General features: G+C 34.7%; 4 protein-coding genes across 4 annotated transcripts; all 4 read left to right on the top strand.

Annotated features, from left to right (window-relative positions):
- Positions 1–2,990: 2,990 nt before the first annotated feature.
- LOC122277500 (60S ribosomal protein L4) lies at positions 2,991–5,310 on the top strand. The gene is made up of 2 exons (XM_043087497.1): positions 2,991–4,322; positions 5,051–5,310. Exons 1-2 carry the CDS (start codon positions 3,219–3,221, stop codon positions 5,162–5,164), a joined length of 1,218 nt encoding a protein of 405 aa, XP_042943431.1. The 5' UTR covers positions 2,991–3,218; the 3' UTR covers positions 5,165–5,310.
- Positions 5,311–37,646: 32,336 nt separating this feature from the next.
- On the top strand, positions 37,647–40,881 carry LOC122274989 (APETALA2-like protein 3). The gene is made up of 10 exons (XM_043083880.1): positions 37,647–38,419; positions 38,562–38,587; positions 38,709–38,739; positions 38,851–38,938; positions 39,024–39,169; positions 39,373–39,417; positions 39,505–39,605; positions 39,742–39,881; positions 40,023–40,139; positions 40,258–40,881. Exons 1-10 carry the CDS (start codon positions 37,887–37,889, stop codon positions 40,537–40,539), a joined length of 1,509 nt encoding a protein of 502 aa, XP_042939814.1. The 5' UTR covers positions 37,647–37,886; the 3' UTR covers positions 40,540–40,881.
- Positions 40,882–50,583: 9,702 nt separating this feature from the next.
- Positions 50,584–51,564, top strand: LOC122277041. Its single transcript, XM_043086924.1, has one exon. The coding sequence runs from the start codon at positions 50,584–50,586 to the stop codon at positions 51,562–51,564; it is 981 nt and encodes a 326-aa protein (XP_042942858.1).
- A 980-nt stretch (positions 51,565–52,544) lies between these two features.
- Positions 52,545–53,489, top strand: LOC122277040 (uncharacterized mitochondrial protein AtMg00310-like). Its single transcript, XM_043086923.1, has 2 exons — positions 52,545–52,623; positions 52,723–53,489. Exons 1-2 carry the CDS (start codon positions 52,545–52,547, stop codon positions 53,487–53,489), a joined length of 846 nt encoding a protein of 281 aa, XP_042942857.1.
- The last annotated feature ends 18,600 nt before the right edge of the window (positions 53,490–72,089 follow it).

Genomic DNA, 72,089 nt, shown 5'->3' with positions numbered 1-72,089 from the left:
GATGCATGTGTGCTCAACTTCCATCAAGTGGAAACCATAAATATGATCTTAGGGATATGTTTATAAATTAGATTCAGGTCTCATGAATTCATCCCAACACTTATGCATTGATTAAAACCAAATTATCACAAAACCATCAAACTGAGCATATGCATGATGTTTCTAACTTTTCCTTGTCAAAGAGAGGTTTAAAACCTAAATGAATCATGCATTTTTATTATAATCCCAATCACAAGGCTTTATTAAATGTTCATTACTCAAGATTAGGAAAATTTAACCAAGACTTCATTAATAAACTTCAATCAAGTGAAAACTGAAACATGTTTGATGATAAATACAAGATATTGATTTCTAAACCTATCATGACATGCTATTTTTCTCAAATATAAACTTCCAATCAATCACCCAAGATGTCAATTACACTTAAATATCAAGACATGTCATGACTAAAAGTTCATACCAAATAATATATACCTGCAAATCTTCAAATCTGGCTGAATTGCATCACTTGAAAAAAACCTTTCCATAACTTAATCAAATCTTCATCCCCATACCATAAATCAAAGCTCAACATGTAAATCTAACACCCAACAAGAGATAAGGCAAGATTACTTATAAAAATTGTGGCCTTAAGCTCTCAAAAATCAACTCACTCCAAGAACCTCACTCAAGCTACTCGGTTTAAATTCCTTCCTCACTCTTTGAATGCTTTGCTCTCAAGAACACCAAAAGAAAGCTAGAGAGAGTTGTGTGAAGAAGTGAGGAGTGAAGGGGGTGTTTATAGGACTCCATGGAGGGTGAGGGGTACACAACAATGGCTTGAAGAATGAGGGAGTTGATTGGTGGAGATGTTGAGTGAATTTCTAGATTTTTTCGTGCTATGGTTAAGATGAATAGTGCCCTATATTTCATGATTAACCCATGGAAAAGAGTTAGGAGGAGACTATAGGTGTAGTGGGCTGGCTTGCTTCAGAAAAATAAAACAAAAAAAAAAAAATCAAATGAAAACACACAATGGAAAGTCGACAGTTTTGCGCCAAAACTGCCCAAATTTTGGCATCCTTTCTTGTCCCTTTTCTCTTGGTCTGATTTGAGGTACCCTTACCATCATTTGCAAGATTTTTTAGGTGAGGAAGAGAGGAGGGATTGGCTGCCAAGTGATCATGCTCGAACAGAAAAAGAAAGGGATGAAATGGGTGGTGGTTTAGCTGAGTGGTTTAAGTGTGTGCCTCTTTGTTGAGCCAATCGGTTTTAAGGTCCATAAAAGGGGATTGGCCAAGCATAAAAATTACATATTTTGAAGCAATTCTAAGGTTGAATTGGGCAAGGGTGGTGGCGTGTGGAGATAAGAAAAATAGATGTAGAAAATCTTTGAAAAGCCTAGGGTACTCAGTTTGAATTCAACTTCACTTCTTAGGTGAATAGTTAGGTTTTTGTTTTTGGTTTCTTGGAACTGTTTTGAATACTTGCTAGGTCTGATTCTAAGGTGACATCATGAGGATCTCAGGGTTAGAAATTCTCTTAAAAATTGGTTGAAGGGGCATTGGTTTGGGGTGATTTGATGAAGGGTAATCGGTTTGCTTCAAGTGAGCTGATTGGTGGTTTAGTTGGCACTGACATGCCTTTGGTTCATGTGACATAGGTTGGGTTAATCCTAACCTTCAAGATTTGTCTAAGAGTGATGCAAAACAAGTGTAAAAGACAAAAAATTTAGATTTAAAAATATGAAGAAAAATGTTTCAGAAAACTATGCAAATTCTTGATGCTTGATACAATTCATGAGTGAGATGAATAGTGATCCTAACTCAAGTTAAAAACTTAACCAAGGTTGAATTGGGAACCCTAGGGGTGTGTGTTTGGGGTTTGGATAAAATGGAAACCAATGGTATAGTATATGTAAGTCCCATTTGAAAGAATGAAATGAAATACAAGGCTTGAGCTTCATGGGTTAGACTTTTTATTAGGCCATAGAACAAATATTGGTTATAGGCTTAGGAGTGAACTTATCCATGGGTCTTATGTCCAGATTTATTGGGCCTATCCTTAGCCTCAATTGTCCACTAAGTTGAGTTTGAACTTTGAGTCTTTCCTTAATTGGGTCATAGTAATCTCACTAAGTTGGACCCAATAGTCTAATATCCAATAAGTTGGGTCTAAGATCTTCGATCCTATATGTAGGGCCTAAGGTTCTCATCTTATTAAACTAGGGCCCTTAATAAACCACTCTTACAAATCTATCCAAATTGAACCCAAGTGCCTAACCCATTAGTATGTCATGTGTCATTCTTCCATTGGCCTCTTGGCATTAATCCTCAAAATTTATAACACTTTAATAATTCTAACTAATCCAAAGGTGTGAGTTTTTATTCCAATTCAAGGTCTAAAATTTCTCAACGAAAAAGGAAAAAAAAAAAAAAAAGGCACAACTTACACTAGTTAGGATTATGAGTGCTAAGGCCAAGTCCTAGATATTTTTAAGTGGGGTGTTACAATAAAAGAAAAATTATAACCTTGCAATTACTTTATATCATTATTTCAAGCTGAAAGTAATTATGTAAAATTAAAATTATTTTTAATAAAATGACGTATTTACGTTGGTTGAATATAAGAGATAAAAGAGTTGTAAGTTATCATTAACCATAAATAATTAATAAATAAATCCCATTTGTTTACTTTTTATCTAAAATGTATGGCATAGTCTATTTATTTTTCAATTGTGCTGAAAATCATTATTTTGAAAAATTCTATACTCATCACTGTCATTCTATTTAGATCTTATTATATAAGATATAACATATTTATCATAATTAAATAAATTTAATAATAAATATATTACCTCCTATATAATGAGATAAAAATAAAATAGACCGTAAAATCTCGTAAGATTAATCAAAGTATACATAAACTGACCCTGACAATTACGGATATCAAAATAAAATAGGAGAATGGACTACGGAGTATGGCGTTAACCTTTCAATTGAGCTGAAAATCATTATTTTTGAATGATTTTAAGAGGAGCTCTCTCCGGGCCTGCCCTAAACCCAAACCGGAGACTAGGTCCGGGATTGACCCAACCCAGATTCTCGAAAACCCATCGAACCCTAGGTTATCAGTCTCACCCTCTCTATCCATGAACCCTAGCGTCGCTTTCCCTCCATCACCGCCCCCCCTGCCCCCCTCCCCCCAACATTCCCCCTTCACTTGCACACTCTCCAGCAATGGCCGCCGCAGCCGTCCGCCCTCTCGTAACCGTCCAGTCAATTGAGGGAGACATGGCCACCGACTCCGCCACCACCGTTCACCTACCGGACGTTATGAAGTCACCGGTCCGGCCCGACGTTGTCACCTTCGTCCACTCCAACATTTCAAAGAACAAGCGCCAGCCGTACGCCGTGTCCAAGCGTGCCGGCCACCAGACCTCAGCCGAGTCCTGGGGAACTGGCCGCGCAGTGTCTCGTATCCCTCGTGTCCCGGGAGGCGGTACCCACCGTGCCGGCCAGGGTGCCTTCGGGAACATGTGCCGTGGGGGTCGCATGTTTGCCCCCACCAAGATATGGCGGTGCTGGCACCGGAAGGTCAACGTTAACCTCAAACGTTACGCAATTGTTTCGGCCTTTGCCGCCTCCGCTATACCCTCCTTAGTCCTCGCCCGCGGTCACCGCATCGAATCCGTCCCCGAAATGCCCCTCGTAATTAGCGACTCCGCCGAGAGCGTTGAGAAAACCTCCGCGGCTCTCAAGGTTCTGAAACAGATTGGTGCTTTTCCCGATGCCGAAAAGGCTAAGGATAGCCACGCGATTCGCCCCGGTAAGGGTAAGATGCGTAACCGCCGTTACATTAATCTTAAAGGCCCACTGATTGTGTACGGATCCGAGGGTGCGAAGCTCGTGAAGGCCTTCCGGAACATTCCCGGGGTTGATATCGTGAACGTTGAAAGACTTAACCTGCTGAAGCTCGCTCCCGGTGGTCACCTCGGGAGGTTTGTGATCTGGACAAAGTCGGCCTTCGAGAAGTTAGACTCGATCTACGGGTCGTTCGAGAAGCCGTCGGAGAAGAAGGGGTACGTGCTGCCGACGTCAAAGATGGTAAATGCTGACCTTTCGAGGATTATCAATTCGGACGAGGTGCAGTCTGTTGTGAAGCCGATCAAGAAGGATGTGAAGAGGGCGCCTTTGAAGAAGAACCCGCTCAAGAATCTCAACACCTTGCTGAAGCTGAATCCCTACGCTAAGACAGCCAGGAGGATGGCGCTTCTGGCTGAGGCCGAGCGGGTCAAGGCCAAGAAGGAGAAGCTTGACAAGAAGAGGAAGCCAATCACTAAGGTATTTATGAGTTTTTCTTTTCCTGCTTTATTGTTATCGGATTATTTTATAAGCAATGCTAACTTCAATTCTGTCTTCTAAATACTGTGTTCTACCATGGAAACCTAGAGTTGTCCTCTAATTTTAATCTTAATTGCATTGGAGCATAGAGTTAGTTGTCTAAATTCTTATGATTACCAATGTGCTCTCTTGTCTCGCCGGATGTTGTTGGATATCGCTAATTTGTTTTTGTTTTGGATAAGAAATAAGATTTTTCTGATTTCTAACTTGTGAAGAGATGTTATTCTTCATCCTAAATATTGTTATCCTATACATTTTCAAGTGGCTGTTCATTTAAGTGGTTAGGCGCAAGAGATCTTAAAATGTGTCACATCCCCAATTATTACTGTGGATGTCAAATCAAAATCTGAGGACGAGTAGCATTGTGCTCTGACTTGTTTACGCCGTTTGATTCCTTCTTGCACGATCAGCTTTGGACTTAGATGATATCTTTTGTCACTGACTGGTGTATCTGTCATCATATTTAGATGTCTTCTTCATTTTAATATGCTTATATGCATATAGACACTCTGAAATTCGTAATTTTTTTTTTTTTTTTAATTGAGCCTCAACCATGGTACAAACTCGTGCTTGCTTACTTTGCTTATCTACTTGGCTTCGATGAATGATAAATGATCAGTTAATTAATGGAAATATGTTGTTTCCTTTCTTGTTTTGGATTTTTTTAGGAGGAGGCTACTGCAATCCAGGCTGCAGGGAAAGCATGGTACCAGACAATGATATCTGATAGTGATTATACTGAGTTTGAGAACTTCACCAAGTGGCTGGGAGTCTCCCAGTAATACTTTTCTGGTTTCATCTGTATACCCCTTATTATTATTTCTTGTTTCACTTTGGTTGTGTTTATCTAGTTTGTTTGCAGTTTTGAGATGTGGCTGAGATTAGGTGGAGGAAATGCCCGGAATAAGATGCTATTGATTTTTTTTTCCCTTTCTTCTCATATTTTTACCCTGATTTCTCCCTTGATGGAAGAGGTTTTGTTTCCGGAACGTAATTCAAATATTTTAGGTGTGTAGACATGGTCGGTCAACTTGCTCTCTATGGATACATTATGGCACTTTAGCTTTTTGACAGGTTAAAATTACAGTTTCAAGAAAGAGTTATTTACTCGTGAATCCACCCTACCCAAAACCTTGGGTCCCAAAAGCCTGCTTAAACAATCTGAAGAACAGGAGTGAGAATAAAGTAAGAAAAATGCTTAACACAGTCGCTTGCCTCAAGCGCCGTGCAAACCGGCTGCTGAGTTGGCAAAATAGCAAAACGTAGTGGTTCAATTTTTTTTTTTTTTTTTTTTTTTTCTTTTTGAGTTTTCCTATGTCCCACTACGCAGACCATTCCCTCCATCCCAGACGTTCCCTCTTGCTCGCACAGACCCACGCCGCAAGACCTTCCCTCTCCTCCATCCCAAACTTTCCCTCTTGCTCACACAGACCCACGCTGCAAGACCTTCCCTCTCCTTCATACGAGAACTTCCTGTTTGGTCCTTTTGAGTATAAGAACCCATTAAGCAACTTCTTGGAGTACTGCTGGTTTCGCTGATCGACGACATGCATATATTTAGGAGCAGTTAATGCAAGATTAGTACAGATTTTAACTGGAGCTACCTGAGTTATTGATCTAAAAGAAATCAATTGACATTGGTTGCAAGGGAAATAAAAAGCTTTTGGGTTTAGTCCTAATTTGTAGTGTGCATCACCCTTTGATGATCATGCTAAAAAGAATATTGCGATTTAGAATGAGGATGGATAGTTTTACATTCTTTCAGAAACAAAACTAAATTGAAAGGAAATATATATTAATGATGTCGATAACAATCGATACTCACCAAGATTGCAAACTTCGATCATTCATGTTCTTGAAATCGAACTTCCAAGAAAACACGGGCTGCTAAACATCCCCATGGACCTGAAAAACTTGAGGACTGCACTTTGGCTCTCTATCAAATTGGAATACAAATCTTGGATCAGGTTCGGCCTTAACGCTCAAGTACAACTCTGCCGACGAGCCCTTTTTGTTCCCTTCGATAATGACCCAACCCTGGTGAATATTACTAGCCCTTGTCTCTACCGCCTGGAGATCCACCTTAACTACAACCGTCCCCAACAACTTCCTACTGTTCAAACCACATGTGATACCTCTCCGCCCCACTTAGACCTCAATTTGCAAGACCGGGTTGTTCCACTTATCAACAAGTCTGTCGATGTTGGTTTTGTTCAGAGTGAAGCAAGCAGCCAGGTAGCGATCATGGGAGTCGGGTTGGCTTTCTCGAGCGACCAAAGGGACTATCGTGTACTGAGTGGGAAAGTTCTTGAGTTTAATCTTGCAGAAGCATGGGAAAGTTGAGGGGTGTACGCCGGAGAAGGAAGGTTTGGAGGCTATAGGAAAGTTGAGGGCAAGGTTTCCGACGAGGATCCATAGAAAAGAGCACAGATCCATTGCCATTGGAGATTTCTTGGATCATTTTTCTTGCACACAAAGGTTGAGTATTGATGTCTCTAGAAGATATATGAACTGGGTTTTTCTTGCACAGTCTCGCTCACACCCTCAGAAGTAGGAAATAGAAAGTGAAATGGGTTTTTCTGCTTATGTTTTCATTTTCAATTTTTTTTTTAAATAGTAGCTAACGTGGCATCAGCCGACTGCACGGCATTTATATTGGACGAATGAGTATAGAAGAACTGATAAAGTAATGGATCCACCAAAGATGGAATGCTATTTATAAGGAAAAAAAAAAAAAAAAAAATTTCTCCACCAATCCTCAACATCAGATCCTAGCCCACACCAACTTCAACTCATATCTATTTCTCTCAGGTTTTCCGCTCAAGTGTATGTTTCTTGTTGGTCTTCTACAAGACCGCATTGGGAGATAAGCAAATGGTTAACTTATTGACGTAAGAGTAATGTTACATACAGTTATAAAATGTATAAGTGTTATGCAATCGTTTTAAAAAAATATAAGATTTATTATTAAAAAATTAATTTTCTTTTTATATTGGTCTCATATTTATTTACTTTTTTTAAAGTAATTGTGTGATACTTATACACTGCAATTATCATTTCTCTTGATACAAACAACCAATTGGAGACTTGGGTTTGGACCAGCTTTTTCTTCCATGCATCAAAGAGTGCTTCACACGGGGAGAAGGATACAAGGGAAAAGAGAGAAGGAAATCAAGGGAAGAGAGAGAACCAAGAATAAAGAAACTGAGGGAAAGCCAAGCTATCGGTGGGAAACAAATAGACAATTGATCGAGAAAAGAGAGAGAGGGCCCCAACTATTGGTAGGAAAATAAAACAACAAAATATAAATTGGGTCGAGCTACAGTAACTCGACAAATATGACTAAATGGTGCGAGTTATTGTAACTCAAAGCTAATTTCATTTCAACTTGTTTAATCCATGGAGGATGCCAAGGGAGTCATCAATGGAATTTTTTTTTTTTTTTTTGAAGTGAAACTCTTATGTCATTCCATTATAACAAAGATAGGATACAAGAAGGAGCTTCCTCCATGGTTACAATTGAATCCGAAATGGTAAGAGCATCTTTTGCAATTAAGTGGGCTATAAAATTGCCATTTCTCCAAACATTAGAAACATCCCACTCTGCAAAAAAATTAAGACATGACCTTGTTTCACTCATAAACATACTTGAGCTACTCTAGACTTCCTTATCTTCATGTAAAGCTTTTGTTACTTGCAGTGAATCACCTTCTATAATAACCTGATGCAGACCAAGTTCCAACCCCAATTTAACAGCCTGTAATGCTCCATATGCTTCAGCTAACAAATGGTTATGAAAGAATTGTTTCCTCTACCTCATTGTGGCCATGATCTGGCCAGCACAGTCCCTAATGACAACTCCTATATCAATCTGTCCATTGGCTTTATCCACTACCCCCATCCCAATTGATTTTAAACCAAGGCAAATGAGGGGCCTTCCAAACATCCTCTAAAGAGCAGCCTTGAATGGCTCTTTTGTTGCTTTGAGGATCAGTGTCTCCCTCAAACATCATGTCTAAAAGAATTCTAGCCTCTCTAACTATGGAGTTAGGATGAGTAAACTCCTTGTTAAAAACAAAGGTGTTCTTTCTCCACCACAATTTCCTTGCTACCACCACAAATTCATGCAAATCTTCTAAGTTTAACATTTAGATAATGACTCGAAAAATAGTAGCATAGGGGCCTGAGGTAGAGCACATTTCTGAAGCCTTTTGGAGCATTGACTCCATACATCCATAGCTGTCTCACAACTCCACAATGCATGAGTGACACTTTCAACTTCTCTGCAGCAAATGTGATATAGTGGGTCATTCACCACCTTCTTTTTGAAAAGATTGGCTTAAGTGGGAAAGGTCTCCTGTAATAACCCGCTCCTTCTTTTTTCTTTAATTACAAGTTTCGATCTACGTGCCGTACCTCGATGACGTGTTCTAAAAGATACCAAGCGGATTTTAAAGCAAGTCTATTATTTTAAAGCTTACGAATATTATAAATATTTTAAAAATAATTATATGTGAAATTTTCGGTGTTATTGGATTAAACTTGTTTTTAAATAATACAATTATATTATTTTTTAAGAGCTCCAAAAATATTATAATTGTGAAAAATTATTTTAATTAAATATTTGGATCATTTAAAAAAATATTAAGAGATTTAAATTTATGTTGAAAACTCTAAATTAATTTAAATGGTTTTATCTTCTTCAAGTGATTAACGAGACTTCATCATTTTAGTTAATGATGAAGGAATATTATTTTTGTTGCCCAAATGACTAACACAAGAGATGAGGTAAATCGAGTTATATTTAAAAAATAATAATTATAAATCAAATATACAATATAAAATATAAACAAAATACGAAACAATAATAAATATAAAGATTAAGAGAAAGAGAGAATCAAATTCAGTATGTTAAAGAGGTTCGGCCCCACTGCCTACGTCCTCGCTTCACGCTAACCCTTGAAGATCCCTAAATTTATTATTCAACCTCCTTCAAGTGGAGATAGAAACCTATTATACCTTTGAACAACACCGCTAGAAAGGATCCGTGTAGAACACCCTCTACACTTGCAATCACCTTACACGTGGTGATTTAACTATTCGCAGTGTAGAATATTTTCTACACGCACAAGGGTTCTACACAACCTTTTACTAATACAAGAGCTGATAGAGCATAGGTTATCAGAAAACACTCCTCAATGAGTGAAATAAGAACAATACAGCGCAAATTATATTTCTCAAAGTGAACAAAGGTTAAGACTCGATGATTAGATAAGAGAGAATAAAAATTTTGAATGAATGTTGTATGCTCTTGGTGTTGTGAATGTGAAAGTCTCAAATTATCTATTTATAAGCATATGAGTTTCTATAAAAAAAAAAAATGATGTTGTTGACAAACAAGATTAAAGGTTCTGAGTTTCTATAAAAAATGATCATTTTCACCCATTTGATACCCTATAAAATCAGTCCTAAAGTTTATTCAATTCGCATTAAATCTTATTCTCATCTCTATAACTTAACTGCATTCTTTTAACATTCTCGCTTTAAGCTTTCAATTTTTTTCTCAATGGCTCATTCTTCTAATATTTCTCTAGATCCATCCATAAGGTATTTTACACCTCAATCTTCTATCCTTTCTACAGCTGTCATTGGTGCCATGTTACAGCAAGAAAATAATAATTTGACTAATAAGTTAGACTCCGATGCTATCTACGAATTGGTGACTCTCGGGACTCGCTACTTATCTTCTATTGTTGCTTTTTCCCAGCGGCTACAAGTCAGAAACCAAGAAGTTGAAAAGCTTAAAGAACAAATTGTTGTATTTTAGCGAATTATTCAAGAGTCTCACACAAGGGAATGAATCTTTCGGCAGAAGAATAAATAGTTGAAATCTCTATTGGATTCTTCATTCCGCTTGCCAGTTCCCATGGATAGGGATGACATGATAATGTATGAAGAGAATGAGCGTCTCAAACATGAGGCTAAGAACCTCAAGTTTATATAAAAGTATTTAAAAAAATATCTCTCTATTTTTATTAACTCTGGTCTATTTTTTAAGAGATATTCATAGCATGCATTATACATATTTCTCTTTTAATCATATATAATCTATATTCTGGTAAAGATTTTGTGAAAATATATGCTAACTGATCGTGTGTGTTTGTGACCTCTAGTATTATATTGTCTTTTTGCACATGATCTCGAAAAAAATGATATCTTATTTCAATACGCTTAGTTCTAGAATATTGTATTGGATTTTTTGAAAGATTTATAGCACTTGTATTATTACATTTGATTAGAATGTGATTATATATGAGTTTAAAATTTTCAAGTTGTTGTTTCATGTAAAAAACTTAAACACAACAACTACCCACAGCAACATATTCTTCCTTAGCAATAGATAATGCAACAAAATTTTATTTTTTACTAAACAAGGAAACTAGTGCATGACTTAAGAAATGACATGCTCCACTAGTGCTTTTTCGATCTATTTTACAACCAGCATAATCTGCATCTATGTAGCTGATTAGATCAAAAAATGTGTGCTTAGAGTACCATAACGCTAGGTTAATTGTACCACTAAAATATCTAAAAATGCGCTTAACTGCAATTAAATGAGATTCTTTTGGAGATAATTGAAAGCGTGTACAGAAGCACATACTAAACATAATATCTGGTCTACTGGCTGTCAAATATAATAAGCTACCAATCATACCTCAATATACTTCCGAGTCAATTAATTTACCGGTTTCATCTTTATCAAGTTTAGTGGATGGGCTCACTGGTGTTCCAATTTCCTTAGCACATTCCATTCCAAACTTATTCAGTAATTCCTTAATATATTTTGATTGATTGATGAATGTCTCACTTTTTGCTTGCTTAATTTGCAATCTGAGAAAGAATGTAAATTCTCTCATCATACTCATTTCAAATTCTTCATGTATAGTTTTAGCAAAAGCTTGACACATATTTTCATTAGTAGCACCGAATATTATATCATCAACATAAATTTGAATTAAAAGAATATCATCATTTTCATGTTTAATGAAAAGAGTTGTGTCGATTTTTCCTCTAAAAAAATATTTTCAATCAAGAAACCACTGAATCTCTCGTACCAAGTTTTAGGAGTTTGTTTGAGTTCATATAATATTTTTGTGAGTTTGAAAACATAATTTGGAGAAATAGATTTTTAAAACCTGGAAATTCTTCAACATATACCTCTTCATTTATAAAACCATTTAAGAAAGCATTTTTAACATCCATTTGAAAAAATTTGAAATCTTTATAACAAGCATATGCAAGTAGCATTCGAATAGCTTTTAATCTTGCAACTGGTGCATATGTCTCATCATAATTGGTTCTTTCTTTTTGATTGAAACCTTGGGCTACAAGTCGAGCCTTATTTCTAGTAATGACTCCGGACTCATCTTTCTTGTTTCTAAAAACCCATTTTACTCCAATAATAGTATGATTTTTAGGTCTAGGAACAATTGTCCAAACATTATTTCTTTCAAATTGATTCAACTCTTCTTGTATAGCTAAAATCCAAAATTTATCAAGAAATGCTTAATCAATATTTTTAGATTCAATCTAAGATAAAAAAAACAGTATGATTGCAAATATTTCTAAGAGATGATCGAGTGCTTACATCTCTTAAAGGTTCTCCCAGAATTTTGTTCAACTAGATGATCTTTCATAAATTTTCACTGTTTGGTTGCATCTTGTATTAAATTTTGATGATCTTTCCTAATGTTTTCATGTTGGACTTCCTCTATTGTGTTCTCTTTGTTGACATTGAGACTTTCCATGTTATTTATACCTATTATTTCTTCATCAATGGATTTCTTGAAAAGTAGAGAATTAGATTCATCAAATACTATATGCATAGATTCTTGTACAGTCAAAGTCTTGTTTTTAATACTATATAAGCTTTACTATTAGTGGAATACTCAAGAAGGTACCTTCATCAGATTTTGCATCAAACTTGCCTAAATTATCCCTGTCATTTAAAATAAAACATTTGCATCCAAATGCATAAAATTAACTAATGTTGGACTCTTTCTCATTCCAAGGCTTATAGGAGGTTTTGTCTAATTTAGACCTTAGCATAACTCTATTTATAACATAACATGCAGTACTTACCGCTTCAGTACAAAAATAATTAGGCAAGTTGTTCTCATTAAGTATTGTTCTTGTCATTTCTTAAAGATATCTATTTTTCTTCTCTACTACCCCATTTTGTTGAAGAGTTTGAGGAGCAAAAAAATTATACACAAAACCATTTTCATCACAAAATATTTCAATATTTTTATTAACAAACTATTTTCCCCTATCACTTCGAATACTTGAAATAGTATAGCCATTTTCATTTTTAATTCTCTTGCATAACTTGATAAAAAACATTATTTGCCTCATCTTTATGAGCAAGAAAGATGACCCAAGTATATCTAGAGATATTATCAACAATAACAAATGCATAATATTTTCCTCTTAGACTTGCAACTCTATTTGGTCCAAAAAGATCCATGTGTATAAGTTGCAGTAGTCTAGTAGTGGAATTATGTTTCTTGGTGTTAAAAGAAATTTTTGTTTATTTACCAAATTGGCATGCATCACAAATTTTGTCTTTAAAAAAATTTACCTTTGGTAAACCTCTCACAAGATCATTTTTTGAATATTTGGAAATAAGTTTCATGTTGGCATGACCCAATCTTCTATGTCATAGTCAATTAGTTTCATTTTGAACTGAAAAATAAATAGCATCTTGTGAGGTAATTTTTTCAAAATCGATTGTATAAAAATTGTTACTTCTAAAAGCAATAAAACAAATATTAGAATCATGATTATTCAAAATAATGCACTTATCTATTTTGAAAGTAACTATAAATCATTTATCACATAATTGACTTATGCTTAAAAGATTATGTTTTAGACCTTCAACAAGTAGAAAATCTTCAATTATGAGAGAAGATTCATTATCAATTTTACCTATTCTCATGATCTTCCCCTTCGAGTTGTCTCCAAATGTTACGTGTCATTCTTCTTTAAATTTAAGATAAAAGAATTTAGTCTTATCTCCCGTCATATGTCTTGAATATCCACTATCTAAAAACCAATTGTTTTTGCTTGTAGAGGACTTCATGCATACCTGAAAAAAACAATTAAAATGATTTTTCTTAGTACCAAAGTTTTTTTGGTCATTTATTTATTTGTATTAGAAGAAACAAGATTTTTAGATACCTATATGGCCCTAATAGTCATTGTATGATTTCTTCTAATAGGACAAGCATGATAATTATAACTATTTCTATTAGTAAAATTGCAAATAATATCTTTCTTTGATAAAATTATTTTTATGAAAAGAATTTTGAATACTGGACTTTGATATAGAAGAAATATCAAAGAAGTTTTAATAAGATTTGTATTTTTGTTTTGGCATATATCCCAAGTCTACATTGTCAAAAACACATCTTTAACTACCAAGAAGTTTTTCAAAATCTCTTTTTCCATTCATAAAGTTTTCAACAATATTTTCTAAATTAGTTTTCTTCTCCTTCAACTCAAGATTTTCATCTTTCAAAACGATACTTTTTTTCTTAAAATATTAATTTCATTTGTTAAAGAAGAATTTTTCTTTTTCAAAGCAGTATACTTGATACCCAATTTTTCAATTTCCTCATATACCTCTTCTAAAATATTTTACAATTTTTCATATGAAAGATCTTCAATATTATAAAGATTTATTACTTCAATGTCATATTTAGCCATAAGATAAAGATTTGCTAATTCTCCATTGCTTGCTTCACTATTTGAACTACTTAAATCATCATCCCATGCAGCTTTCATTACTTTCTTGCCCTTGTTTGGATCTTTCTTTGGTAGAAGACAATCTATATTGATATGACCAGGCTTATTGCATTTATAACAAATTAAAGTGTCATTTTTACCTAGATATTTCTTAGAAAACTTTTTGAAAGATTTTCTCGAAGAAGTTTTATTTTTTGTTTAAGAATTTTTGAATTCTTCTTGTTATCATTGCAACTTCTTTATCTTTGTAGTCATTTTCCTCATTTTCATTACTTTCATTTTCATGAGGAACAGCTTTAAGAGCCAAACTCTTCTTTGACTTTCATTCTTCTTCTCCTCTTTTCAATGTGTACTCATGTGTGATATGACCCGATAAGTTCATTCACTTTGAGATTCTTGAGGTCTCTAACTTCAAGAATCGCTATCACTTTTGATTCCCAACATTTTGGTAGAGAGTTGAGAATTTTTCTTACTATCTCTACCATGAAATAAATTTTGTCAAAAGCTATCAAGTTGTTTATGATGTTAGTAAAACGAGTGTGCATACTAGAAATAGATTCATTATCGTTCATCTTAAACATTTCATATTCATGAGTAAGAATATAAATTTTTAATTCATTAACTTGCGAAGTTTTTTCATAAGTAACTTTCAAATTATCCTAAATTTCCTTTGTCGTAGCGCAAGTCATTATTCTATTAAATTCATTTCCATTAAAAGCATTATATAATAAATTCATAGCAGTTAAATTCAAAGTATAAAGTCTATCGTCTTCACGATCATACTCTTCTTCTTCTTTTTTGACCTTTACTCCATCAAAAACTCTTGTTGGAATATAAGGTCCATTTAAAATACATTTCTAGATTTCTCGACTTTGAGTTTAAAAAAATATTATCATTTTAACTTTTCAGAATGAGTAATTGTCTCCACAAAAGAGTGGAGGCCGACTGCTAGATTAACCTACACCAAATGAAGCTGCAATATTAACCATAAGATCTTAACTTAAAAGATAGTTAATCTTATAATAGAACCCTTGCTCTGATACCAATTGTTGCCCAAATGACTAACACAAGAGGGGAGTGAATTGAGTTGTATTTAAAAAATAACAATTATAAATCAAATATACAATATAAAATATAAACAAAATACGAAACAATAATAAATATAAAGATTAAGGGTAAGAGAGAAGCAAACTCAATATGTTAACGAGGTTCGGCCCCACTACCTACGTCCTCGCCTCACGCTACCCCTTGAAGATCCCCAAATTTACTATTCAACCTCCTTCAGGTGGAGATAGAAACTTATTACACCTTTGAACAACACCGCTACAAAGGATCCGTGTAGAACACCCTCTACACTTGCAATCACCTTACACGTGGTGATTCAACTATTCCCTGTGTAAAACACTTTCTACATGCATAAGAGTTATACACACCTTTTTACTGATACAATATCTGATAGTGAGTAGATTATCAGAAAACATTCCTTAATAAGTATAATAAGAACAATATAGCGCAAAATATATCTTTCAAAATGAACAAGGGTTAAGGCTCAATACTTAGATAAGAGAAAATGAAAACTTTGAATGAATATTGTATATTCTTGGAGTTGTGAATGTGAAGCTCTCAAATAATCTATTTATAAACATATGAGATTTTATATTCAAATTTAAAAATATTCACATGTCAAAGACAACATTATTCACTTTTCAAAAATTTCAAACCTAATCTTTTTACTTTTTGCATATGACAAAAGGAACACACTTTAATTTTCAAATTTTTCAAATAAAATCATCTACCTTTTACATAAGTAAAAAAAAAACATCAATCATTTTTAAAAATATTCAAATAAAGCATTTAAATGTGAAAGATGACAATTAATCATCTTTAATATTTTCAAAATTTTCAAACAAAATTATCTACTTGTTGTATAAGTCAAAAAGAGTATCAATCACTTTTGAAAATATTCAAATAAAGCATGCACATGTGAAAGATGACAATCAATCATCTTTAATTATTTCAAATTTCAAACCTTTAATCATGTCATGCACATGTGAAACATGATAGTCAATAATCTTTCAAAATTTTTAAATTTAATTTTCAAAATATTCATGCACATATGGAAAGTATATTTTAATACTTTATGATAAAATATTAATTCTGAGCCTTAATTCTAATTTCGAATTTTTAAAAGATTTACAACATTACTTTATGACTTTAATGTGAACTTGTTCCCTTCTTACTTATGCTTGGTTTCTTGATGTGCTTGACTCTATTGTGTATACAACTTGAGTTTGAGACTCCTTCATTTTTTGAATTCGTTTGTTATCATCAAAATCCATGTGTAGATATATAATTATACGAAACTTAAAACCTTGGGTTCAACAATTTTATAAACTTTAGTTTATAAAATAATATTCTATCTTAATTCCTCTCAGTTTTTTATTTTAAATAAAACACTTACGCATTTTCAAATTAGTTTTTAAACTCACTGTTAGATTGTTTTGAAAATCTCGAAACGAAAGACCTGGATTAAATACCCAGACCCCTCTCTTTTTGCCCTCACTTTTTCCATATTCCTTCTCTCTCATCTCCCTCTCCCAGCCAGACGTACACAAGTCTCTCTCCCTCACCCATTCGGCTTCTCCTCCCAGCTAGTGCCACTACCAACCACCCAGTTCCACCTCCACCACCGGCAGCTCCCCCTCTTACCGGCAAGCCCATCCCCACCGGTGGTGAGTCCTACCAGCAACCCACTCTCTCTCCTCCTCCCTTCAACCAAATGGGTATGAAAACTCATTTATCTCTTCCTAATGCCGTCGTACGCAGCCAATATTGCCACCGACCACCACCAACGGCATCCCCACTCCATGGGCTCCCTTCCATGGTCTCCGTTCCACCCAGCTCTCTCTCTCTCTCTCTCTCTCTCTCTCTCTCTCTCTCTCTCTCTCTCTCTCTCTCCACTAGGCTACCTCAAGCACGCAGCTCCTCATGTACGGCTTCACCATATGCAGTGCCTAGCACCGCAGTGCGTGGCCAGTTGGGCTACCAAGCACCACCATTGTGATCCCTAACGACCAATGAACTACCAACACCTCCTTACCTCCCCCACCAGACTCTCTCTCTACCCGAAATTGGTCACTCATGGCCTAGATGTACCATCGACAGCCCTAGCACCGCCATGCTCCACCTCCCTTGCCACCAAGCACTTTCACCAGCCTCCCTCTTCCTCCCCTAGCTTCCCACCAAATTTTGTAGCCTTCCTCCACCTCACGCACTCTCATTGTCTCAGATGCATTGTTCACGGTGAGATGCCGCCGTGCTCTGCCACCTCAGACCACCATGAGGTCATCTTGAGCCTTTCCAAGACCACGCCTAGCTATTCCCAAGCTCAGACCTCCACTTTATGTATTGGACAGCCATTGTACGTGGCTATCCGCCACCATATGTGGTGTAAATCGCCATATACGACTCCTCTGACGCCTTGATGACGAGCAGCGAGCGATGCATGGGTTATCCCGTCGATGATATAACTCTCTATCTCTCATTATTTATGATATATGTTAGTTAATAGGTTGTGAACTGTGCTGTTAGTATTGTGGAGTTCGCTGTGAAATGTGGTTGTGTAGTGAAGTGTTGCGCATAATTATGTAGTGTTGTGAACTGTGCTGTGAAGTATGGGTGTGAGGCGTATGCCGTAGTTGTGATGCGGCGTGATGTGTGAAGGGAGTACACGTGGAGCGTACTCCATGTAGTGCAGTGACACACCGTGTGACGTGCGCTGTAGTTCTGTGTGGCATAGAGTAAAAAGAATGCATGTGGTGTGTGCTCTGTGTTGTGTAGCGATGCACTGTATGGCGTGTCGCGAATAAAATGATGGTTACGTAGTTGAGGAGCATAGAATGTGTTGTATAGCATCGATAACTGTGTAACAGTGTCTCAAAATAGTTGTGATGTGGCCTGTAGTCCGAGGTGACGAGTGTCACCTTGTGATTGACTTATGGCCGAGATTATGTAAAAGTAGTGCAACAGAAACATGATAGGCATTGTGACATGACTCAAAATTAGTCTCGAGCAACGTGACGTGACAGAGGTGCATTTATAGATGCAATCCTCTTATTAAGTGTTGGGATGAACGTATACAGGGCCAGGAAGTAGGAAGAGTCCTACTGATCAGGTCTAACTAGAAGTTGGTATCAGAGTATGGAACTTGGTTATACAAGCAAGCGTTCATTAGACTATAAGTTGATCTTAGGTGAAAAAGGGTTAAGGTATATGTGCCTCTGGGGAGACGCGTGTGCCGGACAGATTTACCGTATGTAATGAGTAATCTGTCCTCAGCATGGTTGCACGATATTTAAGCCCCAGAGTTGACTTAAAATCATATGGTGTACACATATGGAAATGAGGATGGAGTATGGGTTAGGATATATGAAAGTAATAATGGGTAAACTGTCTAGGATTAGGATGCTTGACTTAGTCAATTTGACTCATGCATCGACATGTAATTAATAGAAGAATAAGACGAAGGTCTCAGTGTCTTAACCCTATGGTGAATCACGGAGGTTCACTTTAAGGAATAAGATTCTGAAGGTTTTAGCATAGTAAATGGCACATAAGAGCTTAGGGATGGATGGGAATGTTCCATGTGAGGCATAGCTCTATTTCTAGTGTAGTTGCTTATGCATTAGATAGAGAATGATGCAAGGTTATGTATATGCGTGTAGGTTTCCATCTGACACGCACACGAATAGACTGTATGAAATGAGTATGGCATGAAGTTCAGGCAAGTATTGCATTCATACTCTTCTAGAGTTTTCTTCTTTACGAAACAAGTTTTACGATCTGGTACTATTTTATAGAAAGAACGCTAAGCATAAGTTTTTAAGTATACGTAAGTAATGGCCATCCTTGGTAGCCCCTCTTCACGCATCCAAAGTAAGTATATGCATGTGGATATATGCTATACGTGGTACGTATTATATGTATGTTCACAAAAAGAAATGAACTGATGTTTTAAAAGATGCACGAACTGACGTTTTAAAATGACTTTTATGAATGAGCTTTTAAAATGACTTTATGAATGGCATGAACTAAAGGACTGTAAAAACCATAAAAAATTGTAAGAACTGTAAAGACTGGAATGAATAAATGGACTGGAATGAAAGGATTGAACTGAAAGAAATGACTGAAATGAATGAATGCTTAATATATAAAAATATGTAATGGCCACATGAATGGAAAGGAAAATGTATCAAAGGATTGGACTGGGCAGATTGCAATGGTGGGTAAGTAGTACTAGTAGTGCACCCAGTGCTGCACCCTAACGGAATGGATTCTCAACCCATGGCTACAGGCAGAATCAGGTCTAAAAGACCGCCAACCCTAGCACACTGGGCGCAACAGTGTACAACGGCCAATGAAAGCGATAAGAAAGAATGCATGCATGTTAAGAAAGAATGCATGTATATATGAAAAAATGTATGCATGAATGTATATAAGAAAAGATGTATGCATGAACAGACTTTTTAAAAAATGAAGGTAGCGAGGCGTGGGGAACTGTTTTAAGAAAGAAAATATTTTTAAAGACAAAACCCCACCTCGCAACGTTTTAAAATGAATTGCATGTCTATGTATAATAGGTATGGAGTGATGAATGCATGATTGACAACCTATGTTCATATATGTTAACTGTATGAACTAATGCTTACGAGTTATCAACTCATTTTAGTTTTTATGTGTGCCCTCCCAGGGACAAGGTGAGCATGACGTGTCAGGATGGGCACAACCTAAGGGGAAGACCACGAAAATCTAGACATGATATCTTGTACGATAGACTTTAATTATGAAATTTACGATTTTTCACTGTAACCTTTTAATTAAGAAATGATTTTTATTTATAAATATAAAGTCTTTTGTATGCTGACACGAAATGAAAGAAAATTTCGAAAGGAACTGCAATTCCCGTCTATTTTATTAACATCATTTTCTAAAGGACCCACCACAAGAACTGGCATTACACCTTCAGACAGGCTCTCCAAATGAAAACTTTATCGTCATGTGTGACACTAAAATTGCCATATTTTGTTCCAAACCTCTTTGTCATTGCTAAAAGGGGCTTGTCCTTGAGTTGCCACCTCTCTTGATTTCTCCATGTGGTATGCACTTCTTACTAAGAATGAACCATTGGTGGTTCCTTGCCATATGAACGGAATTGATAAAGGATGTGAACATGTTATATGCCACATGCCTATACCCAGGAGCCTGAGGAACCAAAAAGAATCGTAGTAAAAGTCTCTTTCAGGATGAAGTTTGGGTAAAAGAAATTAGATTTCCATCTCTCAGTACTCCAAAAGCTCCAAGCAAGCACTGAACATGGACAGAATATGATGTTTGCTTTATTGATTTATATTTTGTTCTTGGAAAGATGGTTCTAGTGTGAAACAGTTTATCCTCTAGGAATATTGTTAACAGATTATGCATATAACTAGAGCTCATTTTTAACTATTAGAGATAACACCGGCTTACAAAGAATTAGGCAATATCAAATTATCTAGTTTTTAGCTACAATATTTGTAAAGATAAAGTCAAATTTAATTGTTACCATATAAGGAGCAAATATTTATTTTATTATTTGTATGTAACTCTTCCTCTCTCCTCTTGATATTTCCTCTTGGGTAGAATAAATTATGGAAAAACAAAATATAGTTGGATTGGAAATATAGAAATTTGATTTGTAATTAAGACATTTATATAGAATTTTAGATGGGTTTAATTAGACATTTGTGGTTATTAGCATTAAATGACAATTGAAAAAATATAATTTTTTAACCCATAATTTAACTAGAATATGATTATTAATTAACATATAATAGAGGGAATAATAAAATATGATAAAATAAAATAAATTAATAATTAAAATATAAAATATTTTTTTAATTATTAATTACTCATTACTATATAATGAATAAATAGATAATTCAATGTGGAGATTTGATGTGATTCATGTGAATAGCCAAAGTCAAATTCATCTTATATCATTTTGTTGTTATATAATGAAAAAATAGTTATTCCAATATAGAGACTTATGTGAATGGAATAACTAAAAATTAAATTCATTTTACATTTATCAAAAGCGTCCTTTAACTTTAGATAATCTATTGAGGATGCTCATCGGATTATGCAAATGCAAATCCAATGAGGTGTTTGGCTAATAGAATCTCAAAACGTATTGCATTGGATTATACAAATGTAAAAGATGATGGCTTTTTATTGAAGTAAATTAGTATTGTGGGTCAAATTTGATAGTTACTATAGCATGACCAAAAGGTATAAAAAATGCTTTCTTCCTTACTTCCTATTGTGATTTGGTTGCAGCAGTTTTTTGAGGGCTATAATATTATTATTAATTAACATATAATCGGTATAATGGTAAAATATAATTAAATTAAATAGATACAAAAAATTTTTAAAAAAAATTAATATTATTTTATTATTATATAAAGAATACATGGATAATCCAATGTGGGGAATAGAATTGAATGGAATAGGCAAAGGTAAATTCATGTCATATTAACTAAAACTTGGGTTTGAGTTTGGCTATTCTAATAAGAGTTGAGCTTACTTCTAGACTTGGTATGATAAGTGAGATGAAATGATATGATATGTGAAAAGTAATAAAATATTTTGTCAATAATAATAAAATAATTTGACATATATTATGAAATTTTAAAAAATAAGAGATAAAAAGTTCAATAAAAATATTATAAAATTAAAATATTATTATAATATAATTTTTGTTTTGAAATTTGAAAATGTTGAATTATTTTTTGTGTTTTGTTTAAAAGTTTGTGAAAGTTGTAATAATTAGACGAAAAATTAAAAATATAAAATGAAAAAATATTTATATTTATAATATTTAGTTATTAAGATAAGATATATGAAATGAGATATTTTTGCTATTCAAACTAGGCCTTAGTGGTTAGATCATAGACCCATTTACATGTGAGTGTGATCGGAGTGACAGGCTTCACATTTCTATGGGTCTCGTGGGCTTTAGAGGGATGAGGCATTCTCTATCCATGGGTATTGGTTTTTATTCCTCATTCAAACCAATCCCATTTCACAAGCAAGAAGCCCCTGGCCAGATGGGTTTGGTGCACTTTTCTTCTAATGTGCATGGAATATTGTGGGTAGTTCAATAATTGTTATGATTAGTTATTTTTTCTAACCTAGTTTTCTTGTACGTGAATTTTATCCTACAGCAATTTCTCTAGTTCTCAAAGTTTCTAATCCTACCCGAGTTGAGAGACTACAGACCTATTTCTTGTTGTAATACTATCTACAAATGCATTTCTATGCTTCTTGCCGATTGTCTCAATCTCATCATTCTAGATTTAGTTGGGAAACATCATTCTAGGTCGTATCAATGACAATATTCTCCTTGCCCCGGAATTAACGCAAGGGTTCCCCACGATGTACCATTAAGGCTGATTTGATGAAAGCTTATGACATAGATAGATGGGACCTTTTATCTTGGTGGAGTATATTGAGGTTCCCTGAATGGATAGCATAGAGGATTGAAGCTTGCATTACTTCCCCTCTCGGTTTTCAATCAATATTAACAGCAAACTATGTGATTTCTTCGAAGTGAAGAGAGGCCTTTGCCAAGGTGATTATCTCTATCCTTATCTTTTTGTGTTGGCCACGCAAGGTTTTTCTAGCCTAATAGCACATATGACTTTGGACAAGTAGTTTAAATATCATCAACGCCGTAAAAAATGTAAGATTACCCATTTGTGTTTTGCCTATGATCCTTTGTAAAGGAGATTTGTCAGATGTTAGGATCATCCATGAGTGTTATGGACCCCTTGCCCCCACTTGTGTTTTAGTGGTGAACTCTAGCACAGAGGAGTATATTGAACCGGTTACACCCCTTGTGTCATTATAGTAAACAAACATCGTTGCATGTATGCTCGGCACACACATATGAAAAGATTCGCAGTGGAAGAGAAATAATAAGGTCATGTTTTGTGACAGTGACTACATGGTTAAGTCACAAAACATGGTAGGTACTAGAGGTAATATAAAAGTGTCAAACTAAACATCATAAACTTCCATTAGTCACCATGTCCAAAATTAAACAAAGTTAGTACAAACCAACATTTGTTCATCAAATCACTCAAATCATAATCCATACAGGGACAAGTCCTCGTCTCACTCCTTGGGCTACGCTGCCTCCTCCTACTCATAATCGTCCTAATCACCTAAATTTGCAACAAATTCTATGGTTATGAAGGGTTTAACCATAGTGAGACTATCAAGGTGAGATTTCAAAAATCTTTGTGACCGTATAATATATGCGATAACAATGAATATGCAAGAAGAGAAAACATAAGGAGATCTAGGCAATGATACAAGCTTATCAAGATGGGAAAACCAAGCAAACAATATTTCAGTTCAAGGTTATGCAAAACTACGAGTAACAAAAGAGCAAAACTACGAGTAACAAAAGAAAATAATCATATGCACACTTTTAAATTTATATACAATGAGGAAAAACGAGTTAGTATTATCCATAACTTCTAAACCTTTAACGATCGGAAACTCGTTTTTAAAACGTGGAAGCAATCATAGATAATATAAATTTCAATGCAATAAACCTTTTCGAGTAGCCAATGCTGAACAAAGAAATACCAAGCTCATAAATCCGAGAATTCTAGGTTCTCCCGTAACCATAAGAATCATTTGAGAACCCCTAGCTTTCCATAAATTACACTTAAGTGAGGACCCAGGCCTTCCCATTACTCAAAACAACCAAGGGCCTCACTTTTTACCAAAATAATCATCTTATCATTTTCTTTTTATGTATACGCCACGGCCTCCCCTATAATGATTGTGTGCACATCCTCACTCTCTTCATCACACCGTAGGTATCAATTGTGCGTCTGACTTCGTAACAAGTAATGCTTAGCTTCGGATATTCATCATTCAACATACTCTATCCTCTACCAGTAGGGAGGCAATGATTTTGATTCGAGAGTGTTGCCATTTCGGCCAAGCCCGTTGATCGCCAAGCATCAATGGATATCACTTCATTATTACACGCTCCTAAGTGACTGGGAGAGCTCCACCAATCTCAACTTGGGGTTGTGAGACACTCACTCACACACACCCCCATTTCATTAAAACAACAACTCAAAACCAAGATGTAATACTATAAATATTTACATAATCCAAGTAAAATATACGGGAAAGTTATTCCAAAAGCATACCATAGGATAAGTCATGAAAATGCTTGAGCAATCTTTGTATGTGCATATTGCAAAATCAAGGCAACATTCAAAACAGGATGGTGGGATGAGGAAATATGAAATAATGAGATTCCTTATCAACATGTAAGCAAAAAATGTATACTTCAGAACCATCCACACACGTTGTAAGCATCGTCAAGGCAAACACTTACCTAAATAGTGAAGATTTTCCCTAAGCTTGGTCTTTGTTGGATTGGCCTTCCCAGTCAGTCTAAGGATGGCCTCAAGCGATTGAGTGTGAGTGAGCTTAAGGGCATGTTTGGACACTAGGAGAATTCTCAAAACTTCTCATAATTTTAATTCCCAAATATCACTCAAATACAAGACTCTTTCAATTTTAGATTTTCAATTATTTTATCTAAGTATAGTATTACCTAATCATTATTCAAATACAAAAACAAATACAACTTATACAAACTTTAAAATAAAAATTATATTAAAAAATTATATCCATACAATTTTTGTTAATTTTATAATGTTCTTATTCAAATTTTTCTCTGGCCTTCCTCAAAACTCAATAAAACAACTTCAGTTAAACATTTTACTATCATTCACAAAATTATGAGATATACCAAGTGTCCAAACATGTCATAAGTCTCATAGAAGTATGGTTCTTCTTTCTAAAAGAAAGCTAGAGCAAATAAGAAAGTGCGAGAAATAGATCAGTTTGCAAGGAGATTAAAAAAGGAAAAATAAATAGTCACACTTCTACCACCAATCTGTTGCTTAGCAAATTCTCAACTATCCAGGTGTATGCTGGATTGAGAAAAGTAATAGTAACCAAAATGATGCGCCTTGCTACAGTCTAGAAGCTCGGCCAAGGAGAGCTTGGCTCCTCGAATAGGGTTGGTCTACCAATCTACAACTGGTGAATGTCTTACAGGTGGCCATAAAGACTTTGTGTAGGATTGGTTGAAAAATGAGTTCCTAATTCTTCTTGATACGATGTCATTTCGGAAAAAATAAGGAGTTCATGAGGATGCTCAGTTGGCAGGTCACTTTCAAGCACTCCAGTTATTTTGGGCACTTGCTCAAACTCGAAACCAAGCATAGAGAAACCTATCCGAGCACTAGCCCAAGTTCATAGTATGGCAAGCAAATCGTTCTTGAACACTTTTTTAGACTCCTATTACTTTGCTAGTTGCTCACCCATTTTTTCCATACTGCGCATTGGTCGCCCGGTGTTATGTCCGCTTATTCTTTGCATGTATCACTCTATGCCCATCTATTCCTTGATCGCTCTTATTATTGCTCGCCCAAATGTGGTGTTAATTGCCATTCTCACCTGATGCTTTGCTTATTACCCTTGCTTAAGCCTTTCCTGACCTGTATGATGCATTCACTTACTCTAGCTTGTTTAAAAGCCTTTCCTCACCTAAAGCTTTGCTCGCCTCAGTTGTCCAATAAGACTTTTCCTCATGCTTAAGACTACAAGGGTTGATGTGAATATGTTGCTACTACGTATGGGGTTCCCTCTAATGTTCAGATGGGTTCTTACAAACTCCTCCCTTAAAAGAGAATTTCGTCCTTGAAATTGGATAATGCTACTTGATCGAAATCAAAATAGACAAAGTCAAGGATTGTACTAAAGTTTTGACTTTGTTACACGCATAATTCATTGAATTACAAATATCCAACCAAGTAAGGGTAATGTCTCCTCATATCTTCTTCCCATTCCCAGTTGATTTATTGAGCTTTCAAATTTCTCCACAATACCTTCACCAAGGGTATTGTCTTTGATCTTAGCCTTTGCTTATTCTAATCTAAATTTTGTATCAGGGCATCATCATACATCAGATTGGGCTAAAGTTGAATGTTACAGGGGTTGACTATTCAAGGCTCCACTTGCCCAAAGCTTTTCCTTAAGGTAGAGTGGTGGAACACATCGTGTACGTCTTTAAATTTAGCCAATAGCGTAACCTATAGGCCATCGGGCCTATTCTTATTTGTACGGTTTGACATATCTCGAACTCAACTTACCCGTTTCTTCAAAACACCTTACTCCATTCATGGGTGACACTTTGATATACACTCAGTCACCTTCTTCGAAAGACAGCTCCTTCCTTCGTGTATCAACATAGCTCTTTTGTCGACTCTACACCATCGCCATCTTATTTCTTATAATCCTGACTTGATCCTTCATTTCTTGGTTAGCTCTGGTCCAATGAGCTTGCCTTTCCCGATTTCATCTAAGTACAGTGATAATCTACACTTCCTCATAAAGGACCTCATAGGGCTCCATTTGGATGATCATAGCTAGTATTGTAGGCAGACTCTTTGAGGGGAAGACAATTCTCCCAACTTCCCTAGAATTCTAAAGCGCATGCCCTCAGCATATCTTGTAGGGTTTGTATGGTTAGCTCAAATTGCTCGTCTGTTTGTGGGTGATATGCATTGCTAAACCTTAGTCTTGTGCCAATTGCGGCTTGTAAACTCTACCAAAATTGTGATGTGAACCTTATGTCTCGATATGAGATAATGGTCTTGGGCACTCCGTACAACCTGACTACCTTAACATAGAGTTGGATCAACTTTGTCTAGTTATCGGTGTTTGTAACGAGAGAAAATTGGCACCCTTGGTCAAACGATCCATGATTACCCATACTGAATTCTTTCCACTTAGTGTCCTTGACATCCAATTACAAAGTTCATGACTATGTCATCCCAAGTCCATGGCTATGCCCGTCTATTCCTTGCTCGCCCAAATGTGGTGTTGTTTGCTTCTCTCACCCAATACTATGCTCATTTATCCTTGCTTGCCTAAGCCTTTCCTCCTCAGTATGTCACTCACTATAGTTAGACATACTCACTCTAGTTATCTAAGCCTTTCCTCGCCTAGGGCTTTGTTTGCCTCAATTGCCAGGTAAGACTTGTCCTTAAGCTTGAGACTACAAGGGTTGATGCGATTATGTTGGTTCTGCGTAAAGGATTCTCTCAATATCTTTCTTTCTCTTCTTACAGCATAGAATACTCAATAATTTATACGATCCATTTATGTACTATCGTGGTCCTATATATGCACACATAAATTAGGAAGAACTATAAATGCTTTAAAGGCTTGAAATAATTTAACGGCCTAGTCCCAGGACATGTAGGAGTTACCAACATAACATTGCATTCATTACTCAGTACAACTTTTAATTTGTTAGGTACCCAACCAATGAGATTGATTATATATAGCCTATTGGTCCTGAAATAGATATATAAACTCCAAAACAAAATGTAAACAATATTGCATAGTTTTTTTTTTTTTTTTTTTTTAAAAAAATTGACTCACCACTAAGCATTCAATCCTTATACAAGAGCATATATGTCACATAACCCATTAAATATGCATCACGTACAAATTTAAAGCCCTTGCTGCCATTGCATCTGCTTCACATTATCAAGTGTCCTTTCAGTTTGTACCAATCCTGCTCAAGCACTCCTAATCATGGGTGTATTTATCCGCCATCTCCACCGCTTCCAACGAAGGTCCCACTGTCTCAAGCAGTAGTTTCATTGTTCGCTTTTACGCGAATACCTTTTATCATTCTTTTTATAAGACGGCGTCTTCTTGTAAAATATGGGCATGAACCAAGAAATTAGTTTCAAATAAATCTATTTTTTTTCTTTTTTCTACAATTATGCATTGTTATTTATTGTTTTGAAGTGTTTGTTGGGGATCATCTTTTTAATGTAATGATATTAAGCTTGCTTAGAGGAAAAAAAAAATCATGGGTGCATTGCCTAATAACAATTATTGTTAAGGGAAAGAAAGAAAACAAAGAAAACTCTACATTTATTCTAAGCTTAATGTTAATTTTGACCTCTACCAAACGAACAATCAAGTTGATGAGATGTCAAATTATCTCTAGTATCATAATCATGTGATTATCGTTGCGAAAAAACTCAATTTACTTTTGTAAATTTCGTACTAATCAAACAAAATCATTAAACAACTGTTTTATTACATTCTAATAACCTTTAATCTTTCTAAATAGGGTCATGTTAGGCTGTCGTCCAACAATGATAGATAATCATTCAGTCTAACATAATTTAGATTTCTTTTTTTTATTATATTTTAAAATTTTTTTAAAAAATAAAATATATATATATCAATATACTAAAAACCACTTTATTAATTATCAAATAAATAAAAAATTAATTAGCGGTACAAGGGAGTGGTTCCACCGCCCAAGCTATTATGACGAAAAGAAACAGACGTTATAAACCCAGCGAAAGGGACATGCAAGGTGCTATTTTGACTAATGGCCATAGAGTATAGATGGATGAGTACGATGAAGTTAGTACAGTAATTAATCTGACGTAATGAAATCGACATAGGACTAAAAAGTGAGCACATCATTTGAGTATTTTAAGATTGTTTCTTTCTGTAATAAATAATATATATATATATGTATATCTTAATGTAACAATTTTATAAAGATTTCTATGAATTTTTGGACCCAATCTAACTACTTTGGACCACATATATTATAATAATTTAACGATAATTAAATATATATGTATATAGGTTCAACATTTTATCTCCACGGAACGATGCACGCGTGAATTATTTATACTAACACAACCAATCATATCGCCATCACTCATCACCGCCCTATTAAGCTATTGGCCAACACATTTATTTTAAGAAAATGATTTATACGATTCCTATAAAGGGAAATGCTGATTCAACCTATCGACAGTTTGACCGATTTATTTTTTTTTTAATTTTTTTTTAGTATTAAAAAATTCAATATTATTAAATTTATGTATTTTTTTGTAAAAAAAAATATTTTAAAGTGTTAAAAAATAATTGAAAGATAATTAAAAAAAAAACTTAAAATACACTGCATCAATTGTGACCATCGATTCCAGTATTATCCTTACTGTAAATCTCTCGTACCTTTTTTTTTTAAATAAATAATTATAAAATATAAATAAAAAAATTTATTTTTAATAATAGGAATACGTAAGATTTGCGCATCCTAATACTATATATATGTTATTACTACTCTTTAATTTATATGCTAATATTAAGAGAAATTTATTTTAGTTTAACTATTAACCTTTCCTCTGGAGACGAATCCAGCCCCCAAGACTTTGAAGAAAAATGATTATAATTAAGATGTTTATTTTCTTTATTCTATTTAAAATATTTACAAGGAAAAATTAGATCGTAATTATTAGTTTTATATTCATTTTTCTATACTTTATGATTGAAAAAATAAAAATAAAAGATGAAGAAGGAAAAGTTAGAACCAAAGTTTTATGAGTACACATTTGCTTGGCTGAGTTTTATGAATACACGAGTAATGATACATACAATCACTTTTGTGTAGTTTCTATGCACTCTACTGATATAATTAACTGCTTCAATTTTTTTTAATATACAACTAATTAAATTAATAGAGTACTTAAAACTGTAAATATCATTTTCCTTTTCTTAAAGGCACGTAGTTTAACTCAACCTCGTTGGTTCGATGATGCCAATGTCTGACCTTAAATAATTCTCCTAGTTTTCAAACCATTATATGTATGTTATTGAATTCCTTTATATTCCGTATTACCTTTTGGATATTATATAGATTCAAAACAACAACAAAAGTGAAAAGGGGGGAGGGTGAGTTGAATCCTTCAAGGAAAAGCATATTCATTTAAATTAAGCTTTTTTCTTTGTCACCATAGTGTGGAAAAAGTAAATGATTCAACCAATGGAATGAAGCTTTATGAAAAGAATCACTGTCAAATTAATCAATGGAATCGAGAGAAATATGAGAAGAAAGAGGACAAACAAGAAAAAGATAAATCAAATTGGCTAGCTTAAGGTTGGTTTGAGGATGACAAATTCGGACCATATATAGGAACTCTCGTACGTTTCAACCGTAAGTATGCCCATCAAACTATATTCAATACGACAATACAACTTCCACCAATTACTTACAAATGCTACAATCCAAATCCATATATCTCCAAAATCATCATCTGTGAATAATAGTCATATTTTATAGATTTTATTGCGATGTATTTAAATGTATAAAGTAGACTGTAATGTGTTTAAATTTTTATAGAAAATTAAAAAAATAGTAAATCTCATTAATGAGAAGTTTAAGACAGGTTGAAATGAGCTTAGCATCGAAACATAATAACCTACCTCTTCTTATATCTCTATTTTAATTTAATGCATCTAAATGGTGGAACCAGCAATTATGTTGAGGGGGGCCAATTTTTATATATATTATGTACTACATTTATTGTAAACAGTAATGCTAAATACAGGGTACGCAAACTCTACACATTTATTCTCAAAAAAAAAAAAGTAAAGTCCACCATTAAAAAATAATTTTTTTATTATTTCTTCTAAATTTCATTTTAGAAAAGCCACATCCTTAAAAATAGATAATATATAAAAATTAAACAAAATTTTGGGACTATGAAAAAATTTAGAGAGAGACATTTCTAGGTATATTGAAATTTAAAAAAAAAAAAAATTGGAGAGTATATGAAGATTATAATTTTTTTAGAGGGTCATTTTCTATATTTATAGAATTATATATAAAATCTAGAGATTATTATATGATTTTAAAAAGTTTTGAGGGACTATGCCCACCTTGGTACAACGTGGCTCTGAATGCATCTTTTATTAAAATAAATAAATGAGATGGTTGAATTGAATCATTCAAAGAAATTAAAAATCAAATTGTATTCCTTTGACATATATTGATGTAGAAAAAGTAAAGGATTCAACCTACGGAGTGGAGTAATATATGAAATTCTTCATTACTTTTCGTTTTAACATTTGGGTTTTAATTTTAATTCAAGAGTCGAATTTAATTAATGCCACAGCCAAGCAAGCCGACTGACTAATTCAAATGTTATTATTATAAGCTAAGTATCCAATTTGCAAAGCAATGATTTTAAAATGTGTGGAATATTTCTTTGCCCATGTGCGCCATCAATCATCACCGTTCGAACCCCTGACTTTCAACTACCCCATAAACAAAGCTGGTCAAGTGGAATGCACTACTTAATTAGTAATAAATGATATTTATTACGTCACAAATTGGATAAATGTTGGGTATTCTTTTTGAAAAAATAGTAAACATGAGACTCATAAAAAAATTAAATTTTTTAATAATAAATCTCATTCTTTTTAAAAAATTATAATTGTATTTATAGAAACATCAATTTCTCTCCTTAAAATACCTAATAGGAGGATTATGATAACTCTTTATAAAGTCTAGAATAAGTTTGTTCTTAAGTCGTATGGGACTTCTCAATACGCCATCTCACGAGTGGGCTAATTTTTTCGATACAATCATCATGAGTAGGTCGCAAGAGCCTATCATCAGTCATATGATAGTTTGCTCTAATATCATATAGAAGCATCAATTTCTTACTTTAAAAAATCTAATAAGAGGTATGGTAATTTCTTATAAAGTCTAGAATGAGTTTGTTCTTAAGTTATGTGGAATTTCTCAATAGTATTTAACATTATTTTAATTAGATTAAATTAATTGATAGACACACACACATAATAAAAATAAACTTATAATTTAACGTCAAATTCGTTATTTTATGAATGAGATATTCTTGACATTAAAGCATTTTAAATATTTTATAAAATATTTAAATACATCAATTATAATAAATATTTAAATATAAAATTATTGAAATATGTCATGATATTTTATTTAAATATTTAGTAATCGTTTGTCAACCACAACCTCTTCACAACGGTTTCCACAATATAATACATTAAATAATAAAATATAACATACGACGTCGAAAAAGTTTATGTTCCTAAAGTCCGCATGGTAGTACAGTCGCCTACAGTTGAATTCGTACTTCCTTTCTTGTTTTGATTTTTAATCATATATACAGCTGGCATTTTGTCTTCTTTTGTCTTATGGTTGTTGACGACGTGTACGGATGATATCCGTTTGAACAATGAACACCCAAACAGCATTTCCCGAAATTTATATTATATTATAGGTGGGTCTACACCCACAGCGGGGCTCCTATTTTAATTTTATTTATTTATTTATAATATTTTTTTATCATTTTTAAATATTTTTAACAAAAGATAATAAATTTAAAATATTATTAAAGAATATTTTCTTAATTATTAAATAAAAAAATTAAACAAATGGAACGGAAATTCCCATCCCTAACTCTTTCCTTATATTATATGATTGTCCAAAAACATTTTCTCCACTTTTTACCAAAAATGTTAGCCTGTCGAACCTTTTTATTTCCTTCCGAATTTTCGAATCCATGCATTTTCTTATCCTACTCTCATTAATTACGAAAAAACTCTTTTTTTATTTAAATTTGAATAGATGAATCATTTTTTCTTAAATATATAAATGTGACAAATCTTACATAATAAATAAAAATATTATAGTAATGTAGTGTATAAAAATTCTTATAAAATTATATTGATGAGTTATCTTATAATCAACTAATATGATGATGTCATTCCATTAAAAATGAATTTTAATTTAAAAAAACCCTCAATTTTATAAAAAGTTTAAAATAATTGTTAAAGAGTTAAATTTTTAATCATTTCATATATTGTATATAATTTTTTTAAAAAAATAAAAACATACAGATTATTGTTAAGGGTTTTTTTTTTTCTTCTTTTTAATTTGGACCATCAAATTCGGGCAAATAAATAATTGAGAAATAAAATATCAAGACATGCGTATTTATGGGACATTTGCTTCAACTCTACTAAATAAATTCCGAATAAATGTTCATCAATTTATAAAATATTATTGAATTTAGAAAACCCTAGTGTTCTTATGATGATCATTTTCTTGATTTGTGATCTAACAAGAAAAACTAGAATGGGAGCATTTTAATTGATTTCAACTTCTATTTTTTTCTTCTTTGTATTTATATTATAGTAACTATTAAGAGATTTTTGATTGGATCCATCGTCTTCTTCCTTGTTATTGTTAATATATAAAACAATTACAATATATATATATATATATATAAAATCCAAACCATTATTTTTACAATCTCTCTATATCATTAATTTTATACCTCACACACACACACACACACACATAATATTATAAAAAATCCAAGAACCTAGTCCTTATGTATCTTTTTGTTTTTATTGTTGTTGTCTGTGAGGGCATATGCCGAATGGGAGATTTACATGGACAACAATGTACCTTGTTGGCACCAATATGTTTATTATTTTTATAAAAGAAATGAGTTTGTTATGTATAAGTAAAGTCATATATTAATTTACATATCAATACTGATTCATTCATATTCACAATTTAAATTTGTAATGTTTTCAATAAAATTTACTTTTTAATAAATCACATTAAATTTATGCATATTTTAATATATGGTTGTGTTTGTAATTAGATTTTTTTTTTAAAAAATTGAGTTTGACATAAGCACCTATTTCAATGAGCAATATTATATAATATACTTTTGTATTATTATTTTTATTTTATTATATAAGATGGGATATATTTATCGATGATAAAGAATTATATAATAAATAATCATATAATAATAATAAGAAAAAATCTACACAACTTCTTACTATTTACACAATCTTCACACATCACATTTTTTTTTAATTTTTATTATTTTTTTCTTTTATCAAATATTTAATATATAAATAATCAATAGAAGAATTGAATTAATTCAAAAAAAATAATTTCAAAAAAGAATTTAAAAAAAATATTAAAATTTTGAAAAAGAACGATAGGTGGAAGTTAAGAAGTTGTATAACATTGCTTTAATGATAAATGTATCAGACTCACGCGTGCTGCACTCGCTTTCAATTAATTTTTCTAAATTACAAACAAAAAAAAAGAAAAAAAGAAAAAACAGAAGTAGCTCAAATGTGAAAGAAATGGAGGCAGTGCCCAATAGGGGTTGCGGTCGATCTCATCGACTCATCCACCACGTAAAATGTCAAAGCTGCCCACTTCACTGTCCACTAATGAAGAAATTATTATTATTTATTAAATTTAAATCCAAATGAGAATTAAAAAAAAAAAGTATAAAAACAAAAAATTAATTATTTTGTGTAACATATTCATTAGAAAAATAGGAATTAACTTCTGTTTTCGAAAAGTGATCAATACAGAGGAAAGGAAACCACATCGGGGTAAGTGTAACACGTGGACTAATCTAATTCAATATGTTGAACTAAAATAAATTTTATAATCTAAAAGTCGATAAATCTACACATTCGTTTTTTCACCTTACTTTCAACTTGTTATACATTATAATTTTCTCTCACTTGTATTTTAGAGTAATTCTTATTACGCTCTTACATGTTATGTACCGTTTTTCACAACATGAACCATTTATTTTATGGAAATAAAAATTAAATATTTTTCTAATATTTGGTTTCCAGATGAGAATGTTTTCCTTAAAAAATTTTATTTATTATTTTTACAGCACACATCACATATAATTTTTTTTTAATTTTTTTCTCTTATTAAATATAGGAAAATGCAACTGTGCCGCCCGGACAGTATCTCTCAAATGTATCACTTGGGAAAAAAATATTTTTTTATCTAATAATTAAGAAAGTGATTTTTAAATATATTGATATATTTTTAGACTTTGCTAGATACAGTCGGGAAATGCAGTTGGCATGCAGTCGGCTGTATGGAATGAATAAAAAAAAATTATAAAAAAATTATTTTATATTCATGGGGACCTACATGAATAAAAAAAAATTATAAAAATAATTTTTTTTCATATAGGTCCCGTATTAATTCATTTTTTTTCCACGACTGCATGCCGACTGTATTTCTCCACTACAAAAAATATTTCTCTATATTTTTTAACTTAATAAAGATTAAAAAAATTGAAAAAAAAAAAACTAGATGGTACGCTCAACAATAACTCTCAGATGGGACAGTGGCCGCATCCGTAAACAGCATATGAATTATAAGTTAAAGAATTTTTTTAACTTAATAAGAATAAAAATTAAAATTAAAAAATTAAATATAATATATTATATACATGTGATGAGTAGAATATATATTATATGAGAAACGATATTTGCAGTCGTGATTGTACAAGCGGCGTGCAGTCGCTTTGAAAAAAATAAATTAATATGTGACCTACATGAAAAAAAAAATTAACTTTTTAATCGTAGACCTCACTTTTTTTTAAAACAATTACATGACATTTATAATTTCACGACTGTATATCACATTACTTATATTATATACGTATCTTAGAAAAGCTTTTTGTTGATTGGTGCCAACTCCCCGTATAGTCTTTTACATACATGTACTGTTGATGCGTCAACTTTTACTCCTATGACAGATTATTTTTATTTTTATTTTTTTATATATATTAAATTCGGAAAATTAGTTTTTGTAGTTTGGCTAAAAGTCAAATTCCACTTTTTGCACGTTAGTCAAACATTTTACAATGTGTGCTTTTAAGATTGATTTAGGGCGACACTAGATTTTTTTTTTTTATAAATTAAAAGAGGGTATTTTAATTTTATTAATTTTTCTTATTTATGATGCAAGAATACCTTGTATATATATAGCAAAACTTAGAGGTTACAAATAGGGTTAGGACACTAGATGAGATGAAATATCATCTTATATTAAAATTTCTTATAATTTACTTTATAAGTATAATTCAAATATAAAATACTTTTCAATTTTAATAGTTAACTTTTTTTTATTTAATCATTTCTTAATCATTAGAACTTTCATAAACTTTCAAACAAAACTAAAAAAAAATATAACTTTTTTAAGTTTCAAAATAAAAATAATATTAAAAATTATATTCAAATAATTTTTAAACTTCATAATATTTTTATTCAATTTTTTTCTATCATTTTTCAAAACCTAATAAAACATTTTAAGTTCAATAATTCTATTACTATTCACAAATAATTTATGTACTATTCACAAAATTTATTATCTCATAAATCAAACATGTCTTTAGTCATTCTATTAGAAGTTAAACTATTAACTATTAAAAATAAATTAAAAAACATTAATACCAAAATGTCAACAAAATTATAAATTTAAAAAACTAAAGGAAAATGTTAGTATGACAATTGAATTTGCTACCATATTTTGATTGTTAATGTATTTAAATTATTTTTTAATTTTTTTTCTTTACTTAATATGATTAAGGAAGTTATTTTTAACGTATTGTGTATGTGCTTAGGTTTAGAATATTTTTTATGAGCTTTACTACACATAAACTTACACATCAAACACCACACACTACACATAAGCTTAAAAAAAGTGTCATGTCTAGTATGTGCTTATGTTTAGAATTTAATTTAATTTTTTAAAAATATTTAAATATGTTAAAAAATATAAAAAAAAGTAAAAAAAATAAGAAGACAAATTTGTGTGAACGGGCAAGCCCAACAATCAATGCTAGACAGCACGCTAGCATTACTCAAAACTAAAATATACAATATTAAAAAAAATTAAAGATAAAAAAAATGGAATGGGAGGAAATGAATACAGGGATAAGAAATTAAAGAGAAGAATAAAAAAGAAATAAAAAAGTCTTACAAAAAAGAAATAGGACTGAATTTTCCATTGATTAAAATAATTTCTGTTCACTTACTTTTTTTCTAAGCAAGTCTAAATAACGAAAAACTGTGAAAATCATTTTCCAATAATCATTTTACTTTTTACAGACAAAGAAACGAAACCTTATAGATAAATTTTCAAATCAACGAGTAATTCCATTTTATAAATGTGTTATGATTTTACCCTTTATTAAAAACTGTTCTTAGAAAGATTGAGAAAATCATAAACTCATAGACCAAATCTTGAATCTTGTCTTCTTCTTTTTTTCCAATGTGTTTTCTGTTTGGGCTGATCTTGAAAAAAAATAATTATGAATATATAATTCTTCTGAATATAAAATGAAAATGTGATATAGAGTGAAAATGCATATTCTTGAGTAATAAAAATAAATAAATAAAATATAATAATAACTACCAACAATAGTGGAAAGGGAGCGTAACAGAGTCAGTACCGTAAAAAGCACGCGCCAAAGAAAACAAAATGCATTGTGACCCCCCCTTTCTCTCTCTCCCTCTCCCTCCTTCCTCCTCTCTCTACTTTGCTCCTTTCACCAACCAACTGTACAAAACCCCTGCCCCTGCCCCCCCCCCCCCCCCCCCCCCCCTCTCTCTCTGTGGCTAACAAATTCTTGTATCTGCGGGAAAAATCACACAGCCGGCCATGATTCCGACTCGCCGGCCACTCTTCCTATAAAACCATAGACTCTCTCTCTCTCTCTCTCTCTCTCTCTCTCTCTTTGTGTTTGTGTTTCTGTCACGAGCTTGATTTGTTAACTTTTATTCTACTCCTAAGGGAGGAATTTTGTGGAGTAAAACTGTTTTTGGGAGAAAATGCTGGATCTTAATCTCAGCGTAGGTTCCGCGGATTCTGCCTCGGATTCCGTGGAAATGGTGGGGGAGAAGGTTCTACGCCTCTCCGGAAGCCCAAAGGAGAGCTCCGGTAGCTTCAATTCCTCCGTTGTTAGTGCTGGCGACGAGGACTCTACCTCCAACTACTACGATGCGGCTTTCGCTTACAGCTTCGGCATTCTCAAGGATAACAGCTCGATCAGCCCCGGAAAAGAGCTCGATAAATGCGACCGGACCATCCAGTTATTTCCAGTGAGCAGAGCAGGTGAGGGAGAGGCCGACGTGTCCAGGTCCAGGCTCGGGCTCGGTAAGTCTTCGCGGCAGGAGTGGATGGGTTTCACTTCGAGTTATGGCGGAATGGGGGCGGAGCACAGGATGGCGGCCCAGCAGCAGCGGGGGGAGCAACAACATAGGCCGCAGGTGAAGAAGAGTCGGCGGGGGCCGAGATCTCGGAGCTCGCAGTATCGCGGCGTTACGTTTTACCGAAGAACTGGAAGATGGGAATCGCATATTTGGTCAGTGATTCACAGCCCATAGTTTTATGATTGTTATCGTTATTATAAGAATCTGGTTGATTGTTATGTTACGAGAACTTTGATCACTTTGGCGGTATATTTTGCGTGGTTTTGAGTTCATTCTTTGCGTGTTTTTGTGCAGGGATTGCGGGAAGCAAGTGTATCTGGGTAAGGACAAGTTTGTCTCGTACTAGTTACTTTCTTTGTTTGTGATTTGATTATTGGTTTAGTTATAAAGAAATCGGATACCAACATTGTTTATTTGTCGGAATAATTTTTCTTTTTGTAGGAGGATTTGACACTGCTCATGCTGCGGCTAGGTATACATAACTGTGCTTGTAAATTCTGCTTGTAATGGTATTTCCATTGCTTGATGTGAACTGTGTTTGGGATAGTCTTGAAGGAGTTTTATGGCAATTTGTTGATCTTAGGGCATATGATCGGGCTGCAATCAAGTTTCGTGGATTGGATGCTGATATCAATTTTAATATAAGCGAATATGATGAAGATATTAAGCATGTGAGTGTGGACTTTTCTGGAGTTGATTTTAGTGACTGTATATTTTCCATCTTTTTGTTAGTAATAGCACTTCTTGTCTCTGCAGATGAGTAATTTTTCCAAGGAAGAATTTGTGCATATCCTACGCCGCCAGAGCACCGGGTTTTCCAGGGGAAGCTCTAAGTACAGGGGAGTGACGCTGCACAAATGTGGGAGATGGGAAGCTCGTATGGGGCAGTTTCTGGGCAAGAAGTGAGGACACTTTTGCTAAGTTCTACACCTACAGCTGAATTTTACATACCTGAGTGTGGAATTTGGAATTGATTATGTGTTCCTATTGTGTATAAAATCACTATAAAAATGAATGGAGAAACTGATAATGCTGATCGAATAGGTTTTGTGGGAACCACTGGGAGCTTGATTCTTATTGGGTGGTTTTGATTTCTTCCTTGCAGGTATATATATCTTGGACTATTTGATAGCGAGGTGGAGGCTGCAAGGTCTTAACGATAATATATGGGATCTCTATTGTATTGGTTCTCTATATCTTTGACCTCTCTTCATATATTTTTGTTATCTGGAATCAGGGCATATGACAAGGCTGCCATAAAATGCAATGGAAGGGATGCTGTCACCAACTTTGAGCTGAGCTCATATGAAGAGGAAATTATCCCTGAGGCTGATAATGGTTGTTTGTTATGTTATTTATTTTTCCTGGACAATGTATATTGCCTGTTGTATTTTTTTTTTTTTTTTTCTGGAATGCTTGTGTTGCATTGATCCTTTCTATAAATTGACATAAATACTTGTCTCGTTGGAAACAGACGGCAATCAAAATCTTGATCTTCAGTTGGGAATGGCTCCACCTTCATTTTCTAATGCGGGGAAGGAGAACAGCACTGACGCAAGCAGTTTTCATTTTCTGCGTGGCTGGGAGGAGATGCCTTTTGATAGGAGACCAAGGGTAATGCTGACACGAAATTGTTAAATTCCCCACTCAGTCCAATTGAAAATCTGTGTTTATATATTTCAAGCAATTTCTTCGATTTTGTGGGGCTAGGTCTCTGATTAGCTTGCTTGGCAAACCTTTGTTACTCTTTTGCAGATTGAGAACACTGCTTCAGAAACAGTGAGGATTCAAGTTCCTCATGGACCTGCGAAGGCATCTGAGCACCCTCTTCTCTGGAGTGGTGCAAATTCCAGTCTCTTTTCCATCTATGAGGTAATTCCCCCGTTCATTCTAATTATACCAGTATAAACTTCCTGCTAAGTGATAATAAAAGCCACATTAATTGGTACTTTTCCTATTTCACGAATATCTTCGTTCTTGTTGTTTGCAGGAAAAAGCAATGGAGAAAAGGATGGAAGTTGAGTCCTCGCCATGTTGGCCAAGTCAAACCTGCGGTCCTTTTGGTGGGGCGACTCAAGTGCCACTCTTCACTGCTGCAGCATCATCAGGATTCCCTTCAACAACTACCAGTTATCCATCAGCTGCTGTTAGTCAACTTCATGTTCCAAATACAACCATCCATCCACCAACATTCTTTGCCATCAATCACCCACACTACCACCATGTCCCATTTCCACTGCAAGAGCTGAAATCAGTACCAGGAAGAACATAGCAACAACCCGGAAATCTTCTAATTTGTTCTGAAAGCAGAAGAAGATGTAGGCAAATTAGGAAAACGAAGATTGGTAATTGAATTCATTAGTTTCAGTAGATTTCTGCATTATGGATATCTGATTCCATAAGTTGATATGATCTTTTCTTCCATGTGAAGATTTTTCAAACTTAAAGAACCTTAGCTCTGTGGCATAAGTAGATTTGGGTATTTCTGCCTCCATATATCCTGGTTTTGTGCTTCAATGAGCTCCTGCACAAAGCTCAGAAAGTATGTCCTGTGAAATGATTTGAAAAGAAAACATTGTCACTTCAAAGTTTTGCTTAGGAGTGTTTTTATATACATTTACGATGTATCTTACCGTATAGGGATTAATAATAACACAAAGGGATTACTTAATATGAAGCAGGAAGGACTACCATAACCAATATTTTAGAAAACGCAAAATCAGTCCTGACTTTTGACGTTCTTATAAAATTATTCAATGGATTTTCAAATTTCGTAATTTACTACTGATGATTGATGCAATTTGAAATTTGATTCTTCTATCTATCTCCTAGGTAATTCATTAGGGGTTAGTTCAAGTGGTAAAGACCTTATGTTAGGGAGTATGTTCTTTTCAAGTTTAAGGTTTCAATATTTTTGAGTGCAAATAATTTTAGAAAATATCATCGGATTGAAAGGATTTTTTATTTTTTTTTAATTATTTGAAGTACACTTGTGAAAAAAATTTTGTCGAAGGGCTGTGAATTTTAGAGAAATTTTTTAGATTAGTCGAAACGTTGTACTCGGACATCCGATCCCAAAAAAAAGAAAAATCTCCTAGATTTTCAAATTTTGTAAGATTATGAAAATTGAGGTCTTAAACGCTATATTTAGAGAGAAAAAACGACAACCAGAGAAAATTTGCGTCGGAATTGCTTCTTAAAACTGCACGCGAAGGATATTTTATGTCGAGATTTCCGGTTTGGACTTTAGATCAGAAACGAAGTTGTAATGTTCCCCTGTTCGTCTTCCTGTTTTTTGGGACGTATCAGACGAAGAACATGATTGCCTAAGATCCGTACGTCATTTCTGTCTGTTGGTTGAAAGCCACGTGTAGAACCTGGGGGCTCCCGGTCCCGTCCCGTCCACCCCAGTCCTCTTACTTAGCTTAAAGTAGTTCCCGGATTCCTCGGCTTTGCAAGAACTTCGTACACCTGCGAAAGACGGAGGGAAAGAGATAAAATAAATAAAAAGGACGTCTGCATAGTATGATGATAGCAGTGTGAACAGAATCTGATTGAATTGATTTCTCGAACTTTGGAATAGTTTGTGCATGTGAATAGTAAAAGGTTTGATTATTTTGTCAGGCTTTTCTTTCTGATTTTACCCTATTGTTACCAAACTTCAACGGCTACGTACGTACGTGCATTATGACTAGCTTTGCTGTGCTGTGTTCTTTCTTTGTTGGGCTCTGTGCAACGTTGCTATGGCCGCTAGGGTATCTATCTTGTACCCCCTGAAGCCACGATACGTTCCCTGGAAACAAACAGCTCTCTCTCTCTCTCTCTCTCTCTCTCTCTGTAGGCTGTACGTGAACCTGTGCTATTCTGTCTGTTGTCGAAGAAATTGAAAGCTCTGTTGTTGTTTCTGAGAAGGATTCATAATACCTCGTAATTTGCAGCAGTGTTCATTGCCGCCTAGCTTGTTGGAGTGCGTTTTGTGCAGTTTCCACGTTGGGTATTCAACCTAACTCTTACCAAAGGTGGCGTTTTATGCCTTGTGAATACTTGGAACTACTCCCTCCCTCCCTCCCGTCGTGACGAAGGAAATATTTAACCGTAAATATAACTGTATATTAATATATACATTAATTTAATATAATTAATTAAAAAATAAGTTTTATTAAAAATAATATTAATTTAAATTTTAAATATAAAAGAATCAATATTAAAATACAGATTAGTACGCGAGTTTATTTATACTCAATAAAACTCTTTTATAAATAACAGAAAACTACTACACCCTAGCAGCTTATCGGACTCTCCAGACAGGGTCAAGTAAGTAAAATCATTATTTAAGTTTATTTAAAGGTTTGTTTGGAAAAAAATTTCATTTTAAAATTTTCACCTTATCTCATTACATTTCATTTCTAAATATCACTTAAATATAAATATTTTCAAACCAATCATTACAATTTTTTTAAATTTTCAAATAAAAAATAAAAAATAATTTAATTTTTTCAAATTTTCAAACAAAAATAAATTTAAAAAATTATATTTTAAAAATATTTTAATTCTATAATATTTTTTATTCAATTTTTTTTTTCTCTACCTCTACAAAACCTCATAAAACAACTATCTCATTACTATTTACAAACTATCTTATTACAATGTACAAAATTCTCATATCATCTTATTTCTCAAACTTTTCCTAAGTTTAGGTGTGCTACTCATTCTCGTGAATTTGGTTCCTTAAAGTTAACAATATTACTGTAATTAAATTTTTTTTCTTTTTTTTTTAAAAATATTTTTTAAACATCTTTAACTAAGGAGAAGTTCGGTCCGATCCGGGAAGATTTTGCAGACTAGACTGGACCTATTCAATCAAGGGTTTTCCCACCCTGGATCGGACTGAACTCCATAAGGACCGGGACGGTCCAGTTGATCCGTTCGGTCCACCCTTGACTCTTTTTTTTTTTTAAATTCAATGGCATTTTGATTAATACTTATGTAATTATATTGTGATGGATTTAATATATATACATATGATATACTATTATATATATATATTAGTAATACAATAATAGTACTATTAGTCTATTAGTATAGAGTAAATCAGTAATAGTTATTAACTTATTTTCTATAACTAATAATACACTAGTACTAATACTATTATATAGTTATACTAATTATAAATTTATAATAACTAAATCATTATAGTCTATAACTATATATATATATATATTTAGTATCAATGTATTATTATATTCTTTAATGTATAACTATTAACTATAATATATAGTATTACTATATATCAATATATTAACATATTATAAGAGTTATGGTATAAATTATAATATATCATATATGTATAAATTTATAATAGCATTAGTATAGTTAATTTAATATGTAATATGTTAGTATTAAATTACTATAATTACATAGAGTATTAGTAATATAATATTTAATATAACTACAAAGAGTATTAATAATAAGAGTATTTTACTATTATTTAATATAGTATGACATAGAGTATTAATAAATGTATGGGGTTTGAAGAGATATAATAATACTATTATTACATATAGTTATTAGTTTTATCTATCTATTATTATATATTACTAATACATATAACTAAGTTACTAAGTTACTAATATATATATTAGTAATACACTAATACTAATACAATTAGTCTATTAGTATATAGTAAATTAGTAATAGTTATTAACTTATTTATTATAATTAATAATACACTAGTACTAATATTATAACTAATAACTAATAATATGTAATAACACTATTACTAATAGATAATAACTAATAACTATTATTACTAATTTACTATATCTCTTCATTGTCTTCAAACCCAACACATTTACTAATACTCTATGTAATAATATATTCATTTATTAAATAAAAGAAATACTCTTATGGTCTTATAATCTTATTACTAATACTAGCATATTAGATATTAAGTTAACTAATACTAATACTCTTAGTCTCTTATAATCTTATTACTAATACTAGCATATTAGATATTAAATTAACTAATACTAATACTCTTATAATCTTATTACTAATATAGTAATACTAGCATATTAGATATTAAGTTAACTGATACTAATACTAATACTATTAGATATAGTTATAGACTTATAATGATTTAATTATTGTGAATTTATGATTAGTATACTGTATAACTATATAATAGTATATTAGTATTAATTTAGACTATTAGTAATTTAGTCTTAGTATAAATATTAGTATTAGTATAAAATTATAAATATTAACCTATTAGGTTAGATAAAAATCATAATTAATTATATACAATTATAAATATTATATAAATAATAAAATATTATATATATTATTATTCGGTCCGGTCCGGGGTAAAAAACCCCTAGACTGAGACCGGGACCGGATCGAAACTAATCTGTCCACTAAAATTTGGACCGAGACTGACCGGACCTACTCTCGGTCCGGTCTAAAATAGCTGGTCTAGTCGATTTTGCCGGTCCGGATTGGCCGATACTCTTCCCTATCTTTAACCATTAAATAAAAAATGCACAATTTCACTAATAGTCACTTACTTAATTATTAAATAAAATTAAAAATCAAAAAACCAATTTTGAGGGGGCAAATTCATTGATTCAAGTATTATTTTCGTCCTTTAATCATCTTAAACCCCAAACTTAAGGAAAATGATTGGTATATCGACAAAGTCTTCCTTCCATATATAATGATCACCTTTTTTTTTTTTTTTTTTTTAAGCATTTGCGTTTTTTATTTTTTAGTATTGTGTTTTAGCATTTTTATTTTTTTTACCATCTCAATATTTAAATACAAAAACTTTTCAACTTTAAATTTTTAAAATTTCAACTTTTTCATCTAATCATTACAAATTTTTCAAATTTCTAAACAAAACATAAAAACTATTACTTTATCAAATTTCAAAACAAAAATAATATTAAAAAAATTATATTCTAACAAGATATTAACTTTATAATATTTTTATTCAACTTTTTTTCTCATCTTTCCCAAAATTTCATAAAATATCCTCACTTAAATCATTTTTCTACTATTTACAAACTATCTCACTACTATCAATATATTTATCATTCCATCTCATTTTATTTGTATAATCAAACGAGATCTAGGTCTCTCGTATAGATAAAATCTTATACTGACGCACCCAGCTTTACATTGTTGATGTGACATTATCTTATTTATAAAAGCAAAAAGTTTTAAATTTCTGGTGTAAATTAAATCTTATCAAGTTATAAATGTGAAAAAGTGTGTTCTTGGCTTGCAAATAATTAAGAATTTTCATAACTTCTCGAACGCTTAATTTGCTTCTTCGAAGAAATCTGAGGGAGGATGCTAAAACCTGATGGCTATGAGGGCCTAAAGAAATCTCCATGCTCATGTGAGGAGAGAGAGAGAAACCCAACCAGTTAATGTTGTTGTGGTTAATGTTATTGTTAAGTGATCAATTTTTTAGGAGTTAATCCTCTCTCAATGTACTAATTTTCCCAATATGCAGAGATTTTGGGCAAGTTTCTAATGATGGTAGGCAACTTAATCATTGGAAAAGAAATAAACTAATCTAATTAACATCCATTGATTCAATCATCCATCAACATGTTTGGATTAAAAAAAAAGTACCACTATCTATACACAAAGCCAATGCCTCGGGTAGCTTCAAACTAGTAATTTTCAGCAAATAAGCTAGGAATATATTAGTGATGTAACTAGAAGTTGATTAATTTAATGTAGCTGAGGAAGACAACCGGAGCAACTAAGCTCAACAAGGGCAAGTTACTCGACGCCTACATCCATATAAGCTCATATATATATATTTACTCTCAGAGGGGGAAAATGAAATCTGGTGTCAATCAGGAAGCATCCCTTTCGCCCTTAACCCCAAAAATCAGTAAAACTCTGCAGTATACGTCCACGCCGGACAAGCTTTCACAATCGGTATCCCAAAAAATTGTTCTACAAGCCAAAAATGCACATTTTTTCGAAACCAACGAGTGGGGATATTTAAGAATGAAATACCTGTGGTTCATGAAACAGAGTCCCAAGCTTTAAACCAGAGATTTTCCGATGACGATGGTGGAATGCCCGTGCCCAGTCACAAGCTAACCTAAGATGGAGGCAGAGCAAATGGGTTTTGTATGCTCTCGGGAACGATGGGTCTGCAGCGAACTGCGGAAGGCCAAACCAAAAAACCCCAAATTTTGAGCGGATTAAATGGTTCGGGTGGGTGGATTTGCAGGTAGGCGAAAATGCCGCTGAAGGAAAATGAAAATCGACTTGGGTACTGTGGGTGTCGGGACGGTGAAGAAGAAAAATGGAAGAGGGGGGGAAAATAAAACTTCCTAATTTTCGCGCGCGGGCTTGTTGCGAAGCAGGGACCCCGCCGGGACATTAATGTTTTAATTGCAGCGATGTAAATCGTTGCTGTTAGTTTAATAATCGGCCCAAATATTGAAAATAGGCCCACGCGTGAGGTTAATAAAAAATAAGGCCGGCGATCATGTAATCGTTACTTATAATCATTATTTCCAGCGGTTTATTTAGCAGCAGTTAAAAAATCGCTGATTCAGGCCCATTTTCTTGTAGTGTTCATCCCTGAACTCTGCCACCCTTGATGTTTTTCTAGTAATGTTAGCATTGCCGTGTAAAAAATTGGGAAGCAGTTCTGATAGATACGGAAAACTTATCAATCCTGGTAAAGAATGACTCTAGCTAAATTATTGGGCATGCATCATACAAATAGTTAGATTGGATGAATGTGGAATCATAGGGGTAATGCAAGTACTTGATTTGCACATGCATTAAAAGAGCAGTATTTCACCGCGGTATCAAAACATTAATGGCTGAAACTTGAAAGAGACGACCCATGTACGCGTTTCATCTCATGTCAGTGCCCTTTTAAATTCTAAATGCATGCATGTGTCATAAATGTTTTCACCTACTAATATTCACGAGACAATAATTGATATTTAACACCCGTATAAATGTTGTGTTAAGTTGAGATAAATTGAATTCTTTATAAATAATAATTAGTTGAGATAATAGAGTAAGCTTTGTAATACCCACCTAAAATAAGTTTAGATGTTAAGATGAATTTAGATGTATTTATAAAAAATTAAAAAAAATTATAGATCTCACGTGTAAAGAGGTATACGTTGAGTCGAAAAATATTGTAGGTCTCACGTGTAAAGAGGTTTTGAGTCAAAATATGTTTAGTAATTTGAAAATTGAGTGTTTAAATGAATTGATCTCAGTTGATCTAAAATCTAAACGCACCCTTAGTAATACAATGATTTCTTTTAATATTTTATTCAAAAACTTTCTACAATTCATACAAATTACGATCAATACATAAATTTTAATAAATATTGTCTTAAATATCTACCTCTCTAGCTCAAAATTATAGAAAATTATAGGATAATGAACACCTTATCAACTCAGAATTGAATGTATATAAATTTATATGCAGAGAAATAGAAATGCATTTAAATTTCCACTAAGATGTTCTGATAATTATTTCATTACTTTTGAATAAAATTGATATGAAATCAAAAATATATTTCTAATTATTCATTTTTTCATGCGATAGGCTCAAGTACTACTGCATGCATTACTACGCGCGGTGTGCTTTTAAGCCAAACAATGCTTTTGTTGTCGTTATTCTTCTTCTTTTCGTACTATAGGCCAGATTTAGTTTTTCATGCTGCTACTTTTGTTTTTTAATTGAAATTTTCTATTTATGGTCAAGTTCTCGTTCATTGCAAGAGATCGGCTAATTACATAATTAGGTCATAATTTGTGATCCTAAAAGAGATATATTAAGTCTACACGAAATTAAATTAAATTTACAAACTGACGTGAGAGTTAACTTGATATCATACTTAGTCACGTTAATTTATAAACTGATAACTTTTATAAAATCTCTATGGAAAACTAGCACTTCTTACCTTAGAAACATGTTAAATTCACAAAATGAATCCCGAACAAGTTGATCTTACTCAATGCATGATGGTAACTTAATGCATGATGGTAAGGGCCAAAGAAAGAAACAAGAAAAGTAATTCACATTGTAGTAAAAGCAGTACGTTTCTTGGTAAGTTGTTTCCAAAGTACCCCAACTTTCCACACGAATGCTACAGTAGTACGTACAGTGTCAAAATATGAAATATGAAATATACAGGATGATTCTGGCAAGTATGATTCATCTACAGCAATACAAGATTCACTACTCCAGCTTAACGTTGACATTTGAGCACCCTCTCTCAGCTCCCTTGTAACTATATCTTGGTCTATCTTCTTTTCATGCTAGACCCAAATTATGCACACAATATGAATTAACCAGCACCAACAGTTTGCAATGTCAGACAACTAGTGGTCCACATGCAAACCGGCCTAGGGCTCCCTCACGAGTCATTGTCCTAAATCTGATCTTTTCGGTGTGTGTGGGTTGGTATTTTTTTGGGTTGTGGGGGTCACATGATGACACCTACACGAGTAATGGGACAGGGTTTGATTCATAAAATTAAGAATTAAAATATAAATTAAATTAAATTGAGACTCAGAGGAAGGTTGGAAGCAATTTGTTCTCGAGAGTGTCTTCTCTGCTCTCTAGAGATAGAGTAAGGCTTCAGTACCTTCATTGGAGTTCCAGTGGAGGTTTTGGTCTCACATCTTGTGAGTTTTAGTTTGTTGTGTTATCGAGAGTGGTCTTTTTTTCCTAGTCTTCCTGGTGTCTAGGCGTAACTTGAGATATGAAGGAGGAGGACTTAGCAAAACGTTGGGAGAGGTTAAACCTCTCAACTGAGGAAAGCACATGTTTACATGTTAAGCAAGAGGGGATCAAACAGGGAGATGTAAAAGGTAAATTCTGCATAGTTGGGAGAGCTCTAACGGAGAAGAATGTGAACAGTGAGGCTTTCAGAACTACCATGTCCCACATATGGTGTTTGGTAGGCTGGGTAAGATACAAGGAGCTAAGAGATTAGTTCTTTTTGATTGAATTCCAACATCAGGAAGACAAAGATAAGGTGCTGAGTGGGAGGCCCTGGTTTTTTGATCGATGTCTGCTAACGGTGGAAGAGCTGGATAGAAAGGTGTCCATCAACAACCTTAAGCTTTGCTATGAGCCATTTTGGGTACAGATGCACAACCTTCCATTAGTAACAATGACAGAAGAGGTCGGCACTGAGCTAGGGGCATCCATCGGTCATGTTATTAGAGTGGAAGCTGAGTCAGATGGACGTGCATGGGGTTGATGCATGAGGGTTCGAGTGGCTATAGACCTTCACAAACCTTTGATGAGAGGAAAATGGATGGTGGTCAATAACCAACGTCACTGGATTTCTTTCAAATATGAGAGGCTTCAAAGTTTTTGCTTTCAATGTGGGATTCTCTACCATAGAGGAAGAAACTGCATGAGACAGAGGTATGAACAACAGGAAGGAGAGAATCAACCACAACAGTTTGGTCCTTGGCTTAGAGCCCAACCAATGCATACCAACATCTTTGATTGTCGAAAGTATGGTGGCTCTCATGGTGGTAGCCACCACCAACGGCAACCTGAAGGGAGAAGCACAGACATAGGGGGCGAGCCTGGGTCAGGATACCAGAAGGCTATGCATGAACAAGATTCGGACGTGCTTGACTTGACAGAAGCAGAAAAGTTGGTACATGACCCTCGAATAGGCAAGACACAGAAGGAAATTAGAGTGCAAGCTACCAATGTGGAACTTACAGCTGGCACTTCTGACTTTCCCAATGAAGAGAGACTTACAAGTCCAACCCCAAAAGTGCCACTAGGGTCGTACATACAGGAGATAGCCAGTCTGGTAGCTGACTCTACAGACCAAAACCATACACAAGCAAAAGGTATGGATCTGGACCCTGACACAAGTTTATTTCAACATGAGGTAGTTAATATTAAAACATTACAGCATCAATCAACACGGGAAAAACTTTCAACCTCTGAGGGACCTCAAACAGATCCAGGCAGTGGAAAGGAACTAGGTGGTATCACTCAACATGTTGGTTCATGTAAGAACTCTATCAGGAAGGGTGAAATCACGATGGGTAGAAAATGGAAAAGGCTTGCAAGAGAGATGGCTATCAGCACTAACTTGAACACTAGGAAAGTTTTAACAGAAATCTCTAATAACCCTTTGAAGATCTATACTAGAGGTAGTCTCAAAAGACATTTTGATGAGAAGGAACATGAGAGGAAGAATCAAAAGAGAAGGGTGGACCAAACTGAAAACCTTCAACCAATGGCAGTGGCTGGCCCCCAGCCCTGCCATAATCAATGAATCTCCTAACATGGAACTGCCGAGGGCTTGGGAACCCTCGGTCAGTTAGAATCCTTAGGAATCTTAGTAAGGAAAAGAACCCATTCTTAGTTTTCTTGATGGAAACTAAGAGCAGGAAACAAAAACTTGAGGAAGTGAGGCTGCAGTTGCAAATGTATGGGTGTTTTGCAGTCGATAGTGTCAACTTGAGTGGAGGAATTGCTCTTATGTGGAGGGAGGAGTGGCAAGTCAAAGTCATTAGTTACACAAAATGGCACATAAGTGCACTAGTACATGAGGTTGAAACAGGCCAAGCATGGCAATTCACAGGCTTTTATGGACACCCGGTAACTGCAAAGAGAAAGAGTAGCTGGACCCTTCTTGAAATGCTAAAACCCTCCAATCCTACTGCCTGGCTCTGTGCTGGAGATTTCAATGAAATATTGGACCAAAAAGAAAAGGTGGGTGGAGCTAGAAGACCTTATAACCAGATAGAAGACTTTAGAAGAGCAGTAGAAGCATGTGATCTTAGTGATATACACTCTCAGGGGCCTCAATTTACCTGGTCAAACAATAGAAGTGGGGGAGATTTCACAAAGGAGCGCTTAGATAGAGCAATGGCAAATAAAGAATGGAACTTGATGTTTAGTGATGCAACCTGCAGTGTACTAGCAGCAGTAAAATCAGATCACTCCCCTTTGCATGTCACAAAACAAAAACCAAACAGTGGCAGGAAGAGAAAGGGCTTTTGTTTTAGGTATGAAGCAGCCTGGGATCTAAGTGAAGAATGTCAAAGAGTTGTTTCTGAGGGGTGGAAGAGCCTTAATCTTGGAGGGCATGGGGCAGGTACAGTGAGACATAAGCTGGAGGCATGCCAAAGGGGTCTGCAGAAGTGGCAGCAAGAAACTAAATTTTCCAACCAGAAGGCCACTAAACTAGCTTTGGACCAGATTCGACACTACCAAAAAGTTGGTACTGGGACACATATCCTTCCATGATTCAATTACAGAAAACAGTGGAGGATTCAATGGCAGTGGAGGAGCTAAAGTGGCGTCAGAGAGCCAAGCAACACTGGCTGCAGTTTGGTGACAGAAACACACGATTCTTTCACTTACATGCATCTCAGAGGAGAAAAACTAATACTATAAGAAGTGTGGAGGATCCTCAAGGTAGGATTGTAGCTGAGCAGGAGGAAGTAGGGGAGGTATTCACAGGTTATTTTTCTTCCCTTTTTAGAACTTCTGTCCCAACTGGCTTTAAAGAGTGTTTGGGGTCTATGAGCTCAAAACTAAATGGTGAGATGACACAGTGGCTTAAAAATCCTTTCACCAAGGAAGAGGTGAGAGAGGCAGCCTTTCAAATGAACCCTCTCGACTCTCCAGGCCCTGATGGGTTCCCTGCCCATTTCTTTCAGAAGCATTGGGAGGTAGTTGGAAGTGAGGTCTGTCTTTTTGCCCTAAAGGTACTCAACCATAATGGCTCTCTCCAGGAAGTCAATGACACTTATATATCACACATTCCAAAGGTTGCAAGACCAAAGAAAGTTGGTGAATACAGACCAATTAGTCTTTGCAATGTTATCTACAAGATTATATCCAAAACAATTGCAAATAGGCTGAAAGTGATATTGCCTAGACTCATTTCCTTGAACCAAAGTGCATTTGTGCCGAATAGACTCATTTCAGACAATGTTCTAGTTGCCTATGAAGTCTTACACTCTATGAAGTCAAGGATGTCGGGGAAAAAAGGGTGTATGGCCTTAAAACTAGACATGAGTAAGGTTTATGATAGGGTAGAGTGGTGCTTTGTCAAAGCAGTTATGGTAAAGATGGAATTCCCCTCCCACTGGATTAACCTCATTCAATCCTGCCTCAACTTAGTTTCATACTCTATCTTGGTTAATGGGGAAGCTTAAAGGAAGTTTAGACCCTCTAGAGGCCTCAGACAGGGTGATCCCGTGTCCCCCTATATCTTTATTATGTGTGCTGAAGCTCTCACTGCCTTGTTGAACAATGCAGAACAGTCTGGTCTAATTACACCTGCACCAATAGGGAGAGGTTCCATATCAGTCAACCACCTATTTTTTGCGGATGATAGCCTTCTCTTCTGTCAATCCAACCCCTAAGAGCTGGCTACTGTGCTTGACATTCTCACAGTTTATGGTAGAGCCTCAAGCCAAGTGCTCAACAAAGAAAAGTCTTCCATTTTTTTTAGCAGGAACACCAATCAGGGTGTGAGGGACCAAGTTCTGAAGCAGGCAGAGGTGAATTCTTGTAGCAACTTTGAAAGGTACCTGGGATTACCAGCACTTGTGGGTAGAAGGAAAATTGCAGAATTCCATAATCTTGTGGACAGGACTTGGTCTCCAGTTACTAACTGGAAAGCTAAGTTTCTATCTACAGCAGGTAAAGAAGTTCTTCTCAAAGTAGTATTGCAAGCCATCCCTACCTATTCCATGAGTATTTTTCTGATTCCAAGCTTAATAACAAGAAAGTTGAATCAATTACTAAGGAAGTTCTGGTGGGGCTATAATGAGGAATCCTCAAAGATTCAGTGGGTCAATTGGAAACAGATTAGTCATAGCAAAGAGAGTGGGGGGCTAGGTTTTAGAGACTTTAGAAGTTTCAACTTGGCTTTACTCTCAAAGCAAGGGTGGAGAATCCTTCAGAATCCTACTTCTCTAGCAGCCAAGGTACTCAAGCAAAAGTATTTTAGTAAGACTAATCTGTTGGAAGCACAATTGGGGTCAAGACCATCCTTTGCATGGAGGGGTATCCAAGCAGGTTTGAGGATTCTGAAAAAAGGCCTCCTGTGGAGGGTAGGGAGTGGAAGCAAGGTGCACATATGGAAGGATAGCTGGGTCCCTTCTCTCCCTGCATTCCAGATTACATCTCCTCGACCAGTTGACTGCAGGTGTGATTAGGTTAGTGACCTCATTGAGGTACATTTGAAGACCTGGAAGGACTCACTCTTACAACAGCTATTTTCACCAAGGGAGGTTGAAGCAATAAAAGCCATTCCAGTAAGTGTGGGAGGTAGAGAGGATAGGATGGTTTGGCCGTATACTACCAATGGACAATACTCAGTGAGGAGTGGCTACCATTTCCATCAACAAATGGAGGATGAATTGGAAGGGGAGTAATCAAATAGGGCTCAGGACAAGCATATTTGGAAGGGTATATGGAAGCTAAGGGTCCACCTGAGGGTCAAGATGCTTGTGTGGAGAGTATGCAGTGAGGCATTACCAACCATGGCAAATCTGAAGAGAAGGAAGATTGTGGGTGATGATTTGTGTTTTATCTGCAAGCAAGCACCTGAAACTTCGAGCCATGCATTATGGAGCTGCCCTGCTACACAGGATGTTTGGAACCAGAGCAGCAAAAAGATCCAGAAGATGGTATGCCATAGTGACTTTATCTTTGATGTGTGGTCTCTCCTTGCTGAGAACTTGGACTCTACTGAGTTAAAACAATGTGCTGTAGTTTTGAAGGGTATCTGGTCCAGGAGGAACGATGTCCTCCATGGAAAGAACTTCCTGCATCCCACAAGCGTGTTTCAGAAGGCAGTAGAAGAGGCTAGAGCTTATGAAGAATCTGTCACACCCTCAGGTGAAGCCAGTGGAAGAGTTCCAGTAGACGTCCAGAGGTGGAAGAAACCTGAGAGTAACTGGTTTAAACTTAATTGGGATGCTGCAGTTAGAGACAGGGAGGGGCGTATTGGCATAGGTGCCGTGGTTAGAGACTCCCAGGGATTGGTTATAGGTACTCTCCGTGCTCAAAGGTCTCTCAAAGGCTGCTCATCGGATGCTGAAGCTTATGGTCTACTTGTGGCTGCAGTTTTTTTGTAGGGAACTTGGTCTGCAGCAGGTCTGCTTTAAGGGTGATTTTAAGCATGTGGTGAATCTGTTACTTAGAAAGGAAGTGGATTGGAGCATGGGGGGTTGCCTGATTGAGGATGCTAGGAAAATACTAAACTCAAGCATCAGGTGGACAACGTCTCATGTCAAAAGGGAAGCAAACAAGGCTGCCCACCAGCTAGCAAAGTCGGCTTTGGAGGAGTCCGAGGATGTCTATGATATTGAAGTGTGTCCTCAATGTATTAAGTCCATTGTGGCTTCAGAGCTATTGTAGATTTCTCATCACTATGCTTGTTGTGTTGTAAAGTGTAGTGTCTGATTGTAATATCTTGGTTAATGAGATCAGTATTTCAGAAAAAAAAAATATAAATTAAATTTATCATAACAATAATATATAGATTGGGGAAGGCATGACGCAAGATATTATAGTGCAAGAACTACATCTCTCTCATATTAAGGGAAAAAATTCCACTCATCATTTCTACGTATATACTATATATTATGATATATATTTTTTTTATTTTTAATTTTTTTTCTCTGATCAAATATGTGGTATATAGATGATAAGTAGAAAAACTCAATTAGTTTAAGAAGAATATAACAAAATAAAATATTAAAAATAAATAAAAATAAGTGTGGTGTATAGTGTGTAGAAATGATAAGTAGTAAAACTCTATTAAGAGATTAATATGGCATATATATTATTATGATATATTAATTTAATATAAAGATATAGGTGATACTGATCATAAAATATGGTTCCTGAGTTTATTTTTATGAAATCTTTTTATGACTAAATTAATATTATTATTTTTAATTATAAATAGAAGTGAAGCGATTGATCCTTAACCTATCATCTAATTAAACAGAGTCTGCGCACTCCATCTATGACGTTTTATGAAGATGAATGGATTAGAAGATTCATTTAAAATCAACGTGGTCGAGTTCTTTCTACTTATGACGATTTACATGAGTACATGACTTCAACAAACATAATTAATACATATACGGAACCTTTACGTAGTACTCATAATTTTCATTGCGTACTATGTTAATAATTTAGATTTCTCAGACAGATTATTACTTTATTGCTTTTTTTTTTTTTTTTCCCCCTCTTTTAATGATCTTTGTTGGATACGGACATCATATTTTATTCGTTTGCAAGGGGCTAACCTACCTTCTATTTTTCTCTGTATAATATTTGTGGCGGTCTACTTTGTAATTAAAGGTGCATGCATTAGGTTTCTTTTATGAGTGTACTCATGACTCTGAAACTGCGAATGGCAGGCGGAGCATGAATGCATGGTTTACGACCTCGTCCGTCCGTACGTGCTTTACTCGCTAGCTAGAAATCATAAGCTCCTGTCTTGATTTGCATGACTTCCGGCGTCAGTTATGGGAAATTCACTTGATTTTGGATTTTATTTGTGGGTCAAAATAATTGCATTTGAAATATATGCATTTAAAATGTTTTGTGTTTCAAGTTTCGACGTAACGTCATTTGAGCTTGACAACTTGAGCATCCATGTGGGACTGACGTGAAATGTTTCAGTACCTGAACTTGTAAGCTTTACTGTTGGAAATCAGAGGATGCATGTTAGATGGTTTTGGAAGGATGGACGAAGAGTAGGTAGAAGACAAGTTTTGGAGCATATATGAACTTCTTTTTCATACTCATGATCATGTAGTTAGATTTACCACTTTTAACTTCTTGTTTTGGTCATGTAATAATCGGTAAACTTTATCCCTCATTTTATGTTGCTCAGAATTTAAGCATGTTTTTCTTGTACGATCGGTTTGCTTTAGACATTTAGACCAAAATTTTGTTTTAGGTCCCATTTAGATTCGGAAAACATCTCATCTCATCTTATCATTATAATTTTTTTAAATTTTTACATAAAATATAATAAATAATTCACAAGTTTCAAATTCTAATTCAACATTTTCAAATCTTAAAACAATAATAATATTAAAAAATAAAATTTTAATAATATTTTATTCAACATTCATCTTTTATTTAAAATCATCTCATCTCATCTCTGAATCCACGGCCTATCAGAATAGTCGCCATAATAGAATTAACACATTTTGAAAATTATCTTTTTGACATCTTCCTAGATAGTGAAGTTCAATCATGTACATTCTCGATACAAATTAAGAATATACAATGGGACGAGTGGGCTAGCTTGCCTGCATTAGGTAGGCGGACGAGCGGGCAACCAACCTGTAAAAGACATGAGGGGAGGATGCCAGGTGGGGCACTGTTCCTACCTGGGTTTATATATATATATATTACACATATTAAAAAGCTTAGAATAAAATGATGTCATTTCGTTTTAGTGTAAATTACCCCACTCTCCCTCTCCCTCCCTCTCTCTCTCTCTCTCTCTCTCTCTCTCTCTCTCTCTCTCTCTCTCTCTCTCTCTAGCCCTCACCACGTTCATATTCATCTTCATATCATCTTGTAAGTAACTCAAAGTGCTAAGTGTGAAACTTTGGATTATTATATATGTTCAATGGAGGATGGGGTTGTGTTTTGAATGTTGTGGAGTTAGATTGTATGCTATATGTTCGATTTTGAATTGATTTTTTAAGATGATTTTGAGCTTAATCTGAAACCCTAAATTAGTTTAAGAGTTTGGATTGAACTCCCAGATAATTTTAAGGTGTCAAATATGAGGCCCTAAATAGTCTAGGGGTTCAATTCGAACCTCTAACCTAATTTTGAATTTCAGATTGAACCCTTATAATTAGTTTAGAGTCGTAGTCTGAAACCCTAATCTAGGTTAGGAGTTTCAGATCGAAGCCCTAAATTAGGTTAGGAGTTTCAAATTTAGTCTTGGTTTGGATAGTGAGATGATATGTGAATAGTAGTAAAATTATTTGAGCTAAGGTTTTTATTGTATTTTGGGAAAGGAGAGAAAAACTTGAGTAAAAATGTTATAAAGTTAAAATATTGTTATAATATAATTTTTATTTTGGGATTTGAAAAATCTGAATTATGTTTCGTGTTTTATTTGAAAGTTTGGAAAAGTTACAATAATTAGGTAATGATTAAATTGAAATGTTGAAAATTTGAAATTGAAAAATGTTTATATTTGTGGTATTTGGATATTAAGATGAGATGATATGATATAAGATGAGTGTATTTTAAAATCTAAAACTTTTTATACTTCACATCATGTTAGGTGTTTGGTTGTTTGTCAAATCCATAGATAATGGTGATTGTGCTAGTGCATGTGATCATAATACGAATCAAAGTCCAAACACTAGCACTAGTGCCACCTCCCCTATACCTACTCTTACCTTTACAACCATGGGTCCACTAAAGTAACCCTAAATTAGGTTAGGGGTTCAGTTTGAAACCATAACCTAATTTATTTTGGGCTTTCAAGGTTTCAAAATTGAAACCCCAAACTAGATTTTATGATTCTTATATGATTTTAATTTGTGTGTGATTTTAAAAACCTAAAATCTTTGATACTTCGCACATTTCAAGCGTTTGATTATTTGTCAAATCCATTACTGGTGGTGACTGAACTAGTGTAGCTGATCATAATACTACTCCAAGCCCAAAAACTTGCACTAGTGCTATCTCCCTTACACCTAACACCCAGGGTTCCACTAAATAAAAAACCAATTTTCATCCTATGGAAACATTTTACAAAATTAGAGGGTGGTGACCTCAATGATCAACAAGTAAAATGTAAACATTGTGGTGTTGTTTATGGTTGTCACATAAACAACATGGTACTTTCCAATTGACTAATCATTTAAAAGAAAAAGTGTTAGACTTGTTCTATAAGACTTGCAGTACTTGAAGAGAACTAGTCTACATCGGAGATTGGGTTTGAGAAGATGGTGGATGGGAGTAGTGGGGGCAATACATTGAAGGGGTTTGTGAAGTTTGACTTGTAAAGGTGTAGGAGGAGTTTAGTTCAAATGATCATAATAAACGAGCTACCATTTCGGTTTGTAGAGGGTGAAGGGTTCAAATCTTACTCTAAGGACTTGGAACCTAGGTTTGACATTCATTCTCGCCACATGGTAGTTAATGATGTTTTTAAAATATACGACCTAGATAAGGATTTATTAAAAAAAAATTTACGAAAGGGTAAAAGAGTTTGCCCTACCACTGATAGATGGATATCAGTCCAAAATTTTAACTATATGTGTTTGACTGTTCATTTTGCAAATAGTGATTGGGGTTTACACAAAAAGATTCTTAAATTTTGTTTAAAATGCCAATTACAAAGGTAACACCATTGGAAAGGTGGTACCATTTGGAATGAGGTGGGGTCCAGAATATAGGTGTCAGGTTTGGAGTGGGTGGTGACAATAATAGTTGATAATGCCCCATCTAACAATACTCCACTTGAGTATTTGAAGAATAGGGTTAGAGAAAAAAATATGTCTATATTAGGTGGTTAGTTTTTGCATGTTCGAGCTTGTGCATATGTCCTCAATCTTATTATGATCGACAGTTTGAAAGATGTTCATGATTTAGTTACAAGAACATGATTCAATTGCAAGAAAAAGAAATGCGGTGAGATTTGTGAAATCTTCGCCGGCTAGACTTGAGAAATTCGAGACCATTGTTCATGCTGTGAGTCATGAATGTAAGAAGATATTGTGTCTTAATGTTCCTACATGATAAAGCTCAACATTCTTGATGTTGAAAACAACCGAACATTATAAAAAGGCATTTGATGCCATGGGTGATGAGGACGTGTAATATGTCTGGCCATCACTTTGATGAGGACAAAGGGATATCGAGGCAGCACAACGATGTTAATGGGGAAAATATTTAGGTTTTGTATAATATTTTAGGTTTTTTTATGATGCCATGTGCACCATTTCTGATATTTATTTGTAATATCCAATCAATATTGTCAACAAACTTTTCAGGTGAAGGAGGAATTGGATGAGACGTGTCAAAGTGTTGATTCTGCTTTAAGTATTGTGGCATTGAACATAAGGTTCAAGTATGAGGAATATTGGGAAGATTTGAGTAGAATTAACGTTTTGCTATATGTCGCTATTGTTCTTGACCCACAATACAAAATAGATGGAAATATATGTATGGGTTGGAAAACACTAGCGGGAAGGAATGGGCGGACCAACTTGTGCTTAGAGTTAAGGACACCTTTAATGGATTGTATGATGAGTTCCTGCATTCAGGAGGGTTAATATAGATGTTCCATCAACCATTGCATCACCTCCTCCTGAAGCCGATATGACAAAAAAGCATAAGTAGGGTATGGGGTTTGACAATACCCACAAGCTTTGGAAGAATTTAGATAGTCAATTGGACTAAAAAAAAAATACTTGTCTGCGGAGTTATAATCATATATGGAGGCATTTGATATCTTAAATTAGTGGAAGGTAAATGTCGTTAAGTATCCTATTCTTAGAGAGATAATCCGCAACATTTTGGGCATTCCTATTTCTATTGTAGTCTTAAAGTTCACATTTAGCACTAGTGGGCACCTATTGGGTCTATTTTGGAGTTCATTGTCTCCTAAAAATGTGGAGTTTTTTATTTGCACTCAAAATTATATCAAAAGGAAGTCAATTTAGGTTCGGGGGTGGTGGACTTTGCGGAAAGCTATGAGGAGGGCGATGTTGATAACCCTAGAAGTGGTAATCGCCCTTAATGCATTCTTTGATATTGCTTCTAATAGATTATGTTATATTTATTTGACAAAATTAATTTTAAATTTAAATGTTGTGAGGACAAGTTAGGGAAAAGAGGCTTCATCTCAATCTACATCGGTTGCACATTTATTGTTTGACTTTGATACAATACCGTTAATTAATTCTTTGTAGTTTGAGTTTATTGTTTTTTCCTAATTAAAGTTCTTTTCTTTTTAAACCATCATATGATTCATATCCTCATTCTCATCCTTATTTTTTTTCTTCAAGTTTATGATGTCACTTGGAATTGGAGGGACTAAGTTTCTTATTTTATTACCTTTTTTGTTTGATGTATTGTAATTTGCAACATTTTAATTCTTAAGTTATTCAAACTATTTGTAATATTTTTAGATTAATTTGTAATAGGTTAGGATTATTAATTAGCAACTTTATTAGGTTTATTTATATTTATATATAAGATTTAATTTTATATATTTTCAGATTTTGTATTCATATATTAAATTTTGAAGTGAAAAACAAGTTTTAGGCCAAAATTAGCCCCAACAGGTGGGTAGAAAACTAGATGGCCAATCTTCTCACCCGATATTTGACTCACTAAAAAAAAAAAGAGTAGCACTAAAGCTATCTCAAGTGCAGGAGGATGTCGTGTAATAATTAGAAATAAATTCCTAAATCGTCTTCTCAGGGAAAGTTACTTAAAAATCAAACTCATTGAAAAATGTGAAAAACTTCACAAAGAGAAAATAAAATGATGATATGTGCAATGGATGGAAAATGGTACTAGTCATGGACTAGATTCATGTTTTTAGATTTTAATTATCGGATCGGAATGTAAAGGACTAATAGATTAAACTCAGAAATTAATAAAACTAAATTAAGAATTAAACTAAATTAGGAAGTAATTGACAAAACATGCACTGAAAATTGAAAAGCCCCAACATCAAAGTTCTAGGGTTCATCATTGTATTCAAATCACAAATTCTCAAATTAAACTACCGTAATTGTAATCACTATTAAAATGAAAACTTAACGAAACGATAAAAATAAATAACACGAATTAAATGAATAACAAATAAATTGTCCAAACATCTAAGCCAAAAAATCTCAAAATTATTTCATAAACTTTAAACTGAAGTTAAATAAAAATAGAGAATGAAAAGTCTAGATGAAAACTCCCCTTCACCATTCAATTGAAATCCAAAGCAAAAAGAACCAACTTCTCACGTATCACTCTTGAAAATTAATCTCCAAATCTTTAATAAAAACTTTAGAACAACTCCTCTACTCCCCACGTATGATGTTTCAGAAAAATAAAAAACAAAAGGTCTCAACCGAACCCTTCTTGCAATAAATTAAACTAGCACACTTAATGAAAACTTCTAAAACAATTCTTTTGTTGCATGAAACCAACTAGCCCACTTAATTAAAACTTCTAAAACAATTCTTTTGTTGCATGAAACCAACTAGCACACTTAATTAAAACTTCTAAAATAATTCTTTTGTTGCATAAAACCAACTAGCACACTTGCAAGAAATTAAGGTATTACACTTAATGAAATAAAATTCTAGAACAATTCTTAGCACACTTAATAAAAAAAACACTCCAAAACACCAAAGTATTTCAGCTTTAAAAAAAACTGCCGAACATGCACAAAAGCATTTCAGCCCCCTTCCTCCTTCTTTTTGTTCTCTAAGGTCTTTTTATAGCCGTGTGTCTCAACCATCCAGCTGTCTTCCTTCTCTAATATTGTCCAATTCGGTGGAAAGGCAGCAGCCTTTAATGACTTCCATGTCAAATTCGGTGGAGAGGCAGCCTACTTCTTCAATGTCAAATTCGGTGGAGAGGCAGCAGCCTTCAATGACTTTCAGCTCCTTGATTTCCAGCCTCTCCCACGTGATTATGTAGCTCAAATGGACCATCTTTTTCTTCATTTAATAACCGGACCACTTTCCAGCTTTTCACATGTTTATTCAGCTCAAATGCACCGGTTCTCTTCACTTTAATGGGATCATGTTTAAGCCAACAACTTCCCTTTAATTATGCCGATTTCTTAGCTTCCAACCTTGCACATGTTTCAGCCAACTCATATGCATCAACTTCCTCTTCATTTGGATCACCATGTTTCAGCCAACAACTTTTAGCTCCTCAATGATTCCTTTCTTTTTTAATCACCATGCACATCACAATCGACTTTCCCTTCATTTCTTCCGTGGGATCCAACTTGCCATGTGAGGTGGGGTGTTGGGTGTCTAGGGTTAAGAGCTTAAGGCTTCACGTGGGTAGTTGGAAGGTAGGGTTTTCCGAATGATGAGGGGTGACTTGACTAGTGGAAAGGCAATTTGGTTGATTACCACTCATAGGTGTCAGCTAGAGTTGGATGGCTTAGGGTCCGTGGGTGAGAGTTGGGGTGATTAGGATTTCCTTACTTGAGAGGGGCAGCTTTAGCTAAAGTTAAAGGAAGGTGTCTAGGGGTCTCTTTTAGGTAAGTGGACTAGGGTTTGTGGAAATGGGAGCTTTGTTAGCCGGCAAGTGGGGTTTGAGTGTAATGATGCGTAGGTGAGTAGGTGGGATGTCCCGAATTGTCAAAGGCTTCTAGACTAGTGAAAACGCAAGATGAGTAGGGCTAGTTCTTGGTGAGGGGTTGCCGAGTGGATGGGAATAAAGAAATGGGACAACTTGCTTTTTGCCCTTTTTGGAAAACCAAGTTGTGTTGTGGTGTTAGGTTTTCTGAAATTGGGGGTGGACAGCTTGCTTTTTGGCCTTTTGGAAAAGCAAGCTGTCCACCCCCAATTTCAGCTTGCATTTACGGGTTGCATGAAGTGTTTCTCTCTATGGACCAGAATGCACAGTAATCAATAGTTGGTAGAATTCAAGCATAAATTTATGCTTTTAATCAATTAAAATCACGATTTTGATTTATTCATTTTTCCATATAAAACCAATGATAAAGTAATGAAATAATTAAGATATATTGGTTCTAAAAGCATTAAGAATGCAATAATTCAGCTCAATCACACCCCCCAACTAGCATTTTGCTAATTCTTGAGCAAAATAATGAAAATTAATTGAAATGAATATTGCATAAAGATCGAAATTCAAACAAAAACAATCAAACACAATTCTGAATTCTCACAAAAGTGACATGTTACTACTCAACCCCCAAGGGTTATACCCACTAAGACTATCTCAACAATCTTTCACATAGAATTAAGGCAAATATCTCAGGACTCAAATGTGTGTGTGGGGCTAAACTGGTTGTGTGTTCCTCATTACTAACCATGATTTGTCATAGGATTTTTCAACCTTAAGATTAATCATTGTTGATTCTAACTACCTCAAAGCCCAAGGGACTAGCAGTTTTCACGCCAGCTCTGTTTTTAAAGGTTGGACACTCAACCCCCAAAGTCTTGGGTAGCTGTTTCTAGCCTTTTCTACTTAGGAAAGTTCACTAAGTCGCCTTTATTCCTTTTTTTTTTTCTCTATTTTTTTTCTTTTTCTTTTCTTTTTTTCTTTTTTTTTTATTTCTTTTTGGGCATGGCTCGGTAGTCCTGCAGTTTATTTCTCCAGTCTTAAATCAATGAATGGTAAATAAGGAACACTACAAGTGTAAGCATGTGCAAAATGTACTTCAAACTTTTGCCTTTCATTCTACAAAAATCTTATCAAGTTTCATCTCAGTAACTATAACATCCCGGTGTTTCAAGCCACATATAAACAAAATATGATGCATCAAAAATCATGCTCTATGTTTAAACTTAACAATAAATCTTCACAAATGATCCCGCTCAACTATTCCACCAAGATGCTCAAATTCCACCAAGATGCTCAATCATAAATGTATCAATGGACATCATGTTTTTTTTTAAATAGACTGTGCAGAATGCCACCCCCAACTAGTGAGAGACATAGTCCTCAATGAATCGAACGAAAGAAACAAAGTGCACAGAGAAAAAAAAAAGAAGCAAAACAAACAAACAACATGAAATATAAAATCAAAGCAAAAGAACAAATAAAAAAAAAGCAAGTAAAGAAAACTGTAAAGAAGGATAAGCAAATCAAAACACTTCCCTGGGGTCTTGCACAAGCAAGATCTCTTCATGTGGATCAAAGACCTTCAGAAATGACTTTAGACGTTGTCCGTTGATAGTGAAGCTATTACCATTTTTCGGATTGACAATGTCTACCGCACCATGAGGATGAACGGTCTTTACAATGTACAGCCCACTTTATTGGGATTTCAACTTTCCAGAAAAAATGTGCAAGCGAGAGTTGTAAAGAAGAACTTTATGGCCAAGTGTGAAATGCTTTGGATGAATTTTCTGATTATGTAAAATTTTCATGCATTCCTTTGCCAGCTGAGCATTGTCATAAGCATTTCGTCGAGTTTCATCTAATTCATTGATCTGCAATTTTCTCAACCCTGAAACTTCATCAAGTGACAAGTTAACATGTTTTATGGTCCACAAAGCTCGATGCTGAATATCAACAGGTAAATGACAAGTTTTACCATAAACTAATCGATAGCGAGACATCCCTAGATTTGTTTTAAAAGCTGTCCTATAAGCCCACAAAGTATCAAGAAGTTTAATCGACCAATCTTTCCTATTAGGCTTGATGGTTTTCTCTAAAATGATTTTTATCTCTCTGTTTGCCAATTCAGCTTGCCCATTTGTTTGAGGGTGATAAGGGGTAGAAACTAGGCCTGAAAACCGATCTCAGCGGTTCGGTTCTGCGCCGAACCGACCGCCGACCGACAGCCACAAATTTCTACAATTACCGACCGACCACCGACCGCATAAGGGGATGGAACCGGCCGGAACCGATTCCGATCGGTTGACCGGTTTGGGCCATTGTTTTGGGCCCTGTTTTGGACCCCCTTTCAGAGGCGTTTTGCCCGGTTTGGGCCACTGTTTTGGGCCTCTTTTGGGCCCCTTTTGGCCTTTTCAAATGGTTTTTTTTTTTACTCACTTCAATTATTTTTTGGGCTTTTTCTACTCAATCTATTGAATCTATTAATCAATATTCACAATATTTTAGACTTTTCTTCTCATATTTTTAAAATTCATTACTAGTTTAAAACCATAAAACTAATATTGTTTTAGAAACTAATAATAGTAAGTAGTAGTAATTACTAAATAATACTCTAAAATATAATAAGTTAGTTAATAACTATTAACTACTAACTACTAACTAATTAATAAAAGTGTCCACTAAATGAGTAGATGTTTAATACAAATCAACACAAATTGTTTTAAGTAAGAAGCAAGCAACTAACACAAATTAAAATTAAAATCTACGCCCTGATTTTAATGTCCCATTCCATATCTGCAAAGTCCTCAATCTTCAATAGTTGTGACGCCTGATTGTGCTCCCAACTCTATATAAATATGAAATAAATTCAGATTAAACATCAAATATTAATAAATTTGGATAATCAAGAAATAAATTAATTTAACTTATAAAAATAAATAAATATTGAACGAATACATTACCAGATTCTACCACAAAGCTCTCCATATTATCCATGGCCTCTCGAAGATCAATTGGCGCCGAAGGATGTCGCAACCAATTCTGAGTACAAATAAGTGCCTCAACTGTTTTCGGAGCCAATGAACTACGAAACTGATCAAGTACATGTCCTCCTGTACTAAATGCTGACTCTGAGGCAACAGTGAAAACAGGCATAGCTAACAAATCTCGTGCAATCCTTGCAAGTATAGGATAATTAACCTCATTTTGTCTCCACCAGATCAACAAATCAAAAGATGAACTGAGTGCCTCACAACCATCTGATAAATATCGGTCTACCTCTATTTTAGAAGCAGCAGATTCAGTCTCGTTATCTGGCTCATACCAATCCATATACAACTGTGACTCTTCTTCACTTTCTCTTGTGGGTATAGATGTCGTAGCGGGCACATGTTTTCGACTACTTGAGGTAGAACCAAATGCAGCATTATACTCATTGTATAAGTCGAATAGTAACTGTCTCACACTAGACACCAAATGTAATCCTCGAGTCTCATCATAAATTTTTTTCAAGTTACGGGTGAGAAGCCCTAACTTATTTCGAGGATCAAGTACAACGGCAACCAATAACAACAAATTCATTTTATCCAATGAACCCCAATACTTATCATATTTCATTCTCATGCTTATGGCCATGTTCATTAAACAACTATTAGAACTCCCACTCAGCCTAACCAATTCTTTTTGGAGCATGCAAATCTCCACAAAACTTGTATTTGCCGTGACATGAAGGGACCCAGAAAATTGACAAGTGGCATCATAGAACATCTTCAAGAATTTCACAAAAACTCGCACTGTCTCCCACTCATCAGATCTAGGAGGCCCTATGTGTCCCTCATTAAAGTAAGACAAAAAATTGTAATCCTCACTTTCCATCCGCCTAAAAGCCTTTTCAAATTTTTCAGCCGCATCCAACATCATGTAAGTTGAATTCCATCGAGTTTGCACATCAAGACACAACATTTTTTTACAATCAATTTTTTCTTTTTCTGCACATTTCTTAAACTTGTCTAATCTAGTAGGGGAGGAGCGCACATATCTAACCGCATTTCTAACCATTGTGATGGCATCATTACATTCCTTTAAACTCTCGTTCACGACAAGATTTAAAATATGCGCACAACACCTCAAGTGCATGTACTTCCCACCCAACACATTCCTCGTAAAAAAATGCTTCAAGTAAGAAATTGCAGTATCATTTGAACTAGCATTATCAACAGTCACAGTAAATATCTTATCAATGCCCCAATCAAGGAGGCACGATTCAATATATTTTCCAATTGTATCCCCTCGATGATTAGGGATCAAACAAAAATTAATGATTTTTTTCTTCAACTTCCAATCATTATCAATGAAATGGGCAGTTAGACACATATAATTCAGATTTTGTATTGATGTCCATGTATCAGTAGTCAATAAAACCCTCATCTCCCCATCTTTAAACAATTTTTTAAGCTTCGCCTTTTCAGATGTAAACAATTTCATACAGTCTCTTGCAACTGTGACACGACATGGCACTTTAAATTTTGGTTCAAGTAACCAAACCAACTTCCTAAAGCCTTGACCTTCAACAATTCTAAATGGCAATTCATCAATAATTACCATTTCCGCAATGGCCAACCTCACTGCATCTTCATTATATTTGTGGGTCACAAGATTCCTTACGACGCTACTATCTCTCTCTCCAATCCCCTCCTCGGGTCTTGCCTCACCCGCCAATGTTTGTTGATATCTATCTAGATGCCCACGTTTATGAGGATTTCTTGGACATGCAGATAAGTGATTTTGCATAGTTGAAGTCCCATTCCTCTTTGAGTAGCAAGCATAAATCTTGCCACAATAGTTACACTTAGCCTTCGGATCATCTACGGGACAACCCTCAACTTTAGTAAAATGATCCCAAACAACTGACGGGTCCTTCCCCTTCCGTTTCCTAGGAAGTGGACAAGTATTCTAGGGGCACTTGATGGTTTTGGTGTTTGAGTCTCTCCCAAATTCAGTGAATTCACAGTTTGGGAATCATTATCAAGATCGATTGGAGTTGACGAGGAATCCATCTAACATGTGAAAAATTAAATTCAAAATTAAATAAGAAACAAATTAATAAGAAACAAATCCATCAACATTCGGATTCTAAATTCCTCTAGTAATCTCATATACTTTCCTTCATGATATATATATATATATATATATCGATTCTTAATCCTCTAGTACAATGCAAGGTGTGCAAAACAATTGCAAATAGGTTCATGATAAGAAATGGTCCACTCTGTTTTTGTTGGAAAACAAAAAGTACGCCGCAAAGATAACATCTAGAACCTACAGCTTTTTAATAGTCATATAGCAGCTAATGTTTTATGAGATGAGGCATGAGATGCAATTCCCCGTGAAGAGTGCAATTGAGGCAATTTGCATCCATCTTATGGTCTACAAAATCCATGCTTAGTTAGTTAGTTTCTACTAGCCACCTGAGTGGAGAGACAAATGTCATTAGCAATTAGCATAGACATTCCAAAGCCCCAAATTTGCTCAATAAATTTAGTAATTTCTTTCACATTTAATAGCCAAAAACGAAAACACCAAGCGCTGTTTGAGAGGAGCACGCATAATTGCTAATAAATTCTTATGCAGTGAATCTATTCATCTTCATGAACAAAACAAGATAAGTTGTAAAAAAACATAAAGATCCACATGTTGTCAAGTAAAATTTTAAGAGATTTACCAGTAAAATCTTGAGAACCGAGGGCCGAGAGGAGACGGCGTGGGAGAGAACCGAGAGGAGAAGACGGCGTGGGCCGTGGTGGACTGCCGAGAGGGGAAGACGGCGTGGTGGACTGTTGGAGAACCGAGAGGAGACGGCGTGGGAGAGAGCCGAGAGGGGAAGACTGACGGCGTGGTGGACTGCCGAGAGGGGAAGACTGCCGCGTGGTGGACTGCCGAGAGGGGAAGACTGCCGCGTGGTGGACTGCCGAGAGGGGAAGACGCCGAGAGTTCAAGAATCGGGAGAGAGGGAGAGGGAAGACGGCGTGCTGGAAGTGGAAGCCTGGAAGAGTGAGAGCCGAGAGGGGAAAGGCCGAAAGGGGCACTTTTGCCCTAATACAAAACGGCACCGTTTGGCTTTAGGCCAAATGGCGCCGTTTACATTATTTCTGTGACACATATAGACAAAATACGACGCCGTTTCACTCACTAAAGTGAAACGGCGTCGTTTTAATTTATATAAAAAGGCAAAAAAAAATTGCTATGGTTCGGTCGGTCGGTTTTTCGGTTTCTGCTGGAACAAACCGCACGCCGAACCGACCGAACTTGGTTCATGTAATTTTCTACCGATCGCCGACCGGTTCTTTGTTGGTTCCGGCCTGTTCCGGCATCCTGAGGTCGGTTTAGGTCGGTTACTCGGTTTTCTGTACACCCCTAGTAGAAACTCTGTGTGTAATACCATATTTCTTCACAAGTGTAGAAAATGGTTTGTTGCAAAAATGAGAACCCCCATTGCTTATGATAACTTTAGGCATGCCAAAACGAGCAAACAGAGATTGCAAAAATTTTAGGACAACATGATGGTCATTTGTTTTGCAAGCAATGACCTCCACCCATTTTGAAACATAATCCACAGCTAAAAGAATATATGTGTTTTCAAAAGAAACCAGAAAAGGTCCCATGAAATCTATTCCCCAACAATCAAAAATTTCTAAAGTCAGAATAGGGGAAAGAAGCATCATGTTTCTTTTACTAATGGATCCCAATTTTTGACAAGGCTCACAATCCTTACAAAAATTATAAGCATCTTTAAACATGGAAGGCCAGTAAAAACCTCTTTGCAAAATTTTTGATACTGTTTTCTTTGCTGAAAAATGGCCACCACATGCACCCATATGACAAAATCTCAAAATCGAAGAAAACTCATCATCAGGAATGCATCTTCGAATCAATTGGTCCGAACAATATTTGAAAAGATATGGATCATCAAAGTAAAAATGTCGTACCTCAAAGAGAAATCGACGCTTATCTTGGGTGGAACATTCAGAAGGCATTCGCTCAGTCACCAGATAATTGACTATGTCAGCATACCAAGGAGCTTTATTTACCACAAACAGCTACTCATCCGGGAAACTATCATCAAGAGGGAGGCTGACATGTGAAGAAGGAAATGATGACAATCTAGAAAGGTGGTCAGCTACAACGTTTTCAACTCCTTTCTTGTCCTTAATGTTGATGTTGAACTCTTGAAGTAATAGAATCCAGCGAATCAAGCGTGGTTTTGCATCTTTCTTAGCCAACAAATACTTAAGAGCAGAGTGGTCAGTGAAAATAGTAACAGGAGAACCAAGAATATAAGCCCGAAATTTATCAATTGCAAAAACCACTGCAAGCAATTCTTTTTCAGTAGTGGTATAATTTTTCTGGGCATCATTCAAGGTTCTACTAGCATAATAAATCACAAATGGCCTATTATCCACCCGCTGCCCCAAAACAATTCCTAAGGCATAGTCACTAGCATCTGTCATAATCTCAAAGGGAAGGTACCACTGCGGAGGTTGCACAATAGGTGTAGTGGTAAGCGATTCTTAAGGGTATCAAAAGATTTTTGGCACTCATCAGTCCAAACAAATTCAATATCATTTTGTAAAAGAGTGCACAAAGGTTTTGCTATAGAACTAAACCCTTGAATAAACCGCCTATAAAAGCCAGCATGACCAAGAAAAGAACGAATATCCCTAACTGTCCTAGGGATAGGAAGTTTAGATATTAATTCAATTTTTGCCTTATCAACCTTTATACCCTTAGAAGAAACAATATGCCCCAAGACAATGCCCTGAGTGACCATAAATTGGAATTTCTCCCAATTAAATAAAAGATTTTTTTCCTCACATCTCTGGAGAATACGTGCCAAATTATGCAAACAGCTACTAAAAGATTTTCCAAAAACAGAGAAATCATCCATGAATATTTCACAAATATCATCAATCATGTCAAAAAAAATACTCATCATGCATCTCTGAAAAGTAGCTGGAGCATTACACAAACCAAAAGACATTCTAGTAAAAGCAAAAGTGCCAAAAGGACAGGTGAAAGTGGTTTTCTCTTGATCCTCAGGCGCTACAGGAATTTGATAATAACCAGAATATCCATCCAAGAAATAATAATATGCATTACCAGCCACTTTTTCTAAAATTTGATCCAAAAATGGTAAAGAAAAATGATCCTTCCTACTGGCTGAATTAAGTTTTCTATAGTCAATGCACATTCTCCAGCCAGTAACCATTCTAGTTGGAATCAACTCATTTTTATCATTTTTTATGATAGTCAAACCAGATTTTTTTGGTACCACTTGAGTTGGACTTACCCACTTACTGTCTGAGATAGGGTAAATGATACCTACTGCGAGTAGCTTAAGCACTTCCTCTTTCATAACTTCCTTCATGGTAGGATTGAGCCTACGTTGAGCATCACGAACCGGTCTAGCATCATCTTTAAGATGGATTCTGTGGGTACATACAGCGGCACCAATGCCTTTGATGTCGGCTATTGTCCAACCAATTGCGTCTCGATGCTTCCTTAATACTTCAATCAACTGGGCTTCATCCTTTTGATTTAGCTTTGAGGAAATCACCACCGGAAAAGTACATTCTTCAGGACCAAGAAACACATACTTTAAATCTTAAGGAAGTGGTTTCAGCTCCAACTGGGGAACTTCTTCCTCTGAAGATTTAAGCATGTCTGGTGGTGGTAGAGCTTCAAACTGGGGTTTCCATCTTGCTCCTGCAAATTGTACTTCAAGTGGTAAAGAAGAATCTGCAAAACAATTAAAAAAATCAAAGTCATCTTCATTGATATGATCAATTTTCTCATCAAGTAAAAATTCAGGTGTCTGAAAAATATAATCATCATCAGATAAGAGAGAAGTTGAGTAAATAAAATCTGTTGGTGTCAAACTCTCTACAGCATTCAAATCACTTATGTCATCAAAATGTGCTGGCATCTTGCAAGTGTTGAAAACGTTCAACTCAAGTGCCATGTTTCCAAAGGTAAGCTTCAAAACTCCACTTCTGCAATTGATCAATGCATTTGATGTAGCTAGAAATGGTTTTCCTAGAATGATAGGAGCTTGGTAAGTAGTGGAGACCGGCTGCTGCATATCAAGAACCACAAAATCTACTGGGTAGTAGAATTTGTCCACCTGGACCAACACGTTCTCTACAATACCCCTCGATACCTTAACTGATCTGTCAGCCAACTGTAGCATGATGGAGGTCTTTTTTAGCTCACCCAATCCCAACTGCTCATATACTGAGAACGGTAGCAAGTTCACACTACTTCCCAAATCAAGTAAACATCTCCCAATGCGTGATTTACCAATCATAATGGAAATGTTGGGAGAGCCGGGATCTCCAAACTTCTGAGGAGTCTCGCTCAATATCAATGCACTAACTTGCTCCGTTAGGAAAGCTTTCTTCTTCACATTCAGCTTCCTCTTC

This window comes from Carya illinoinensis, chromosome 9 (genome assembly GCF_018687715.1).
Source record: "Carya illinoinensis cultivar Pawnee chromosome 9, C.illinoinensisPawnee_v1, whole genome shotgun sequence".
In the NCBI taxonomy this organism is placed as follows: Eukaryota; Viridiplantae; Streptophyta; class Magnoliopsida; order Fagales; family Juglandaceae; genus Carya; species Carya illinoinensis.
Note: the sequence above shows the minus strand (reverse complement) of the source record. Positions and strands in the feature narration are given on the sequence as shown.

Excerpts from the sequence above, each read along its gene's own strand:
- LOC122277500 (XM_043087497.1), top strand. The coding sequence starts at position 3,219 with ATGGCCGCCGCAGCCGTCCGCCCTCTCGTAACCGTCCAGTCAATTGAG. Across the intron at positions 4,323-5,050 it reads AGAGGAAGCCAATCACTAAG|GAGGAGGCTACTGCAATCCA; the intron begins GTATTTATGAGT and ends GGATTTTTTTAG.
- LOC122274989 (XM_043083880.1), top strand. The coding sequence starts at position 37,887 with ATGCTGGATCTTAATCTCAGCGTAGGTTCCGCGGATTCTGCCTCGGAT. Across the intron at positions 38,939-39,023 it reads ATGATGAAGATATTAAGCAT|ATGAGTAATTTTTCCAAGGA; the intron begins GTGAGTGTGGAC and ends TTGTCTCTGCAG. Across the intron at positions 39,606-39,741 it reads TATCCCTGAGGCTGATAATG|ACGGCAATCAAAATCTTGAT; the intron begins GTTGTTTGTTAT and ends CGTTGGAAACAG.
- LOC122277041 (XM_043086924.1), top strand. The coding sequence starts at position 50,584 with ATGAATCTCCTAACATGGAACTGCCGAGGGCTTGGGAACCCTCGGTCA.
- LOC122277040 (XM_043086923.1), top strand. The coding sequence starts at position 52,545 with ATGTGTGCTGAAGCTCTCACTGCCTTGTTGAACAATGCAGAACAGTCT. Across the intron at positions 52,624-52,722 it reads ACCTGCACCAATAGGGAGAG|TTTATGGTAGAGCCTCAAGC; the intron begins GTTCCATATCAG and ends ACATTCTCACAG.